The sequence below is a fragment of the Dendropsophus ebraccatus genome, chromosome 8 (assembly GCF_027789765.1).
Source record: "Dendropsophus ebraccatus isolate aDenEbr1 chromosome 8, aDenEbr1.pat, whole genome shotgun sequence".
Lineage (NCBI taxonomy): Eukaryota > Metazoa > Chordata > Amphibia > Anura > Hylidae > Dendropsophus > Dendropsophus ebraccatus.
In genome coordinates, this window is record NC_091461.1 from 91,215,257 (window position 1) to 91,273,391 (window position 58,135).

Sequence of the window (58,135 nt, forward strand, 5' to 3'; positions counted from 1 at the left end):
GGCTGAGTGGGTAGTTCCTGTGGGGCCACTATGGCACTATTTATATAACAGGTATCTGGCATTGTTAGAAGTTATCTTTTGTGTATGGTGAATATTTAGTTAGAAACATAGAAGATTGTCAGCAGGAAATAACCACCTGCTCCATCTAGTGTCGTTTTCAGTTGTTCAGGACATGGAGGCTGGAGACTGGCTGCATCCACTGTCCACACACAGGAGAATTTGCTTTATATCTTTGCCTTTTTCACTCAGAAGTTGCCCCAGGATCATGTAGGACATTAGGAAGAAGCTGCTGAGCTATTGTGTCTGACTGGCCATTTATGAAGGAGTTGGAGTCGGTTCCTGATAAAATTCAGAAGTCTGAGCTGCAGCTTACTGTCTCTACAGCTCTTGAACAGAAGCAAATGTTGGTTTATGTTTGTGAATTTTATTTTTTGCTTAGAACAATGTTTTTTTGAGTTGTTGTAGAACATATAGAAATGAACTTGTACACAGATAGTATTCATCCAGTGGGTGCAATAAACTCCACTCCAAAGGTTGACTACAGCATCACGTTGAACTTTAGAATTTTATTATTCCCAGACCATTAGAGGTGTCAGATCCTACAGATTACAGCTAGCAAAGGTCTAGATTATATATGAAGGTATGAAAAGTCAGCTATATGAACAGTGACAGCCTTTGGGTCATCTAGCCCCTACTTTTCTTTCCATCTGAGGTCACGCTTACTCATTTTAGCACTTTATATTGAGACTCATGTCTCGTAATGATATTACCATAATCTGAAGTTAGTTGGGGGAAAGATCAAAAAATACTACTTAACGGGCGCGTTAACACTACGGAATCTGAGCAGATAAGCTCCAACAGATTCCGTGCCCCTTCTATAGGCTCCATTCTATTCAGACAGATTCAGAGCAGGAGCGTGCACGGAATCCTCCCGAGCCTATCTGCGTGGATTCTGTAGTGTGACCAGGCCCTAATGAAAGAATTGTTAATTTAACACAAGTGATTTATCAGGAAATTGCATATCTGGTACCTTATTGCAGTTAGTGGGCTAAATCTGCATTAAAACTCTAGTGTGTGCAACATGGTGACATTCTGTGCATTCAGATCTCCATCACAGGTAAGTTTCCATGTGATTCCAAATCTTACTCACTTTGCTGGTACTGTAATACCCTGCAGTATTTCTGCCCATACATCTGCAATGTATTTGCCTCATGTGAACATACCCTAAAGCGTTCTATACTGTGAAAAACTCATCAAAAAGACGACTTGTTACGGTGAATCTAGTCGGAGCACTGAGTGTAACAGACATGTTGGACCAAAACTTTTAGACTTTTATGTTGAAACAGCTCTAGTGTGTGCCCCAAGTCACCTTCAAATTTTTAAGGCACCATCTAAACTTTGCATAAATCAACTGTACAAGCAAATATAGGAAAGACTATATTTAGAGATGAGCAAATTTACAGTATAAACGAAGCAAAGGGCTATGTTAAAGGGAACCTGTCAGCCGTGATAAAAGTCGCCCAACCCCTCACTGGAGCCCGGCATACGTCAACCTCCCTAGAAGTCCCGCTCTAGGACTGCTCCAGTCATTTTCTATGGACGTCGGACTCCTCTCTACTGCTTTGCATAACGCATGGGCTCAGCTTCAGGGCGTGATTTCTTTGCCCAGGGACCGGGACTTCTAAGAAGTGTTACATGTAGAGATGAGCGAACCGGGTTCGGGTTCAAGTCCATCCGAACCCGAACTTTGGCATTTGAATAGCGGTGGCTGCTGAACTTGAATAAAGCTCTAAGGTTGTCTGGAAAACATGGATACAGCCAGTGACTATATCCATGTTTTCTACATAGCCTTAGGGCTTTATCCAACATCAGCAGCCACCGCTAATCAAATGCCGAAAGTTCGGGTTCGGATGGACTCGAGCATGCTCCAGGTTCGCTCATCTCTAGTGACATGTGCCGGGCCCACCGGGGGGTCGGGCGGGCTCCGCCATGGCATCCCAGCTGACAGGTCTTCGTAAAGCTTGGCTGTCAGCTTGCTTGTCAGGCTGCTGCACTTCAACTCAGCTCCAGGTGCCTGGAAAAGCTGGATGCAGCCATGGGAACTTCTCCCAGGACTGCATCAAGGCATTAGGAGTCGAGTTCAAGTGCAGCAGCCAGACAGGCTGACAGCCAAGCTGTCTAATTATAAAAGAGGAAAATGCCTCTTTCTCTACATAACAGGTTCCCTTCATCCCTCCAAAACTTAGTTACCAAAATGTCTAATCATTTGTCTTTAGCCAAGTCTGCTTGTTGAGGAATGAGGTTACAACATGCACATGGTCAATGGAGGAGTAAGCTGCAGAGAGAAACACATGGAAGCTGCTAAAAAAGTGTTAACCAGTGTTTAGAATTAGAGATGATTGAACCTCGAGCATGCTCGAGTCCATCCGAACCCCAGCGTTCGGCATTTGATTAGCGGTGGCTGCTGAAGTTGGAGAAAGCCCTAAGGCTATATGGAAAACATAGATATAGTCATTGGCTGTATCCATGTTTTCCAGACAACCTTAGAGCTTTATCCAACTTCAGCAGCCACTGCCAATCAAATGCTGATTGATTAGGTTCGGATAGACTCGAGCATGCTCGAGGTTCGCTCATCTCTATTTAGAATGCTTAGTACTGCTGTATAATGTCCTCTATGCTGTTGCTGCTTTTGAGGGTCTGCTAAAGAGTGACTGGGAAGAGTTTGTGTACAGTGTATGGGAGACAAAGCAGCTGGTTATCCCCCATTGGTTCAGGAGCCTGCTAAGGGGAAACCTAGTGAAAATGGCAAATAAAATATTCACACATAACAACTTATCTTGAAAATGTGAAAAGGTTGGTGACCACAGGATAGCTCCTCAGTCACTGACAGAAGGGATGCAAACACCAGCCACTTCTGATGCTCAGCACCTACACAGTACATAGTTAACAGTCCAGTATAACTGCAGCTCAGCCTCCTGTTCAAGTAAACGGTAGCTTAACTGTAGTAACCAGGTTTGGCCTCTACACTACTTCCAGCCCTGTTCACTGAATAGTGCTGGTGCTGAACAGCTGATCGGCATGGGTGTTGTGGTCGGGATCCCTAGCGGCGCCGCAAGAAACTCCCATGTCAGTTTTCAGTGAACCTGTCAGTGTACAAAATGGAGCGTGCGGCTGGATTGTGTGCAGCAGGGAATTTGGTTACGGGCACACACAGTTGCGCCCGCATCCGGTACTGTAGCTACTGGCCGGGATGATCTTCTCTGACACTGGCCGGGTCATGGAGCAGCCGGTGTCTCACGCCATGTAACCATGGCCTAAGATCGGGTTTTGGTGAATTTGTTAAATAGGTAATTAGATCCTCTAAAGTGGCAGTTTTCCTGCTGACTGATCTAAAGTGACACTGTCACCCCCTTTTTGCATTATGACTTCTCTACACAGGTGTAAAGGGTATATTTTGCAGTTTTTATACCTTCATGGTGCTTGTTCGGGTAAAAAGTGATCTTTTATCATCTGTGGATTGTACTATTTGGGCGGGGCTTTACAGGCAAAGTGCCACTTAGCCCCGCCCCCGCTACAGGTGGCCCCCGTGACATCATCAGTGCATAGGCCCCACCCCATGATGGCCATTGGAACAGGCCAGCCAAAAGGTCTAGGCCCCACCCCCTCTAGGTCAGCCCAAACCAATGGCCACAGAATGAATGCCTCAGCCAGAGGAGCTTCCAGGGAATGGAAGCAGCAGGTGCTGCAATGAGATGTTCTGCACGGGCTTTGTGCTGTAAGAGGGGAGTATACAGAGTGGGAGGGCTGTGATGGAGAGCTGAAGGAAAGCAATGCATCATGGGAATTGTACTGATCAACTGCTCAACCCCAAACTACAGAACTAAGACCCCCAAAACAAATAACAAGTTTTGATGGTTCCAGAACTGGAGTAGGCAGGTAAGCAATTCTTTTGCAGCATATATTTTATAAGATTAAGTGTTGAACCTCTATTCTAAGGACAGAATAGAAACCTGATAATCACCTGATAATCACTAATTTACAGAAAAAAAGTTTATTTTTTTAGCAATGGACACAATTCAAATATTTTTAGAGCGTCCATGTTGTAGGTAGGAACTAGGGCTGGGCGATATTGGCCTAAATCAATATCGCGGTTTATCGCACATGTAGCCGCGGTAACGATAATTCAGCGATAATTATGACACGCCCCTTTTAGCAAACCACACCCACTTGTCATGCCAAACTGCCGATATTTTGATTAGAAAAAGTGAAAAACAACTGAACAGCAATCCATGGTTAGTCTATTATCATTATTACTATTTGTCATTATTAGGGGTCTCAGCAGAGACCTGGATGTGTATATACAGGTATACAGCCTCTACAGGATGTGTATACACAGGGGGTCATATAGGAATACATGTGTATAACTATATGGGGGGTGGATAGGTGTATATGACTATATGGGGGGATGGATTGGCGTGCATTACTATACAGGAGGTACATAGGGATAGAAGTGTATGACTATATGGGGGTGGATCGGGGTGTATTACTATACAGGAGGTACGTAGGGATGGGGATACAGAACTATACATGGGAGTACATAGGGATAGGGATGTATGACTATACAGGGGGCACATAGGGATAGGAGTGTATGACTATACAGGGGGCACATAGGGATAGGGGTGTATGACTATACAGGGGGCACATAGGGGGAGGGGCAGACAGGAGTGTATGACTATACAGGGGGCACATAGGGATAGGGGTGTATGACTATTCAGGGGGCACATAGGGATAGGGGTGTATGACTATACAGGGGGCACATAGGGGGAGGGGCAGATAGGAGTGTATGACTATACAGGGGGCACATAGGGATAGGGGTGTATGACTATACAGGGGGCAGGGCAGATAGGGGTGTATGACTATACAGGGGGGCGGACAGGGGTGTATGACTATACAGGGGGGCGGACAGGGGTGTATGACTATACAGGGGGGGGGGTAGGGGTGTATGACTATACAGGGGGGATAGGGGTGTATGACTATACGGGGGGGATAGGGGTGTATGACTATACGGGGGGGATAGGGGTGTATGACTATACGGGGGAAGAGGGGTGTATGACTATACGGGGGGGATAGGGGTGTATGACTATACGGGGGGGATAGGGGTGTATGACTACAGGGGGGATAGGGGTGTATGACTATACAGGGGGGGATAGGGGTGTATGACTATACAGGGGGGGATAGGGGTGTATGACTATACAGGGGGGATAGGGGTGTATGACTATACAGGGGGGATAGGGGTGTATGACTATACAGGGGGGATAGGGGTGTATGACTATACAGGGGGGGATAGGGGTGTATGACTATACAGGGGGGATAGGGGTGTATGACTATACAGGGGGGGATAGGGGTGTATGACTATACAGGGACGGCGGACAGGGGTGTATGACTATACGGGGGGGGCAAGATAGGGGTGTGTTACTATACAGGGGTGTATGACTATACAGGGGGGGATAGGGGTGTATGACTATACAGGGGGGATAGGGGTGTATGACTATACAGGGGGGGATAGGGGTGTATGACTATACAGGGGGGATAGGGGTGTATGACTATACAGGGGGGATAGGGGTGTATGACTATACAGGGGGGATAGGGGTGTATGACTATACAGGGGGGGATAGGGGTGTATGACTATACAGGGACGGCGGACAGGGGTGTATGACTATACGGGGGGGCAAGATAGGGGTGTGTTACTATACAGGGGTGTATGACTATACGGGGGGGACAGGGGTGTATGACTATACGGGGGGGACAGGGGTGTATGACTATACGGGGGGGGACAGGGGTGTATGACTATACGGGAGGGACAGGGGTGTATGACTATACAGGGGGGCGGACAGGGGTGTATGACTATATGGGGGGATGGATTGGCGTGCATTACTATACAGGAGGTACATAGGGATAGAAGTGTATGACTATATGGGGGTGGATCGGGGTGTATTACTATACAGGAGGTACGTAGGGATGGGGATACAGAACTATACATGGGAGTACATAGGGATAGGGATGTATGACTATACAGGGGGCACATAGGGATAGGAGTGTATGACTATACAGGGGGCACATAGGGATAGGGGTGTATGACTATACAGGGGGCACATAGGGGGAGGGGCAGACAGGAGTGTATGACTATACAGGGGGCACATAGGGATAGGGGTGTATGACTATTCAGGGGGCACATAGGGATAGGGGTGTATGACTATACAGGGGGCACATAGGGGGAGGGGCAGATAGGAGTGTATGACTATACAGGGGGCACATAGGGATAGGGGTGTATGACTATACAGGGGGCAGGGCAGATAGGGGTGTATGACTATACAGGGGGGCGGACAGGGGTGTATGACTATACAGGGGGGGGGATAGGGGTGTATGACTATACAGGGGGGATAGGGGTGTATGACTATACGGGGGGGATAGGGGTGTATGACTATACGGGGGGGATAGGGGTGTATGACTATACGGGGGGGATAGGGGTGTATGACTATACGGGGGAAGAGGGGTGTATGACTATACGGGGGGGATAAGGGTGTATGACTATACGGGGGGGGATAGGGGTGTATGACTACAGGGGGGATAGGGGTGTATGACTATACAGGGGGGGATAGGGGTGTATGACTATACAGGGGGGATAGGGGTGTATGACTATACAGGGGGGATAGGGGTGTATGACTATACAGGGGGGATAGGGGTGTATGACTATACAGGGGGGATAGGGGTGTATGACTATACAGGGGGGGATAGGGGTGTATGACTATACAGGGACGGCGGACAGGGGTGTATGACTATACGGGGGGGCAAGATAGGGGTGTGTTACTATACAGGGGTGTATGACTATACAGGGGGGGATAGGGGTGTATGACTATACAGGGGGGATAGGGGTGTATGACTATACAGGGGGGGATAGGGGTGTATGACTATACAGGGGGGATAGGGGTGTATGACTATACAGGGGGGATAGGGGTGTATGACTATACAGGGACGGCGGACAGGGGTGTATGACTATACGGGGGGGCAAGATAGGGGTGTGTTACTATACAGGGGTGTATGACTATACGGGGGGGACAGGGGTGTATGACTATACGGGGGGGACAGGGGTGTATGACTATACGGGGGGGGACAGGGGTGTATGACTATACGGGAGGGACAGGGGTGTATGACTATACAGGGGGGCGGACAGGGGTGTATGACTGTACAGGGGTGGGAGACAGGGGTGTATGACTATACATGGGGGGGGAGACAGGGGTCTATGACTGTACAGGGGGGGGGGGGAGACAGGGGTGTATGACTATACAGGGGGGGGGGGGGGAGACAGGGGTCTATGACTGTATAGGGGGGGGGGCGCGGACAGCGGTGTATGACTGTACCGGGGGGGGGGGGGGGGCGCAGACATGGGTGTATGACTGCAGTCCCCCCAGTAACAGTACAGGACTGTAACATAGGAGGAATGGATGGGCTGCAGCAGGCAGGATAGCACACACAACTATAAGTTATCCTGCCTGCTGCAGCACATTATTCCTCCTATGTTGCACTCCTGTACTGTTACTGAGGGGATGAGATGACAGGTCAGCTGCTCCTAAGTGCTGCTCCTCTACCTCCAGCTCTGACATGGGGGGGGGGAACGCTCGGACAGGACTGATCCGGGAGGGGGGACCAGCACAGTCCCGTCCGAGCGCCCCCCCCCCCCACACCCGGCCGGCGAGCGCTGCACACGTTGTCCTGTGTGTGCAGGGACGCGGCCATGTCAGAGCTGGAGGAGCAGCAGCACGTGAGGGCGGCTGTCCTGTACTCCCCTCAGTGAGCAGGGACGCCGGACCGGACGGGTGGTGGGCGCATGGACGGTGCGGCAGGACGGGGCCTCGGAGAGGGCGGACAGGTGCGCGCATAGGGGGGTGGGGAGATGGTTGCTTGGACCAGACGGGGGCGGTGCGGGCGGTCACCTGGGCCCTGCTGCTCCTTCAGCTCCCGCACCGATGCCGGCGTCCCTGCACATGACGTGCAGCGCTCGTGCCGGGCCGCTTGTGTGTGTGCGCGCGTGGGGCTCTGACAGGACGGGCGCGGGGACATAAAAATACAAAAATACCGCAATTACCGTCCTGGCTAAGTTGAAGTCGGTTAACCGACGCCAGTGACGGTATCGGTATTTTTGGGGTATACCGCCCAGCCCTAGTAGGAACCTTCCTAATGTTGCTCACACGTATATTAGATTTCTTTATTTCAGTTCAGTGATGACAGGAAAAACGATGGACAGGTCAATAACCTGACCTGCAGTTGATTCATCCATCGGGTTAAGAGAACTATATGAAAAGCTTGTTTAATAAAACTGCAACAAGAAGGATTTACTAAAGGTGAAACCTCATCTCCATTAATACAGTGCATTCATCTTTCTTCAATAGGTATCAATGAACATGATAAAAGATAAATAACTTTGTGGCATTATAGTTTTAGTGACACTTTAGCGTGTGTGAAGAACCAGATGTTTCATAAAATTTGATCGGTGCGTAAAACATTTTCCACATTCTGTACATGAAAATGGTTTCTCCCCTGTGTGAATTCGCTGATGCTGAACAAGAACGGATTTCTGGGTAAACCTTTTCCCACATTCTGTACATGAAAAGGGCCTCTCTCCCGTGTGAGTTCTCTGATGTTTAACCAGGTCTGATTTCTGGGAAAAACGTTTCCGACAGTCTAAACATAAAAATGGCTTCTCGCCTGTGTGGAATCTCTGATGCTTTGCTAGATCAGATTTCTGCGAAAAGCATTTTCCACATTCCGGACAGGAAAAAGGCTTCTCACCTGTGTGAAATCTGTGATGTACAACAAGGTCCGAATTCTTACTGAAACATTTCCCACATTCAGCACATGAACATGACTTCTCTAGTGTGTGAATTTTCTGATGATTTTCAAGATAAAGTTTAAGTGTAAACGACTTCCCACAATCTGAACATGTAAATGGTTTCTCCTCTGTATGAGCTTTTTGATGTTTAACAAGATAGGATTCCTTGGTAAAAGATATCTCACATTCTGAACATGAAAAGGGTCTTTCCACTGTGTGAGTTTTTTGATGTTTAAAAAGATCAGAGTTTTGAAAAAAGCATTTCCCACATTCCAGACATGGAAACGGCTTCTCCTCTCTATGGGTGCTCTGATGTCCCTCGAGGTCTTGACTATGTATAAAACACTCCCCACATTCTGAACATATATACGGCTTCTCCTCCAAGTGAGTTTTTTGATGTTCAACAAGATACAGTTCATCAGCAAACATCTTGTTGCAGTCGTCACATGAATATTTCATTTCATGTTCTAGAAGCAAAAAAAAAAAAAAAAATTACATTTGGCAACAAGGAAAAATCATAACTGTAATAATATAATATGTAAGGTAGGGCTGGGTGATTTATCAAATTATTTTGATTAGTTCTCCCTAAAGGTGGCTCACGACTTAATTTTTTTGAAAATCACACATTCGTTAAAAAATAAATAAAAAATCCCAAGCTCTGTTCTGTACATGGCGCCTGCCTGCCCCACTCATTCTGCACACACCAGCATCTGCTTGAAAAAAACCCCGCTCCCCGCCGCCGACAGGCTACTCAGGGACCATTGCTCCAGGCCACCGCCACACAGCCTCTGGTGCTACCCGCTACACCTGCATCCATCGCCGTGACCTTCAAACAGCCGCCGCGGGAGATACACCTGCCAGCCTCCTGGGTGTCTAAGGGATGCCTATCCAATGAGGGCTGCCTGCTATACCAGCACCAGCAGCTAGGCAACGTACTGATTGGCTGGGCGGGAGAGCAGGAAGCCGGGACCCTGTGCAGCAAGCCGGATTGAAGACAGGTGATGTATGTGCAGGCAGCATGGGTGACTTACATACTGAAAGATCCGCTGCAAGTATGTATTCACATGGGAAATGACAGGACCTTGGATTGCACCAGATCTCCGTGCAGAACCCACAAGATTTCCACAGCAATCCGTTGTGGGTAAAGCTGCCCTAAGAACAAAGTGAGGGGCTTCAATAGGTTCGTCCGGCAGCTTGTCAGGCTGCTGGCTTTGATGTCTGTGCCACCAGGTGTTGGGAAAGGATTGATCCAGTCCTGGGAAATTTCGCTTTGTTCTTACTGTAAATCTGCTCATCCCTAATGATGATGCCTAATTAATACTAAAGGTTCTATGTAACAATTCTCAATGCCAAGAACCCCTTGGTACCTGTGCCAGTATCTGTAGGTATGTCTTCCTCTTTACAGTGGTCTTCACCCACAACATATATTCCTTCTTCCTCTACATCTTCAACTTTAACAATAAAAAAATCATGTCCCTCCTGGTAAATAATAAAAAGTTAAATATGCAAAAATTTCTAAATATACCATTTATTCATTCCCTAAATAAAAAGGTTGGCCCATCTGCACACTATGAGCTGCAGACCTGGGGTGACAGATAATGGTCCTATAACATAAATGTTACCTATAAAGATGATGGCCTTTAGAGAAGTTATAAAATTAGGCTTTTATACTTGGCTAAAGCGTCAAGGAGACAGGACCAAGCTGCGTAAGTGCCACAGCAAGTACCTCAGCTCCACCTTTTTGAAACTTTAACCTTATTTTATAACTTTGAAGGCCACAAGCTTTATAAAAGGTAACAACCAGGTTATTGACTTGTCAGGCCATGTCTGCAGGTCCTAGAAACAGGTTGGTAATAGGTGAGACCTCTGTTTCACCTACCTGATGATCCAGGACTGGGACATCCCTCTGGTGTATTTCTCTTTTTAAAACCATCTGTAGGAGAGGCACATGGTGACCGACTGTTCTGTATAAAAGTACTTAGAAGAGAAGTCTGATGAGAATTTTTATTAAAGTATTGTATTGCCCCCAAAAGTTATACAAATCACCAATATACACTTATTACGGGAAATGCACATATAGTGCTTTTTTCCACCCCTGTCCTCAGGTTGTGTGTGACATTACAACTCAACTTCATTTACTTTAATGGAACTCAGCTGCAACACAGCACAGAACGTGAGAACAAGAGTAGGGCTGTTTGTGGAACAAAGTGTCTATGTTTTTCTAATACTACCTACCCAGAAACCCTGACATCAGTACTTGGTACCGATAACCATCTCCCGCCTCTCTTCTGCTGGGTTAGGAAGTGCGGGTGGCTTTCCGCTGCCATATTTTTATCAACAAGCTGACTGACGCATAGAGGAGTTGAATGAGAATCTGAAGAGTTAATTGGCAGCGTCGACCCGCTGGATTTTGTTACAGGATCGCTGTTTCCCCTTGTGATGGTTCCATAAAGACAGGACCTGTTCACGTCAGCTGGGTCAAGACCGATATCTAAGTTTAGCATCAATTGACTATCATCTTCCTAGAAACAGGTTGGTAATAGGTGAGACCTCTGTTTCACCTACCTGATGATCCAGTGGGACATCATAATCATCTTCTTGACAGTCCTGGGAATAAGCAGGACTGGGACATCCCTCTGGTGTATTTATCTTTTTAAAACCATCTGTAGGAGAGGCACATGGTGACTGACTGTTCTGTATAAAAGTACTTAAAAGAGAAGTCTGATGAGAATTTTTATTAAAGTATTGTATTGCCCCCCAAAAGTTATACAAATCACCAATATACACTTATTACGGGAAATGCACATATAGTGCTTTTTTCCCTGCACTTATTACTGCATCAAGGCTTCACTTCCTGGATAAAATGGTGATGTCATGACCCGACTCCCAGAGCTGTGTGGGCTGTGGCTGCTGGAGAGGATGATGGCAGAGGGATGCTCAGTGTCCCTCCAGTGCCTTGTGTCCCTCAGTGTCCCCCTGCCATCATCCTCTCCAGCAGCCACAGCCCGCACAGCACTGGGAGTCGGGACGTGACATCACCGTTTTATCCAGGAAGTGAAGCCTTGACGCAGTAGTAAGTGCAGGGAAAAAGCACTTTATGTGCAATTCCTGTAATAAATGTATACTGGGGATTTGTATAACTTTTGGGGGGCAATACAATACAAAAATTTTCACCGGACTTCTCCTTTAATATCAAAGAATCTCTACTCACCCATTAAAGTAAGGGGTTGATGAGTCTCCATCATGACATCCTTGTAAAGATCCTTGTGTCCTTCTAAGTACTCCCACTCCTCCATGGAGAAATGGACAGTACCTTCTTGACACCTTATAGGAACCTGACACACACAATGATACAGTCATCATCCAGGCATCTCCCATGTTGTTACTGAGCAGCACTGTACCATTGCTCACCTCTCCAGTTAGGAGATATAAAATTCTGTTGGCAAATCTGAGGATCTTCTGCTTGACGCTCTCATGTACCAGTGTGTGCGGGTTCAGGCTCCCACTCCATCCTCCTGACATACCAGAGGTCAGACACTCACCAGATGTCTTCTTCTCTACTGTGTAATCCTGTGTATGGAGAAAGACACTGATAAACATCACTATATACGTTTTAATAATACCTCACCTATACAGTCATGTCTTCTCACCTCTCCGGTCAGCAAGTAGATAATCTTTAAGGTGAGATTCAGTATTCTCTTGGTCATCTCATCCCTGCCGTTCTCTGATGGGTCAGACTTTTGGATCAGGTTAAGAAGAGTGTTTAACTGAGAAGATGTTGAACTTGAACCTGAATGGTTAAAAAATAGAGATACTAAAAAGTGCTCAGGGACATGATCGTATGTGAACACCTCTCACAGAGACTGCTGTCAGTTCAGTATACATAATCACCTATGTATTTTATCTTACTCTGCCCTCCAGAAAGTCATGTAGCTTCTCCCTATATCACACTGCACATCAGATCACGGTCATGTCTTAACTTTTGTAACCATGCACCGATGTGACCCAGATGAAGAGGCGCTTCAAATGTAGGGCAAGAAGATAAGCTATTGGCAGGAACATTGCATATATAAAAGTGGAGCATATGAACTTTCTATGAATAAGGGGTGATGGACCAAGGACAAGTTGGGATTCTGCATTATATGGCTGTTACTCACCCGAGTAGAAAGCAACAGGAATTTCCTCTTCCTTGCGCTGCTGTTCTCCCAACATATACACAGTTTCTTCATCCTCCGTGTTTTCAACTTTAACAACAATGAAATCTTCACCCTGATTCATAAGCACAAACAATAATAAACATATAGATGATGTAGTATATGTTCTAGTTGACATTTAGTGACATCTACCTCATGATCCTTTGTGGCAATTTGATTTTCCTCTGAGCAATCCTGAAGCCTGGGCAATATTGTGGATGTATTTCTTTCTTTTGATCCATCTGTAAGAAACACATGGTGACTTAAAGGGGTATTCCACTCAAACATAACTTTTCTTATGTTGCTGCCCATGGTGAGACTAACAATACATTCCATGGTGGTTATCTATTCAGCCTCCTTCTCCCAGTTGTCAGCTGTTGCTTTCTGCTGAAGACACAAAAAACTTAGTGTGAGCTTTTCTCTCTCCCCTCTCCCTTCTAATGTAAACAAGTCCCTGGACGGCTTTTTCTGCAACTTTGTAGTTTCTTTTTAATGCTGGGAGGGTTAATCTCAGATCATGTGGCTGATGAACTCACTGATTAATCCACCAGTCATCACAGAGATGCTACAAAGTTGCAGATGGGAACTTGTTTACATCAGTTTTCTCAGAAAAGAGGGGGAGACTGAGAGAAAAGCTCATACACAGTTTTTTTTGTCTAGACTGAATAGAGAATAATTATTATGGAAGGAATTGTTAGTCTCACTATTAGCAGCAACATATGAAAAGATTTGTTTTTACGTTTGATTGGAATACCCCTTTAATGTATTTTATGTTACAATCAGTTGTGGCCATCAGAATAAAAGTCTAATCTTACCCAACGATGTAAAAATCTGATGAGTCCCCATCATGACATCCTTGTACAGGACTTTATGTCTTCCTAAATATTCCCACTCCTCCATGGAGAGACAGACTGCGACATCCTGATACCTTAAAGACACCTAATGCATGCAACGATACAGTCATCATACTGACACATGATTCCTCTGGTATTACAGTGGAATGTCCCAGCATTCCCAGCAGCGCTCACCTCTCCAGTCAGCAGCTCAATGATTCTGTAGGTAAGTTCCATGATATTCAGTTCATTTAGTGGAGGCTCCGAGATGCCATATCCCTCCGACAGATGAGGGCAACTTCTGGGCGTTAAATACTCCCCAGATGACTTATTCATAACTGTAAAATCCTATTGACAAAAAGAGAATCCTATAAATATCATTATGTACAGTTCTTCCGCTATCTAGTCAATCTTGTTTAAAGAGTTGCAACATTGTCACATGACATAATTCCCAGAATTCCTTACCTGCCCACTCAGCAGGAAGATGACCTCCAGGGTGAGGTTTAACATCTTCTCTGCCATCTTGTTCCTTGTATGCATCTTCAGTCGGCCATTCAAGGAAAAGACCTTTGAACTGTGAAGTAGTCTATGTGGAGAATTCATCAGGGAAGATTCTGTACTGCAGGAAGATGGAAGAGAAAAGAATTTCTATTTTTTTTATCTATTTATAGTGATTTGCATCCACTGACATATCATATTCATTACTGAAGTGTTCTTTGTCAGTGATCAGGATGTAAAGAACTACAAGTAATGTCAGCGGATGTATGACCATGCCAACAAAGAAAAGATAAGTGGAACTGACCCGTTAATTCTCAGCCTTAGGGTGCGTTCACACCTACAGGATCCGCAGCAGATCTGCAGCAGATTTGATGCTGTGTTCAGTTATTTAAATGAAATCTGCTGCAGATCCGCAGCAGAAAATCAGCTGCGGATCCGGTAAGTGTGAACGTACCCTTAAAAGGGTTCTGAAAAACATAGCTGTTTTATTTCAAAATCAGCGCCACCCCTGTCCTCAGGTTGTGTGTGTCATTACAACTCAACTTCATTCAGTTTAATGGAACTCTGCTGCAACACCGCACACAACCTGAGAACAAGAGTAGGGCTGTTTGTGGAACAAAGTGGCTATGTTTTTCTAAAACTACCTACCTAGAAACCCTGACATCAGTACTTGGTACCGATAACCATCTCCCGCCTCTCTTCTGCTGGGTTAGGAAGTGCGGGTGGCTTTCCAATGCCATATTTTTATCAACAAGCCGACTGACCCATAGAGGAGATGAATAAGGACCTGAAGAGTTATTTGGCAGCGTAGACTCGCTGAATTTTGTTACAGGATCGCTCTTTCCCCTTGTGATGGTTCCATAAAGACAGGACCTGTTCACGTCAGCTGGGTCAAGACCGATATCTAAGTTTAGTATCAATTGACTATCATCTTCCACTTCCTCTATGTCATCCTCCACCACATCCTCGCCATAGTTTTCCATAACATCCTCCTCCTCTACATCATCTTCATCCTCCTCCTCTTCCACTGGAATATACACAGGATCGGCAGGTGGACTTGAGCATTTCCTGGTATTGTTTCCAGAAGTTGTAAAGCACTGCAGAGGCGGCAGCGGCACCACACTACACTGGATCCCAAAGCTGCGTTGTGACGGCTGCCGACACACTTGTATTTTTTTGCTGCTTCTGCGGATGAGATGATAGGTTTGTATATTTTTATGCCTTTGATCTGGAAAATATTCTGTATTGGTTCCAACGCTCTGCGTAAAAGAAGTTCCTTCTCGAGAGACAGACGAGTAGGAATGTTCAGACAAAAAGTTATTCCCACCTGTAGAAAAAAATGGGCTTTCAGGCATTAACATCAGCCTCTGGGCAAATGCCAAGTCCTCTTCATTAAAGACATCGGTGTTCAGGTGGGTAAAAGGATTTCTCTTCTTCTTCCTTCTCCGATTATGTGAAGATGGTAATACTTTTGGAAAAATGGAGGGAAAGGAGGATTTTTTAAGAAGTCTTGAACTTCCCCTCACCTCATAATCTTTTGACGTAAAGTGTTTGGAGCAAATCCTGTAAGATCCTTTCGTAGAATGGGATATCTTCTCGGCGAGCTGGTCTATGTCACCAAGCTCCTGGTGCAGGTGGAGAAGCCAATTCTTAATCAGCTCAAATTCATGAGGAAAAGAATGGAGGATGACGTCATCATCTTTCTTCCAGTGATACCAACAACCATGGACAAAGCAGGCAGGCATCCCTCACCTGCCGGAAGAAAGAGCATCCATTTATATGGCATCTATCTTACATGACTCTATCAGATGAATGGGAACTTGCATTCCCAATTTCCGCTCTCCAATGAGTGACATCACTGTAGAGTAGCAGGTGAATATTTATGAGGAGGGGGCAGGCTGCCGGATCATATTGGTGTACTGAGGGATAGAGACGTACCCCCAGTGCACTAAACCACCTAATTTACATATTAATAGAACAGAGGATTTAAACGGAGAGGATGAGGGTAAGAAAGTCTGCATTCCGAATCTATGGGGAACATAACAGCAGGGTAGGGTCTTTTGTACACCTTCAATAACTATTCCTCTCATGCTATCCATATTCATACACACTCGGGATATTAACCAAGCATGCATGGATTCACAATGGGGAGTTATAAGTAACCCACTGCCAGACACCCCTGATTATCTGGTGGGTTTGGCAAACGCTGTTCTTATACACACGGTGCAAACAGAAAGACAGTGTCACATTATTTACAATGCACCAAACCGACAACAGGGATGGTAACACTCAGCTGTCAAGGAGGAATGTCACAAAACCGTTCTAAGAAATAAAACAAATTGGGGGAGATTTATCAAACTGGTGTAAAAGTATAACTGGCTCAGTTGCCCCTAGCAACCAATCAGATTCCACTTTTCATTTCTCACAGATTCTTTAAAAAAATGAAAGGTGGAATCTGATTGGTTGCTAGGGGCAACTAAGACAATTCTATTTTACACCAGTTTGATAAATCTCCCCCAATTTACCTGTCTCTTATCTAATGGGTGCACAGTCACCATTCAGGTCAGCCCACACCTGATTCTCAATCCAGCAAAAAAACAAAGCTTGGAGACCGCATCCATTCAATGAATAAAGATTATTTTATTTTGCACTGCATTTCAAAAAATGACGTTTCTGCTCTAACAACCCTACGTATGTAGGTACATATGTATATGTATCTAGGTATGCATGCATATGTTTGTGTATATGTAAGAAGGTGTGCATGTATATGTATGTGTGTGTATGTATGTAGGTATATATTTTATATGTATGTATGCAGGCATATATGTGTGTGTATGAATACGTCTGTATATAAGTACGTGTGTGTGTGTGTATGAATGTATGTATACGTCTGTATATAAGTATGTGTGTGTATGTAGGTATATATGTATGTAGGTATACGTGTGTGTGTGTGTGTATGGAGGTATACATGTATGTAGGTATACGTGTGTGTGTGTGTGTGTGGGTATATATGTATGTAGGTATACGTGTGTGTGTGTGTGTGTAGGTATATATGTATGTAGGTATACGTGTGTGTGTGTGTGTGTAGGTATATATGTATGTAGGTATACGTGTGTGTGTGTGTAGGTATATATGTATGTAGGTATACGTGTGTGTGTGTGTGTAGGTATATATGTATGTAGGTATACGTGTGTGTGTGTGTAGGTATATATGTATGTAGGTATACGTGTGTGTGTGGGTATATATGTATGTAGGTATACGTGTGTGTGTGTGTGTGTGTGTGTGTAGGTATATATGTATGTAGGTATACGTGTGTGTGTGTGTAGGTATATATGTATGTAGGTATACGTGTGTGTGTGTGTAGGTATATATGTATGTAGGTATACGTGTGTGTGTGTGTAGGTATATATGTATGTAGGTATACGTGTGTGTGTGGGTATATATGTATGTAGGTATACGTGTGTGTGTGTGTGTGTGTGTGTGTAGGTATATATGTATGTAGGTATACGTGTGTGTGTGTGTAGGTATATATGTATGTAGGTATACGTGTGTGTGTGTGTGTAGGTATATATGTATGTAGGTATACGTGTGTGTGTGTGTGTGTGTGGGTATATATGTATGTAGGTATACGTGTGTGTGTGTGTGTAGGTATATATGTATGTAGGTATACGTGTGTGTGTGTGTGTGTGTGTAGGTATATATGTATGTATGTTTGACAAGCACAGCAGATCCCCTGTCACCTCCTAATCCAGGAGCATATCTGTCCCCAGCTACCTGTAGATGTATGACAGGCAGATATGGTGACAATCCATCTATATAAGGTTGTACCCTCCTTATGGACTATGTGATGCTGTTGAGGTGTAATAAGCCCAGAGATGCAGAACACCGATGCCTGCTGCACCTATACTCACTGGTGACCATACACAACTTACTCTCACCACTACCTGATAGGTGAGCTGCGGGCCTGACCAGCATCACAATAGAGGAACAGCCGGGAGGCACAGGACTGCATCCTCATATACATACATCTATATAGACATCTATATAGACAGGACTTATCAGTACATTATATATATATGCGCGGGTATGTACAGACGTATTAAGATATAACGGCATCACGTGACATAGTATGAATACACGTCCTACTATATTCCCGGCTACTAACTTACCTATACCTGCCGGACACTACAGGTTAAAGGACCTGTGATGACGTAAAGGTCATGTGATCTGTGGTGGAAGTGGCCTAGAGCTACACTGTTCCCGCTATGACTATGTCAATAGATGCGGCTTGGTCACGTGACTTATGCTCCGTTTACTATTTCGGTGATACGCGGCGTACACAGAGCGCAAACAATATAGTTATTCCTTAGTAACCCGTGTATAGTCTGGGCTACGTGACAGAGGTGACATGGGGCGGAAGAGTCCTCTATATACGCGCCGGGGGCCGATGGATATAGCAACCGGAGGACCGCGACCTGACTGCTACGGAAGCCGATCTGAGACAAAAGCACTGATAGGAATAATACACTGCTATACAGATATGTACTGTAGTGTATTATAGCAGCGAGCCTATTATGGTTTTGTTTTTTTTGGCAAAATGAAATAAATATATATATATTTATATTTTTTTTTTCCAAAAACATATATATAATGTATCTTTGGTACATCTGTACTTTACTATGTCCGTAACTACTAGGGCAATATTAATATAATAAACCATTTTAAAAAGTACAGTATAATAAATAAGTACCTGGTGTTGGCGCACGTTGTGCAATCACTCCTGACATTATACCTCCCAACTGTACCTCTTTTGGAGGGACAGTCCCTACTTTTGACCCACGTTCCTCTGTTGTTTTTTTGTTTTTTTTAATGCACTGAACCTTGAAGCACTGCAATAGGGTGGGTTTACACTGAGGAATTCTCGCGGATAAATTCAGATTTCCGTCGCCTGTACGTGCGCACGGACGCGCGTCTTTTCGACGGCTCCATAGACACCATTCTATGAGCCGGCTGATTCCGCTATCCGCGGAAAGAACTGACGTGTCAATTCTTTCGGCGGAATATTGAAAAAAAAGGGAACAGGGATTATTAGAACCTTTATTATGATTTTTTTTTTAATTTTAACTTTTTTAACACTTTTTAATTCCCCTCTACCCCGCAGCATACCTCCCTGTGCACAACAACTCCCAGTATACCTTCTTATGCACTACAACTCCCAGCATACCTTCTTGTGGTGATTTGTAGTGCACAAGCGGGTATGCTGGGAGTTGTGGTGCATAAGAAGGTATGCTGGGAGTTGCAGTACACAAGGAGGTATGCTGGCAGTTGTAGTACACAAAGAGGTATGCTGGGATGTTGTGTCGGGAGGCTGCTGCTGCACAACTGCAACTCCCAGCATACCTCCTTGTGCACTACAACCCTCAGCATACCTCCTTGTGCACTACAAATCCCCAGAATTCCTCCTTGTGTGCAACTCCCCACAAGAAGGTGTGCTGGGAGTTGTAGTACACAAGAAGGTATGCTGGGAGTTGCAGTTGTGCAGCAGCAACCTCCTGACACAACTTCCAGCAGCACAACTTCTTGTGCACTACAACTCCCAGCATACCTCATTGTGCACAAAGAGGTATGCTGGGGGTTGTAGTGCACAATGAGGTATGATGGGGGTTGTAGTGCACAAGGAGGTATGCTGCTGGGAGTTGTGCATTATTAGCCTCTTAACACAACAACTCCCAGCAGCATACCTCCTTATGCACTGCAACTCCCAGCATACCTGCTTGTGCACTGCAACTCCCCACAAGAAGGTATGCTGGGAGTTGTAGTGGACACAGAGGTATGCTGGGAGTTGTTGTGTCAGGAGGCTGCTAATGCACCACAACTCCCAGCAGCATACCTCCTTGTGCACTACAACCCCCAGCATACCTTTGTGCCCAAGTAGGTATGCTGAGAGTTGTAGTGCACAAGAAGGTGTGCTGCTGGGAGTTGTGGTGCATTAGCAGCCTCCTGACACAACAACTCCTAGCATACCTCCTTGTGCACAACAACTCCCCACAAGAAGGTATGCTGGGAGTTGCTGTGCCACTGTACCGGAGGACCCCGAGGGAAGGGGGGGGCAGGATTGTGGACACCGGAGGGTGCGAGGGACCGCATTGCATCGGCAGGTCCTGGGGGTGGTGCAACGCGGGGGACCCGGCTGCAGCAGTCATTAACAGGGGGGGCGCTCCATATGCAGCAGACTCCCACTGCATATGGGGCGGCTCAGGAGGGGTTAAATGCCGCTGTCAGGTGTGACAGCGGCATCTACCCTGTAAAATAGCCGGCACTAGCGATCGCTATGTGTCGGCTATTTAAATTTGGCGCTGCCGGGAGCGGAGAGCGCGCGGGCGGAGGAGGGGACACCAGGGGGCAGGGGGCGGCACACAGAGAACATGGCCGGCGCTTAGATAGCCGCCGGCCGTGTTCTCTGCACCATACTTTATGTTAAGCTGCGTTATTAGGCAGTTTAACATAAAGTATCGATACCAGGAAATCCTGGTACCGAACCTTTTTTCTGCCCGAAATATTGATAAATAGTGCCTCATAAAGTAGCCATTCCCCCCCATAATGCCCCATATAGTAGCCTGTCCACCCCCCATAGTGCCCCATACAGTAGCCTGTCCCCCTATAGTAGCCTATCTCCCCCATAGTGTCCCACATAGTAGCCAGTGCCTTATATAGTAGCCTGCCCCCCCTTTTAATACCCCATATAGTAGCCTGTCCCTCCATGGCGCCCCATATAGCAGCCCGTCCCTCCCCTTAATGTCCCCACCCACCAGAAAAACAGTAATCCACCTGTGCTGGCTCCCCAGCAACTCCTCTCTCGGCAGCACACGTTCTGCCTGTGCCGGAATAAGAGAAAAGAGCTGCTGGGGAGCGTGACAGGTACCCCCCCCCCCCCCCGGACCTGAGAATTAGATGCACCGCGGCCGAGCTGCTAATTGGAGCCTGAGGGCCACCACCGGACTAAGGGAGCTGCCAGACACTCGGTCTGTCTGCGGCCCTTAGCCTCCAATTAGCAGCGCTGCCCAAGGGAAAAGACGGCACTGGGTGAGTGCGGGAGACTAGGTCCTAGAAACGGCCGTGGTTCGGGTTAGTATGAACCCAAACCTTGACCTGGTTCGCTGATCCGCAGCAGATTTTACAGTGCAGATTTAATGCTATGTTCATTCATTCAGTCAAATCTGCCGCGGATCAGCAGCAGAAAATCAGCTGTGTTACGATACGTGTGAAGCTACCCTTAAGGAAGAAATAGGCGATGTTCACACATAGTAATTTTTTAAACCAAAATCAGGAACGGGTTGAAAACACAAAAATCTTTCCATTAGGATTTTTCTCTGTTGGTTCCACTCCTGCTTTTGAATAGAAACACTGACCAAAATACTGTACGGGTGGCTAGCTACCTAAAGGAATAAATTGATTAGGATCCTACTGTGACAGATGTGCACCCCCTATCTAATATTAGCTTATAAGAAAGAACTGGGACCCCCACGCCACTCTTGATGCATTAAAGCAGTATCCAATCACAGCAAGTATCCCCCCCCCCCACACACACACACCCCACCACCACGACCAGGTACACTTCTCACAGGTTTTTAAAAAACTCTATATGTCATCACAGAAGAGAACAGCGTTGTTCTCCTTACCTGTCAGGTCCTGGGGCCTGTCTGTGAGGCACCTGAAACCTGCAAATTTTCTGAGATAACTGGCTTTCCCATCCATGAAAATCATGTGGGCCTGTCTTACAACTTTTCACTACCCTACTTGTTGAACATAAATTCATGACTGGGTACAGTAGAACAACATTTGTTCAGTTTTTTATTTATACCGATTATACATTAAATATAAGGTGACGCATAAAACAGTATTCACCATCTCCAATATGTTAGACAGAGGAAAACATTTACATTGGGCCACATCTATGAATTCAGTCATAACCACTAATCCCATAGCAGCTGACATTTATATACAGCAGCTTTATACATGGAAGTTGTGTTCTGATCTGTTTATTTAGACAGTCTTCACAAACAGCCCACATCTTTATAGGAATACATAATTACAGAGCCGCTAGAACCATCTTATATGGGATGTGCCTTTACAGAAATAGAACAATGCAGAGAGATCAAAGCAGACACCTTGGGAGTGGCATTGGAATACTTTGTCACTCTAACAGGGCTCTGCTGGTTGCACTTCTCTACGTTAAGCAGGTTTATCAGTGACTTGTGCGTGCAGCGTGCAAGAGTTCCAGCTACCTGTCCATCCTTAAAGGGGTATTCCCTTAAAAGGGGCGCATAAAAAGCCTATATACTTCCCATGCTCTTGCTGTTCTCCCAGTGAACAGCACTTCTTCCTGTGTTTGTGGTCAGCTTGTGCGCTGCCCCTCAGCCAATCACCAGTTGAGGTGGAGAACCTTTGCAGCCACTGATTGGCTACATGGGCAATGCACATACTGGCCCCAAACACAGCAAGTTGGCTGCCTGTGGGAGAACAATGCTGGGAGGTAAGTATATAGCTTTTATCCCCCACCCCTCCCAGGCTAAGCTAAGAATTTTTCTTTTTTATTAAGTTGGAATACCACTTTAAAATAAACCCAGCATGGTGGTCAGCTGAACGCTGCAAGTACAGTTACTGTCATCCCTGCCAATCAGCGGCTATCACCAATGTACATGATCACTATTCAAAGGAATAGCTATGCATGTAATGCATGGATGCATCAGGGCTGCCAGCGAGTAGGAAGCTCTTACAGAGTGGGGCTATGTTCAAACTACGTAAAAAACACGGCCGTATTCCATAACAATGGCCGTAATTGTGCAATGGCCGTTAATTCACAAATAATGGCCGTTGTTTGCGCAATTATGGTCGTTGTTATGAAATACGGCCGTGTTTATTACGTGGTGTGAACCCGGCCTGGCTCTGAATAAAGGTACATAAAGGGAGTTCTACTGAAAAAAACACACAAGCTGTTGACCATATGCGGCCTAAATGCAGCGGCCAATCAGTGCACAAGTTTCACAGTAAGGCCATGTACGACACATGACACATTGTATGACATCGGCGGTGTGACCCGGCGACACACGGCTTCACCTGGCGGTGTCACAGAACGGCCGGTGTCAGTGAAGATCATCCCAGCCGTTACTGCAGTACCGTCAGGATGATCTTAGTTTCTATTGAATTGGAATGTCGGAGCTGCACTCTCCATTGTCTGACCTGTCAGGGAGGTGTGGCCTTTAGTCAATGAATAGCTGCCGCACACAACTGACATGTCAGTTTCTTGTGCAGTTTCTAGCTAGTGTATACAATGTGTATACACTCCGGCCGGGAGCACAATTTAAGTTTAGTATTAATCACAGCCGTTTTTGCAAATCAGCAACAATGGCCGTCATTAATACCAAACTTATGTTGTGTGAACATGGCCTAAATGTGTGCACTGACTGCCTGCCGCATTCAAGCCGACAGCTTGTGTTTTCACCCTTCACTCCTCTATGTAATCTATAGTCCCTAATTGGAGTGGGATCAGTAACCCAGATCAGTGGAGAGGAGAAATATTCCCAGATTATGTTAATGGAAATGTTCTATTTCTTTGAGTTTGGTTGTATTCAGATTTTTTAACTATAGATGATGAATATGAGGATGAAACTTCTTAATGCGAGGGTGCGCGCTGGGCGGTCCCTGCACCAGGAATATGAAGCATGTTGAAAATAGGAATCCAGATAATGATGCACTTATTAATGCTACTGAAGGGTTTCCGAAGGGAACATTTATTTTAATGGAATGCAAAAGTGAGACCGGTATTTACCTATGTTATGCAGCATAAATGTTCAGCTCAGAAAGAGGTGAAGAAAATCAGTGTACTCCTCACAAGACATGCTCCAGAAGTCCAATATTTATGGAGAAGAGACAGACAGACTTGCATTCTGTGGGCCCAGTAATTCAAGATGACCGTGTGTTTCCATCATATCGAAAGATAATGTGGCACTATCCCACATTTACTTTTAGATCTCAGTTATTGGAGACTCAGGTAGCAATAATTTGTGGGTGCAGGAGATCAATAGTAACTCCTTCCAGCAGTGACAGCTGAGGAACTGAGGTGACTCTTGAATCTGAGTGAACTCTCTGATGCCTGACAAGATCTGACTTTTGGATAAAACATTTTCCGCAATCCATACATGTAAAGGGTTTCTCTCCTGTGTGGATTCTCTGATGCACCTCAAGCTGACTTTTGCTTGTAAAACATTTCCCACAGTCAGAACATGCAAATGGCTTCTCACCTCTGTGAATTCTCTGATGTCTTAGAAGGTTTGATTTCTTGGAAAAACACTTTCCGCATTCCAGACACATAAATGGATTCTCCCCTCTGTGAATTCTCTGATGCTGGGCAAGATTTGATCTCTGGGTAAAACACTTACCACAGTCTGAACATGAGAATGGTTTCTCGCCTGTATGTATTCTCTGATGCTCTACAAGAACGGATTTCTTAGCAAAAGATTTCCCACATTCAAAACACTGAAAGGTTTTATATGCTGTATGGTCAGGACTTTGAGAAACTACATGTGATGTATCAGGCAGTTCCCCTAGGTCCCAAAGCTCGGGTAGGACATCTGCAGAATGAAGTCCTTGTGGAGTATTTTGGGCAGGAGGTTCACTTGAAGAATTATATGTCATATTTTTCTCTTCTGTTTTAGAACGTGGAGATAAGAAGCCATGTCTTGCTGAGTTTTTGTAGTGGGTATCTGCTGGGAAGTAAAGGAATAGTATTATCCATTGGCTTCCAATAAGTTATATTTTATAACATACTTACCATCCCTAGGCTTCATGTACTACAGTCCTAAAGGCAGAAATCAAGACAGGGTGGAGTTGTCTAGTTTAGACAGACTTGGACAGAGAGAGGAAGCGGACATTGGGGAGCAAAACAGGTAGGACCTAGTCACACATAAATGACTCATCACTAAGATCAGCATCCCTGACCCTACATTATACACCCATAGAGTCTGTAAGGAATGATTGGTTGCTAGGGGCAATTGAGCCAGTTTCACTTTACACCATATTTGATAAATCTCCCCCTTAGTTTCTAAAGCTCTAACAGGGCAAATGAACTAGGGGTTCCTGATGAGATAGCACCTTGTAATACAAAGCAGATAAAAAAAAATGGTGAGGTGGCTTGAGCATGGCCGGGTGAAGACGTGCCTGACCGCAGCTCCGGGCCCCGCGCTACATTACCGGGACTTACCCCTCACTATCGCCTCAGCGTTATGCCCACCGGGGGCAGGAAGACACCCGCTACCAAGCCGGTCAATCCCCGCCACTCCATAGACCGATTTGTCCGGGCGGCACCGAGCGTGTCCCCGTCCTCTCCACAGCATTCCAAGATGGCTGCCGCGCCTGCCACCCGCCGCGCCACACAGAAGACTGCTCCTCCTGCGTTCCCGGAGCTCAGCCAGCCGCTGCCCGCTGTCCTCCGCACCCCGCAGAGCGAAGACATGTCGCCATCACCATCGGCAGCCGCCGAGCACCTCCCGCTGGACTCGACGGCCTCAGCTGCCCTGCTCGCTGAGGTACGGTCCCTGCTTCAGGCCCTTCCGACCAGAGAGGAGCTTGCCTCGCAGCTGGCGCGCATGGAGGAACGCCGCGCCGGCGACATGGCGGAGCTCAAGGCGTCCCTCTCCTCTGTCACAGCAGCAGTGTCCGGGCTGGAAGCTAGGCAGGATGCCACAGACCAGTCACTGGCCTCCATAACCCCCCGCCTAGACTCTCATGATTTGCTTCTGCGGGATCTGATTGCCCACGTGGACGACCTCGAGAATCGGGGTCGCCGCAATAACGTTAAGATCCGCGGGCTGCCCGAGGACATTGGACCGGACCGCCTTACCCGAGCGGTTACATTTATCCTCAACCGGTACCTAGGGGACCCCACAGACACCCACATTGAACTGGACCGTACCCATAGAGTGGCTGGGTCGCGTCCGCCTGATAGGAACCGCCCCCGTGATGTGCTGTGCCGGGTGCACTATTATCAACAGAAGGAGGCGATCATGCAGAGGGCGTGGGAGCGTGGCCCGATGGAATTTGAGGGGGCAGAGATCACTCTCCTTCCGGATCTTTCCCGGCGCACCTTAGCCATGCGCCGTATGCTGCGTCCCCTCCTAGACGCCATCAAGGACTCTGGGGCCTCTTATAGATGGGGGTACCCTTTCCATCTAATCATACGGCACGCCGGGACCACCTATCTACTGCGCACACCGAAGGACCTGCCGGGCGCACTGGAACTGCTCGGCCTGACCTCACTACACCTGCCGGATTGGACGGCCCCGGAACTTCCACCCCCACCCGCTGGAGTCACCGCACGCTCCCCGCGACCTGGTCCGCACAGATCCCGCTCTCCTCTCCGCGGGGATCCCCCCCGCTCTCCTCGCCACCGGGATCAACATCTCCTGCCAGGCCGCCCACTGGACCCCCGCAGAGACCCGATCCCGCCATCGTAGCTGCCCTTCTCCCTGGCTGGGTCTGAAGACGCTGCCGCGGTGTCCCTGTTGGACGAGGTCACTGCCTGTTGCAGTCCATTGGCGGAGTTCGGGGACCCTGATACTTCCACAAGCTAAGTAGGACTGTTCGTGACTTTTGGCCTATGCGGTCATGACGTAGCTTCCCCTATAGGCCGTGGAGCCAACCCCCTCTCCCCCCCCCCCCGCGTTCACTCCCCCCCCGCGTTCACTCCCCCCCCCCCCTCCCCGCTGAGGACCTACCCGGTCCTTCCCAGTCCTTCCTCCCCTCCCTCCCATCCCTCTCCCTTCCCAGGAGGCCCCCTCTTCCCCCCCCCCCCCTCCACTCCGAGGCTCCGAGGTACGGAGTCACTGCTTGGAAGCCCCTCAAGGAACTTATCGCCGGCCTCCGCCCTTTCCTCACCTACCCACTCATCCCTCGGGATTGGGGAAGGGATAACTTCTTGGCTGGATGGTCAGAATGGACTCTACCAATGGATGTGGGGGGGGATTGTTATTGTTACTGTTACTGTCGTTTTTATTGCCACTGTTGTGTTACCTTTGCCTGCCCCTGCCTACTCCTAATCCCTCTCCCTCCCCCCTTACCTGCCCTCACCTCCCTCCCTCCCTCCCTTGCCTTCCCTCTCTTACCGAGTGCCTCCATGTCCTTCTCCCCGATTACTCTCCCCCCTTATTCCCCCCCACTCCTCCCCTTTTCTTTCTTCCCCTACACTGATATACACCCACCCTCCTTTCCTCCCCTCCCCCCTCTCCCCCCCCCCTCCCTTCCTCCCCTCCCCCCCTCCTTCCCCCCCCCTTCCCCCCCCCTTCTCCTCCCTCCTCCCCCCCCCTCTCCTTCTCTCCCCTCCCCTCTCCTTCCTCCTCCCCCCTCTCCTCCTTCTTAATTTAATTTTTTTTGCATATGTTTTCTAGTTCCTAGGCCTGTAGGGCTGCGTCTGTATTTCAATGTACGATGTGCACTCCTATGTCTCTTTCTGGGGACTCTGGTGGGTAAGGGTCTTCCCGCTAGGAAGGTAGGCGGGTGTGCTCTCTAGCCCTCGTGCGCTACCGCCTATGGCGTTCAACCGACCTTAAACTTTACCTATCTCTCTTCTTATTCTTCCGTTTCTCCACTTACCTCTGTCTCCCGTGATGGATTGCCCCACAAAAGACTGTTACTGATCTGAGGGCCCGGACTGGGTCCCCTGGCCTGCTCTTCCGCGTATCCCTGTGGTTCCCCCTTTTTTCTGCATAGGTTTCCTGGACGGCGGTCCTTAAGACCCCGCCCCCCTACTGCTTGAGAGGCTTTTGCCTCATAACCCCCCCCCCCCCCCTTTTCTTTTCGTCTCCTTCCCCCCCACCTCCCGCTTTGCTCTTTTCTTTCCTGTCCCTCCCTCCCTCCCTCTTCGCCTACGCAGGTCTGCTCCTCACTGAGTCATGTCAACAGTGCTCTGTTTATCACTCAACGCTCAAGGTCTAAACATTCCAGAGAAGCGTTCCGCTCTCCTACGCCTTCTCTGGGCCAAGAAGGCCTCGGTGGTCTTCATTCAGGAGACCCACTTCCGGGGGGATCAAATTCAGAGGTTGTCCGATCACCACTTTCCGGATGTATATCACAGCTGCTCTCCGGACTCCAAGACGAAAGGCGTGGCGATCTTGCTCGCTCGCTCGGCCCCATGGGAATTCATAGACCAGAGGTCGGATGCTGAGGGTCGGTCCCTCTTTGTTAAGGGGAAAATGGCAGGTGTTCTGTGCACCTTTGGCACAGTTTACCTCCCGAATGTAGGTCAGTCCGCCTTCCTGGAACGATGCCTCTCTGACGTTGAGGACTTTTTAGAGGGGATGATTGTCTTCGGGGGTGACCTCAACATGGCTCTCGATCCTCTTCTAGATTCTTCCTCGGGCCGCTCTGCCCTCTTTTTCTCTTCCTTACGACGGGCAAAGCAACTTCTTCACTCCCACCAGTTGATGGACTCCTGGCGACTGCTCCACCCCCGTGACAAGGACTACACCTTCTTCTCGCACCCACATAACGTGTATTCCCGCATTGACTACCTCTTTGTATCCCATGCCAGTCTGGACTGTGTGACGGCAGCCTCCATAGATCCCATCTCCTTTTCGGATCACGCGCTCTTCACTCTCTCTTTATCTTTCTCTCCCCCCCGACCCCGCAGCTGGCGGTGGCGCCTGAATGAGACCCTCTTGAGGGACCCGGGGGTCTTGGCGGAGGTCCAGGCTGACCTCACCTCTTACTTCTCTAACAATACGTCGCAGGATTCTTCCCCGCTGATAGTGTGGGAAGCTCACAAATGCTTCATAAGGGGCACGTTTATTAAGCTTGCATCCCGCTTAAAAAAAGAAAGATCGGCCAAAATACTGTCACTGCTCGCGCGAATCGCGGATCTAGATAAACGACACAAAACGACCTTGGATCTTGTCGCAGGTTCGGAGCTCGCGGACTTGCGAGGGAAGCTTAGAGACCTGACATTTGCGAATGCCAAGGCCTCTCTGGCGCGTTGTCGCCGTCACTATTTCGAGTTTGGCAATAAGCCAGGCAAGACATTAGCTCGGGCCCTGCGACAACAGCGAGCTCGATCCTTCATTCCCCATGTAACTTCCCCCCCTGGCGTGAAACGAACCCTGTCCTCCCAAATAGCAGACTCCTTCCGGGAATACTACACCTCTCTCTATGGCCTGTCCACTCCCACGACTCCCTCGGACTCCCCATCTCTCCATGCGGCCATTGCCTCATACTTGACAGACTCGGGGTTGCCGACGCTGACTGAGGAGGATGCCGCCTCACTCGAATCCCCCATCACGGTGTCGGAATGGGATTGGGCCCTTAAGACATCCCCGTCGGGTAAGGCCCCGGGGCCGGACGGCTTTACCCTGCCCTACTATAAGACCTTTGGCTCCCTCCTCCGGGACCACTTCCTGTCCGCTTTTAACTCCGTGTCCACTGGCGCCCCCCTCCCCCTGGATGCCCTCCGCGCACACATTTCAGTTATCCCGAAAGATGGTAAAGACCCCTCGCTCTGCCAAAATTACCGCCCCATCTCCCTCCTCAATCTGGACCTTAAATTCTTTTCAAAGATCCTGGCGGCCCGCCTTACTCCCCTCCTCCAAGCCATAATCCACCCAGATCAGGTGGGATTCATGCCCATGCGGGAGGCCCGCGACAACTCCATTAGGGCCATAAATATCATTCACCGGATGCACTCCTCTACCCTCCCTGCCATGCTCTTGTCTACGGACTCGGAGAAGGCCTTTGACCGCGTAGGCTGGTCGTTCCTCTTTGCCACACTCCGGCATGTCGGCCTCGGCCCTCACATGCTAGAGTGGATAGGCTCCCTGTACTCACACCCCTCGGCTCAGGTATCGGTCAACGGCCTTCTGTCCGCATCCTTCCCCATCTCCAATGGAACACGGCAGGGCTGCCCCCTATCCCCGCTCATCTTTATCCTGACTCTGGAGCCCTTCCTTAGACACGTGAGGCGTAACCCGGATATTTCAGGGGTGCAGGTGGGGCCGAGGGAACACAGAGTCGCCGCCTACGCGGACGACCTCCTGTTCTTCCTTTCCCAACCCAATGTCTCCCTCCCCAACCTGTTGTCGGAGTTATCTAGCTATCAAGCCCTCTCTAATTACAAGATTAACCTCCAGAAATCTGAGGCGCTCAATATTACCCTTCCGGCGGCGGCGGTCTCCTCCCTAGCGGCGTCTTTCCCCTTCCGTTGGTCCCATTCTTCCCTTAAGTATTTGGGGATCCAGCTCACACCCTCCCCATCCGACCTCTACAAGATGAACTTTCCGCCTATGCTTCAGTCGATAGAGAAGGACTTGCTGAGGTGGCACAGGGGCACCTTCTCCTGGTTCGGCCGATGCGCGATTTTCAAAATGAATGTCCTACCCCGTCTCCTGTACCTATTCCAGGCCCTCCCGGTCGCGGTGCCCTTGTCATACTTCAGGCAACTCACCTCGCTCCTGACCAAATTCGTGTGGGCGCACAAGCCACCGCGGCTGGCAAGGACAGTCCTGTATCGCCCCAAATCAAGGGGGGGACTAGGGCTGCCTAATCTCTACCAATATTACGTGGCCACTCATTTGACCAGAGTAATAGACTGGCACCGCCACTCCTCCTCCAAGCTTTGGGTGGACTTGGAAATGGCGATGGCCCCACTGTCCTTGCTTGCAGCGCCTTGGCGGCCGGATTCTGCACGCCTTGTGGGCACCCACCCCACTATCGCCCCGACGCTCCGGGTCTGTCACAAACACCTCTCCTCTGGCTTCCTGGCCCCACACCCCTCTCCCCTGTTTCCGATTCTGGGTAACCCCTCCTTCCGCCCCGGGATGGAAGACGCTGGCTTCCGCACCTGGTCACGGGCGGGATGCTTTCGAGCCCAATTCTTTCTCAGGGGCTCGGCGTGGCCCACGGTCTCTGACCTCAGTGCTCTGTCGGACCCCTCTTCTCTTGGGTTCTGGAGAGCTCTCCAACTCCATCATTTCCTCCTTACTCTCCCGCTGCCCTCCTGCTTTGCCCGTTCACCTACTCAATTTGAAACCCTCTGCTTGGGATCCGGCCCTTACCGACACTCTCTCTCCATCTTGTACGCCATGTTGGGTTCTCCCCCGGACCAGTCGCCACCCCCCTTTCTCACAGCGTGGGAGGAGGATCTGGGCACATCCTTCACCGCCGCACAGGTGGACCGTATACTCTCATGTACGCACTCTTCCTCGATCTCCTCTCGCATCCAGGAGGCGGGCTATAAGCTCCTTTCCCGTTGGTACCGGGTCCCCACCCGCCTTCATCGAATCTTCCCTGAAGTGTCCCCGTTGTGCTGGAGGAATTGTGGAGAGGAGGGATCTCTTCTGCATACATTCTGGAGCTGCCCCAAAATAGTACATTTCTGGAGAGAGGTGTGGCGCTTAGCCTCCACCTTTACGGATTACCCTCTTCCTTTCTCTCCTGCCCTTTTCCTCTTACATGTGTCCGACATCCCTCAAAGGAGTTACCGTTCCTCAGTCCTCCGACACTTGGTCAACGCCGCCCGGGCTTGTATACCTGCCTTGTGGCGTCAACAGGACCCACCTAGCCTGGCGATGTGGATCCGGAAAGTGGAGGACATCAAACACATGGAAGACCTGACAGCGCAGATCCACGACAAAAATGCCCGGTTTTTTAAAACATGGTACTATTGGGACCAGTTTACCGAGTCCGCGGAATACAGATTGTTGCTGACTCAGTGAGGATCCACGTGCCATCCCTGTTTGCTTCCCTACCGTCCTGTCTACTTGCTCGCTTACCTTACCCTCTCTTTTTCCCCCCCTTTTCTCCCCAATCTGCTGTTCGGTTGAGCGCTAGCTCACTCCCTACCACACAACTGAGGTTCGTTGTATATCACTTGGACACTTTATGGGAGCCGTGTTTGGTTGCTCTTTGTTTATTGTTTCCTATATGTGCCTTTACGTCCTGCGAGACACTGGTAGCGCTGTTTGTTACATAAAATGTGAAAACTTTAATAAAATTCAGAATTCAAAAAAAAAAAAAAAAATAAAAAAAAAATAAAAAAAATGGTGAGATATAAATATTCCGATAGCTTTGCATTAGAGTGTGCATCTTATCATAACTACAAAGTCTCCATTACTGTAATAGTAAATTGATGAGGAGCATCAGAACATGAGCAGGAGAAAGGCACAAGAAATACCATAATACAGTGGCGTAGCGACCGCGGTCGCAGGGGTCGCCGCCGCGACCGGGCCGCTACCAAGGGGGGGCCCGCGAGGCCCCCCCTTACCACTGCACTGCCCGCCTCCCACTCCCTCTTGTGACCGCAAGCAATGTTTTGCTTGCGATCACAAGAGGCAGGGGCCCCCGGCTGTCTTGCGGCCCCCAGGGAGCTCTGTCTGCGGCGGGGAGGGAAGTACTTCCAGCGCAGGGAGCATCGCGTTAAGAAAAAAACAGGTCCCGCGAAGCTCCGCCCCCTCCGCGCTAAGCCCCGCCTCCCGCCGGGGGAAGCCCGCCAGCGCGTGTGACCTGGGGGCTACAGAAATCATGCAGGTGAGTATAGATTTTTTTGTTTTTAAGGGGATGATGGGGGTGTAGTGGTATGATGATGATGGAACAAGAGGATGATGGGGGTGTAGTGGTATGATGATGATGGAACAAGAGAATGATGAGGGGTGTAGTGGTATGATGATGATGAAGGAACAAGAGGATGATGGGGTGTAGTGGTATGATGATGATGGAACAAGAGGATGATGGGGATGTAGTAGTATGATGATGATGATGATGAAGGAACAAGAGGATGATGGGGGTGTAGTAGTATGATGATGATGATGGAACAAGAGGAAGATGAGGGGTGTAGTGGTATGATGATGATGATGATGATGAAGGAACAAGAGGATCAGGGGCGGGCTGGGCCGGGGGGCAGGAGGGCATGTGCCCCCCGGGCCGGTCTTCCCCACCAATGAGTGGGCCGCGACCCGCGGCCGACTCTCTGCAGTAGTTGAGACTGAAAGAATAGCGCGGCCGGCCGCCGCGCTATTCCCTCAGTCTCTTCCGGGCCGCCTGATCCCCCCAGGAGCCGCAGACGTGCTGTACGCAGGCACGTCTGCAGGCACCTACATCAGGTCCCCAGCGGTGACGTCACTTCCCTGACGCGCCGCTGAGGACCTGATAGGAAAGGGAGAGGAGAGGAGCCGCCGCGCTGCAGCAGCAGGGAGAAGCTGCTGCACACTGAAGATCCGGCCCGAGGAGAGGTGAGTTGTTTTTCTTTTTTTTTTAAACCCATTAACATGTGGCCACACCGGGGGGGGGGGGGCTATTCTATGAGGGGGGGTGCACAGGGGGGCTATTCTATATTGGGGGGATGGACAAGGAGGCTATTCTATATGGGGGGGTGCATGGGGGGCTATTCTATGAGGGGGGATGCACAGGGGGCTATTCTATTAGGGGGATGCACAGGGGGCTATTCTATGAGGGGGGGATGCACAGGGGGTATTCTATTAGGGGGGGATGCACAGGGGGGCTATTCTATGAAGGGGGATGCACAGGGGGGGTATTCTATGAAGGGGGGATGCACAGGGGGCTATTCTATTAGGGGGGGATGCACAGGGGGGCTATTCTATGAGGGGGGGATGCACAGGGGGCTATTCTATGAGGGGTGGATGCACAGGGGGGCTATTCTATGAAGGGGGATGCACAGGGGGCTATTCTGTAAGGGGGGGATGCACAGGGGGAGATATTCTATAAGGGGGGATGCACAGGGGGGGCTATTCTATAAAGGAGAATGCACAGGGGGGCTATTCTATGAAGGGGGATGCACAGGGGGCTATTCTATATGGGGGGGTGCATGGGGGCTATTCTATATGGGGGGGTGCATGGGGGCTATTCTATATGGGGGGGTGCATGGGGGCTATTCTATATGGGAGGATGCACAGGGGGCTATTCTATGAGGGGGGGATGCACATGGGGAGCTATTCTATAAGGGGGGATGCACAGGGGGAGCTATTCTATAAGGGAGAATGCACAGGGGGGCTATTCTATGAGGGGGGATGCACAGGGGGGCTATTCTATGAGGGGGATGCACAGGGGGGCTATTCTATGAAGGGGGATGCACAGGGGGCTATTCTATGAGGGGGGATGCACAGGGGGAGCTATTCTATAAGGGAGAATGCACAGGGGGAGCTATTCTATATTGGGGGGATGCACAGGGGGGCTATTCTATGAGGGGGGATGCACCGGGGGGCTATTCTATGAGGGGGGATGCACAGGGGGGCTATTCTATGAAGGGGGATGCACAGGGGGCTATTCTATGAGGGGGGATGCTCAGGAGGCTATTCTATGAGGGGGGATGGACAAGGAGGCTATTCTATATGGGGGGGGGTGCATGGGGGGCTATTCTATGAGGGGGGATGCACAGGGGGATATTCTATTAGGGGGATGCACAGGGGGGCTATTCTATAAAGGAGAATGCACAGGGGGGGTATTCTATTAGGGGGGGATGCACAGGGGGCTATTCTATGAGGGGGGGATGCACAGGGGGAGCTATTCTATAAGGGGGGGTGCACAGGGGGGCTATTCTATGAAGGGGGATGCACAGGGGGCTATTCTATGAGGGGGGGATGCAGAGGGGGCTATTCTATGAGGGGGGATGCACAGGGGGAGCTATTCTATGAGGGGGGGATGCACAGGGGGAGCTATTCTATAAGGGGGGATGCACAGGGGGGGCTATTCTATGAAGGGGGATGCACAGGGGGCTATTCTATATGGGGGGTGCATGGGGGCTATTCTATATGGGGGGTGCATGGGGGCTATTCTATATGGGAGGATGCACAGGGGGGCTATTCTATATTGGGGGAATGCACAGGGGGCTATTCTATGAGGGGGGGATGCACAGGGGGAGCTATTCTATGAGGGGGGGATGCACAGGGGGAGCTATTCTATAAGGGGGATGCACAGGGGGAGCTATTCTATAAGGGGGGATGCACAGGGGGGGCTATTCTATAAAGGAGAATGCACAGGGGGGCTATTCTATGAAGGGGGATGCACAGGGGGCTATTCTATATGGGGGGGTGCATGGGGGCTATTCTATATGGGGGGGTGCATGGGGGCTATTCTATATGGGAGGATGCACAGGGGGGGTTATTCTATATTGGGGGAATGCACAGGGGGCTATTCTATGAGGGGGGATGCACAGGGGGAGCTATTCTATAAGGGGGGATGCACAGGGGGAGCTATTCTATAAGGGGGGATGCACAGGGGGAGCTATTCTATAAGGGAGAATGCACAGGGGGGCTATTCTATATTGGGGGGATGCACATGGGGAGCTATTCTATGAAGGGGGATGCACAGGGGGGCTATTCTATGAGGGGGATGCACAGGGGGGCTATTCTATGAAGGGGGATGCACAGGGGGCTATTCTATGAGGGGGGATGGACAAGGAGGCTATTCTATATGGGGGGGTGCATGGGGGGCTATTCTATGAGGGGGGATGCACAGGGGGATATTCTATTAGGGGGATGCACAGGGGGGCTATTCTATAAAGGAGAATGCACAGGGGGGGTATTCTATTAGGGGGGGATGCACAGGGGGCTATTCTATAAGGGGGGTGCACAGGGGGGCTATTCTATAAGGGGGGATGCACAGGGGGGCTATTCTATGAAGGGGGATGCACAGGGGGCTATTCTATGAGGGGGGGTGCACAGGGGGAGCTATTCTATAAGGGGGGATGCACAGGGGGGGCTATTCTATAAAGGAGAATGCACAGGGGGGCTATTCTATGAAGGGGGATGCACAGGGGGCTATTCTATATGGGGGGGTGCATGGGGGCTATTCTATATGGGGGGTGCATGGGGGCTATTCTATATGGGAGGATGCACAGGGGGGGTTATTCTATATTGGGGGAATGCACAGGGGGCTATTCTATGAGGGGGGGGATGCACAGGGGGAGCTATTCTATAAGGGGGGATGCACAGGGGGAGCTATTCTATAAGGGAGAATGCACAGGGGGGCTATTCTATATGGGGGATGCACAGGGGGAGCTATTCTATATTGGGGGGATGCACAGGGGGGCTATTCTATAAGGGGGGATGCACAGGGGGAGCTATTCTATAAGGGGGGATGCACAGGGGGCTATTCTATAAGGGGGGGTGCACAGGGGGGCTATTCTATATGGGGGGATGCACAGGGGGAGCTATTCTATATTGGGGGGGATGCACGGGGGGGGGCTATTCTATAAGGGGGGATGCACAGGGGGGGCTATTCTATAAGGGAGAATGCACAGGGGGGCTATTCTATATGGGGGGATGCACAGGGGGAGCTATTCTATGAAGGGGAATGCACAGGGGGCTATTCTATGAGGGGGGATGCACAGGGGGCGCTATTCTATATGGGGGATGCACAGGGGGGCTATTCTATGAGGGGGGATGCACAGGGGGAGCTATTCTATGAGGGGGGGATGCACAGGGGGAGCTATTCTATGAGGGGGATGCACAGGGGGAGCTATTCTATGAGGGGGATGCACAGGGGGCTATTCTATGAGGGGATGCACAGGGGGCTATTCTATGAGGGGGTGCACAGGGGGCTATTCTATATGGGAGGATGCACAGGGGGGCTATTCTATATTGGGGGGATGCACAGGGGGGCTATTCTATGAGGGGGGATGCACAGGGGGCTATTCTATGAGGGGGGGATGCACAGGGGGAGCTATTCTATAAGGGGGATGCACAAGGGGAGCTATTCTATAAAGGAGAACGCACAGGGGGGCTATTCTATGAAGGGGGATGCACAGGGGGCTATTCTATGAGGGGGGATGCACAGGGGGCTATTCTACGAGGGGGGTTGCACAAGGGGGCTATTCTATATGGGGGGATGCACAGGGGGGGCTATTCTATATGGGGAGATGCACAGGGGGGGCTATTCTAAATGGGGGGATGCACAGGGGGGGCTATCCTATATGGGGGATGCACAGGTGGGCTTTTCTTTATGGAGAGATGTGCAGCGGGGGGGGGGGGGGGGGGGCTATTCTATATGGAGAGATGTGCAGCGGGGGGCTATTCTATATGGAAGGATGTATTGATGAGGATGTTGCTGGAGCAAGAAGCCTAAAATGTCTGTCTGACAGATCCCGTGGAGAGGAGTCATGGCCAGAGAAGCCTTCATGATGGCCGGAGCCGGATGGAGAAGAAAAGGAAAAGTGGACGTCTCTTCATGCAGAGAAGACGCCTACTGTGAGTCACTGAATGTAACTGCACTATAATAACTTATAAGGTCTTATAACTTATCAGGGGTGTCAAACTATGTCCCTCCAGATGTTGAAAAACTACAATTCTCGTCATGGTTTATCTGTCCAGTCATGATGGGATTTGTAGTGTTGTAACAACTGGAGGGACGGAGTTTGACAACTGTGTTCTATTGTCAGTGTTCTTATACCGGAGATAGATAGGAGATAGATAGGAGATAGATAGGCGATAGATAGATAGATAGGAGATAGATAGATAGATAGGAGATAGATAGATAGATAGATAGATAGATAGATAGATAGATAGATAGGAGATAGATAGATAGGAGATAGATAGATAGATAGATAGATAGATAGATAGATAGATAGATAGATAGATAGATAGATAGGAGATAGATATATAGATAGGAGATAGATAGATAGATAGATAGATAGATAGATAGATAGATAGGAGATAGATAGATAGATAGATAGATAGATAGGAGATAGATAGATAGATAGATAGATAGATAGATAGATAGGAGATAGATAGGAGATAGATAGGCGATAGATAGGCGATAGATAGATAGATAGATAGATAGATAGATAGATAGGAGATAGATAGATAGATAGATAGATAGATAGATAGATAGATAGATAGATAGATAGGAGATAGATAGATAGGAGATAGATAGATAGATAGATAGATAGATAGATAGATAGGAGATAGATATATAGATAGGAGATAGATAGATAGATAGATAGATAGATAGATAGATAGATAGATAGATAGGAGATAGATAGATAGGAGATAGATAGGTAGGAGATAGATAGATAGATAGATAGATAGATAGATAGATAGGAGATAGATAGGTAGGAGATAGATAGATAGATAGATAGATAGATAGATAGATAGATAGATAGATAGATAGGAGATAGATAGATAGGAGATAGATAGATAGGAGATAGATAGATAGATAGATAGATAGATAGATAGATAGGAGATAGATAGATAGATAGGAGATAGATAGATAGATAGATAGATAGATAGGAGATAGATAGATAGATATCCAGTAGGAAATAGCTATCTAGCAGTTCATTATGTATCTTTGATTACACATGAGATCACAACCAGCCGACACATTTTAATAATGAGAACCTTCTATGTGGATGATCCTGGTATTTGTACAGTGGATGTTAGTTAGTAATGGCGGTGGTGGTGAAGGGGTTGTGATATTTGTTTCTTTTATACTGGTATTATTGGTCTTGTTATACTGGATCTCAGTTATGGTGTGGTGCTATTAGTTAGTATGGGGTGGTAATGGTTGTGGTCACAGTGACAATATATGTTTCTTATATACTGGTGTATTGGATTTGGTCAGTAACGGTATATTTCTTCTATCCCCTATTAGTTCTGTTCTGGGGTCACATCCACACACTGATCCCCCACAGAACTCTGTATACTGATCTCTCACAAAGCCTCCAGTATACAATACACCAGGAATCCTCCAAGTACAACAGCTGCAAACACTACAACTCCCAGCATTTACTTACAGTCTGCAGCCCTCAGGATATGCTGGGAGTTGTAGTACATCCTCTGATAACAGCTGGTGCTGCAGAGATTCAGGGCTGATGGTTTTAACATGATAAGAGAACCAAAAGAGCATTACAGCACTGATAACAGGGTCACCGGGTACACAGCATGGTACCTTAAGGGTGCATTCACACAGACAGATTTAGCTGACAGATTTTTGAAGCCGAAGCCAGGAATGGAGTTGAAAAGAGGAGAAATCTCAGTTTTCCCTTTATTACCTGTTCTCTGCTTATAGTCTGTTCCTGGCTTTGGCTTCAAACATCGGTCAGATAAATCTCTCTGTTTAAAGGCATCCTAAGGTACTATGCTGTGCACCTGGAGCTAGGTTCCCTTTAATCCAATAGATATATATCACAAGGGCTTTTCGTGGCTGGGAACACTGGCCACAATACTATAATTCTGTGGCGCATGTGTAATCTTCCTTTCCCGCACTTATTTGGGGAGGGTAATACCAGGTAAGGGCCAGGGTGGTGGATGGGCCGCTAGCCTGCCAGTCAAGGGCCAGTGCCGTGTGCTTGCCCCCCAGGCTAAAATCTGCCAGCCAGCCCCTGAAGAGGATGATGGGGTGTAGTGGTATGATGATGGAACAAGAGGATGATGAGGGGTATAGTGGTATGATGATGATGATGGAACAAAAGGATGATGGGGGTGTAGTGGTATGATGATGGAACAAGAGTATGATGAGGGGTGTAGTGGTATGATGATGATGGAACAAGAGGATGATGGGAATGTAGTGGTATGATGATGATGGAACAAGAGGAGGATGAGGGGTGTAGTGGTATGATGATGGAACAAGAGGATGATGGGGGTGTAGTGGTATGATGATGATGGAACAAGAGGATGATGAGGGGTGTAGTGGTATGATGGAACAAGAGGATGATGAGGGGTGTAGTGGTATGATGATGGAACAAGAAGATGATGAGGATGTAGTGGTATGATGATGATGATGATGGAACAAGAGAATGATGGGGGGTGTAGTGGTATGATGATGAAACAAGAGGATGATGAGGGGTGTAGTGATATGATGATGAAGGAACAAGAGGATGATGAGGATGTAGTGGTATGATGATGATGGAACAAGAGGATGATGAGGATGTAGTGGTATGATGATGATGGAACAAGAGGATGATGGGGGTGTAGTGGTATGATGATGATGATGATGGAACAAGAGGATGATGGGGGGTGTAGTGGTATGATGATGAAACAAGAGGATGATGAGGGGTGTAGTGGTATGATGATGAAGGAACAAGACGATGATGAGGATGTAGTGGTATGATGATGATGGAACAAGAGGATGATGAGGATGTAGTGGTATGATGATGATGGAACAAGAGGATGATGAGGGGTGAAGTGGTATGATGATGAAAGGGCAGGAGGATGAAGGGGTAGTAGTATTATGGTGGAGGTGGTTGTAGTATGATGATGGAGGGGCAGGAGGAGGGGACAACATGGGGGGCATCTGTAAGGGGGATAAAATGGGGGGCATCTATATGGTTGATAACATGGGGGCAATCTATATGGGGGATAACATGGGGGGCATCTATAATAGGGACAACACAGGGGGCCATCTATAAGGGGGAAACATTGGGGGGCCATCTATAAGGTGGACTACACAGGGGGTGTATACAATAGGGGGATATGTACTATAAGGGAGTCACATAGAGTCAGGCTACCCACTAAATGAGGGTGTAAAGGGGCCAATACAGATGTGCAGTTTGTAGAGAGATGAGGATGGTGTCAGTGTGAGGAGCCTAATATGTTTGTCTGTCAGATTCTGTGGATTCGTGGCTCCAAAAAGTTCTCATAATGGCCCTGGGCAGATGGAGAAGATGAAAAGGGAAGAACTCCGATCAGAGAAGACGTCCCCTGTGAGTCACCTGATATATTTGCACTGTAATGTATATGGTGTATAGAGCCTGTGTAGAGCTAGGGCCACCTCTATATGACTGGATGAGGTGATATTGGTCTATGTACAGAGGATTTTATTCAGTAGCAGTGGTTGTGTTAGTCAGTATGTGGTAAGGGGGGGGGCCCAAGTTGACCTCTTGCACCAGGGCCCAAGAGACATTAGCTACGCCCCTGACATAATATGTATATGGCTGGGGAACCTGAATCATTTCTATCCTGGGTGAGGATCACTCACCTGGCCTGATATCTACAGGAATTGCCTCCTCCTTACAATGATGGTCACCTCTAATATAGGTGTCCTCTTCTTCTTCATCATCATCATCATCATCATTATCTGCTATAACTTCAACTTTAATATTTATCATCTCTTCATCCTGATTAAACACGTGGAGGAAACAATAAGACATTGGGAAATCGTCATCACATAAATACAAAGAGAATTTTTAGAGACGTCAGCTCCATCTACCTGATGATCCAAAGGCACATTGTGGATTTCGTCTGAACAACCCGGTGAGTAAAAAGGGCTTGGACATCTCCCTTTTAGCTTTCTCCTATTTGATCGATCTGTAGGTGATCCATACACAGTAAGTAAATAGGTGTGGTTATGATAGAAAACAGAAAGCAGCTTTTAGGGTCACATGGAAAAGGCCAGTGAAAGTCTTCTCTTACCTAGTGACATGAGGGGTGGCTGGTTCTCCATGATATCCTTGTAGAATTCTTTGTTTTCCTCTATATACTCCTAAATGAAAAAGAGGACCATGACATCTAGATACATGCTCATAAGAAAGGACATAGACAAATGCTACAGTCTTCAGATACCTTGCTTATATGTATACAGCGCACAGCTAGCAGTCCTATGAGCACTCACCTGTCCTGTCAGCAGATCAATGATCCTATGGGTGAGCTCTAGGATCTTCTGCTCATTTTCAGGGGGTTTTGTGGTTTGGCTCTGGATTTTTCTCCATCCTCCTGATATGTGGGAATTCTTGCGTGTCAGATACTCCCCAGGAATCTTCCTTACTACTATGTAATCCTGTGTATAGAAATAGACTTAATAAACCAATGCATGCCAGGTCTGGACAACTACAATCACTCGAAGGATTATTGTGTATAACAAACCAGGTAGAGTGTACAAGTAAAAAACGCAATCAGACTGCAACCTGGCATGTGTGACTCATCCTCTGGTAGCTCAGCAGGAATCAGTGCTACTCCAAGGGAGCCTGCTTTATCATGAGCCAGTTAAGTATGGGGTCCACTGTGACCATCATGGCAATGTGATTACGGTTTTACAGTATGCTAAGCTGAGGTCTAAGGGCAAGTTCACACGGAGCAAAAGCAGCGGTGTCCCGTCTGCTTCAGTGTTATACTGTTTCTCTATGTGAGGCCTCCCATAGAGAAACACTATCACACTGAAGCAGGCGGGACTGCTGCTTTTGCTCTGTGTGAACTGGCCCTTAGGGCCCTATTCCACTGGACGATTATCGTTCAGATTATCGTTAAGTTGTTCGAATCTAAACGATAATCGTTCGGTTGAAATGCAGTTAACGATTAACGACCGAACGAGAAATCGTTGATCGCTTTATATGACCTGGACCTATTTTTATCGTTGCTCGTTCGCAAAAAGTTTGCAAATCGTTCGCATTGAATAAGATGTCGTTCGGTCGTTCGCAGTAAATACGAACGCAATAGCGAAGGAAAAACGATCGCAAATACGATCATAAGTAACGATTATCGTTCCATGGAAATGAGTGAACGTTTTCAGGTCTTTCGTAATAGCGGTCGTTTGAGATTGTTAATCATTAACGATTATGCGAACGATAATCGTCCGGTGGAATAGGGCCCTTAGTGTTATCATCATGCAATCTTAATGCTGTATACCTGAGTACTATCCTGACACTGTTGATAGGGGTGTGTAACTATCTATATGCCTGTATGCTTTAGTGACCATTTAATGCGTGGGTGCCTGCTGCCAAGAGGCAGGATGAATGCAAAACTGATTAATCTCAGGGCACACAATACCCCTCCTCCCTCCCTTTCTACCTTTCACCTTCCCTGCTATTGAGCATATTAGTGAAAGTTACATTTTAGTTTGTTCTACTGCTCTAGAGACAGTGAATTTTGTTTCATTACAGACCACTGGGACATTGATTATCTTAAGTGAACAGATACCCTGATACATATATGCGTATTTGGAAATTCTATATGTAAATCTAGCCTTATGTGTCACTTTTTGTTTTATTCCTTGGGTTGTAGCTGCTCCTTTTATGCTTCTATTATAAGAAGCTTGGCCCCTCATCCAGACAACAACCACTACCTCTTCACTTCCCTAGTAGTACTAAGCAGGTCCCACCTTTCACTAATAGCCATAGCACGGCATGCCAATGTACCCCAACAGCGTCTAGGAGCAATGCAAGATATTCCCCAAATCCTCTCACCTCTCCAGTGAGCAGGTAGATAATTTCCAAGGTAAGTTTTAAAATCTTTTCAGTCATTTTTTTCCTGTCCTCATTCATCCTTGGTATCAATCAAAAACAGGACAATATTCCTGAGATGTCGGCTATGACAGGATGTCAATTCGGATTGATCTCAGCTCCACAGCAACCTGGGTGAGAAAAAAGGAGTTTTTAAAAGATTCTATGAGAACATGTAACTTATGATTGATTCCTATGTTTTTGAAAAACAAACTAAAAATTAACATTAAAGGAAAAAAAATCTACAAGGAGATAGGTTACCTGGTCAATGATTGTATGAAGGCAGAAAAGATTACCACCAAAACTGGCTAATACCAAAACTAGACGGTTAAAGGTTGCACCAAATTTAAAGAGGTTGTCCAGCATGGGAATCGGCTGCGCACGACCTCTAGAATAGTCATGTGGCAGTGTCATTAGAGCAGGCCTGGAAAGCAGTGTACTGGGGGCCCTGGGACCACGTCTACGGTACCAGGCAGGGTCATTAGAGCAGGCCTGGAAAGCAGTGTACTGGGGGCCCTGGGACCACCTCTACTGCACCAGACAGGGTCATTAGCATATTTAGATTTTCTGAAATATGTCATGATTTTCACAACACTAGATTAAGCACGGCGGTGCCGATCTGCACATGCTTGGAACTCCTTATGTGCAAGGTTAGTGCTGGATTCACTTTGAACTATTTTTTAAATAGCTTTCATTAATCACATCCTACCATTTTATTTTATTTTTTACAGTTTCTGCTGAATAGGATAGAGATCTGACAGCACTCCACTTTATATGTGTCAGCTTTTCAGGACGTACTGATTGGTAGCATCAGGATAGGCCATCAGTATGGCATCTGTGGGGGTCCGACACCTGTGACCTGCACCAATCCACTGTTTGCCAGAGCTATGGCACACACTATAGGTGTACACTACTGTATGCTGCACCTGGCCTGGTAAGTATGAAGTAAGTGATGATGCACACAAGCACAAAGCACTATAGAGGTCAGGGAGTCTGATGGCAGAGAGGAGTCCATACTCCTGTACATGCATTCTGCACTACAAAATGGCGTACAGCAGCAGCGTCTCCTATACAATACTGAGTGGTAATGCAGATACTGTATACTTATGCAAACGCATCTGGCCACATAAGTGAACATGTACTGTAGTGATCAGCAATGAAAACTCTAAATACATCTCCACTAAGTTTACATCTGCCGGCCCTAGATACCCAGAAGTGCTTGGTATTAGGGATTCCCAGGGACACATAATGGACAGGGTTTCTCATATTATATATATATATATATATATACACACTACAGATAGAAATACACATCTCATTACACACAAGGATAACAAAAGACAATGACAATCAATAGAATTCACACTAACTTATCTGCAGATGTTACATCCTAGTGACTACAGGACCTTTGGTGATGTCACAGTCATGTGATCAACCATAAGAAGGGCGGAGAAGAGCAGTGATTTTTTTTTCTTCCCCTTTTCCTATCTTCTCCCCCTTAGTAACACGCGACCCATGTGAGTTTATTTAAGGGTCTATTATAGCTACTTAGGGTGCGTTTACACAGAAAGATTTATCTGACAGATTTTTGAAGCCAAAGCCAGAAACAGACTATAGACAGGGAACAAGTCATAAAGGAAAGATTGAGATTTCTCCTTGTTTGAAATCCATTCCTGGCTTTGGCTTAAAAAATCTGTCAGATAAATCTCTCTGTGTAAATTCAGCATTACATTTACCTTGTTAAGGTAACTGATCACATGACTGTGACATCATCAAAGGTCCTGCAGTCACTACAATGTAACGCTGATATAAGTTGTTGGTCGGATATGTGTGACCTGTCTTGAAGGTTGCCTTGCTGCTTAGCTACCGAGTTACCAGCAGGCAGCATTGTGCATTGTGCATTGTTGCTCAGTTTTCGGTTCTCAGGCTGTTTATCCTAGAGGAGTTGTCATGTCGTTGATATTATCAGGTACAGCCAGCAGGTGGCAGCACCACATTGGAGAGTGTCTGGAGTTCTGGAGGTGAGGTCTGATCATACATGCTGCTGCTAATTGTATGTTCACACATACAGATTTTTGAAGCCAAAGCAAGGAACAGATTATAAACAGAGAACAGATCATAAAGAAAAGACAGATTTCTCCTCTTGCTAAATTCATCTCTTGCTTTGGCTTCAAAAATCTGTCAGATAAATCTGTCTGTGTTAGGATGTATTTACACAGACAGATGTTCCATTGCAATTATTGAAGCCAAAGCCAGGAACAGACAATAGAGAATGTGTCATAAAGGAAAGACTGAGAGTACCCAAAATCTGTACGTGTGAAGACACCATTAGACTCCAGGAGGAATATCATGTTGAAGTTGGTTTCTTATTCAGCAGTTTCTCCTTCACATTATTTTTATATTAACCCCTTAAAGTGTCACTGTGGTTTCGTTTTTGTTTTGTTTTTGCAGAAATCAATAGTATAGGTGATTTAAAGAAACTTTCTATTTGGGGTTATTAGGCAAATATGCCATTATCTGCATTCAGTTGACCGATCGCCGCACCCGCTAATCATACACCTAAATGCAGCTGTTAAAACTGATAGTTGCATTTAAATGCCTGCAAAAGCCCCATCCATGGTGGACTAGTGGATGGATGGCCCCCCAGCAATGTGATCATAGAGGGGCAAACCATGATTCTGCCCTGGCCTCAATGTCGCAATGACGCTGATCCTGGCTCGGCAATCCATTGCTCTGGGATCCAGCATTGGATTTTTGGTAGTTTCAAAACTGGGATAGACAGGTAAGTAATGCTAAATGCTTTTTCAGAAGTTTCCTTTTTTAACCTCTTCCTGGAGTTCCCCTTTAAAAGCAATCAAAAAGTCACTTTTATGCAACCAAATTACCAACAGAAAGTACAGATCATAGTGCAAAAAATGACACCTCACACAGCCCCATAGACCAAAGGATAAAAGCGCTATAAGGATGGGAATAGAGCAATTTTAGAACAATCAGTTTTTTAACAGGTTAAATTTTTTAAAGCCATCAAATTAAATAAAAGTTAGTCAGTTGTACCACAGGGTGAACTGCACAAACTTGAAACCCCCCAAAATAAAAATAAATTTCACTGCTCAAATCATTTTTTGTTTAACAACATATTTTATGAAAAAATTAAGTCTGTCGTTGCAATTATGCGGGTCTGTGGGTGAAAAAATGTAAGTGCTGTGGGAACACAAAAATTGGTCACTGATCTTGCACTGCCAACATATCAAACTCAAAAGAGTCCAGAGACAGGCCAAAAGCGGTTCTTGGTGTAAAAACTGGCATCAAAGTGGGCAGGCAGACACTTTTTCCTGGGGTTAAAGTAGGGGCTAAATAAGTTTGAGCCACTGATCTCACACACAAAGATGGATGCCCCTTGTGACAATCGCTGCTCTCACGTCACGCCAATGGCGTGTTTGATGGAAATATAGAAAAGTCTGAACATTCTTCCACATTGTAAAAGGAAAAGATGGCTGAAGAGGAGAGTAATGTACAGGTTTGCTGTGATTTACATGAATTGTTCTGCTTGGCTTTCATTTCCATATTAGGGTTGTTTTTGAAGCCAAAGCCAGGAGTGGATTTGAAAAGAGGAGAAATCTCAGTCTTTCCTTTATGACCTTTTCTCTGTTTAACCCCTTAGCGACCCATGACGTACCTGGTACGTCATGGTGCCGCGGGGGGGAGTTCTGATATCTGCTGATATCTGCAGCTGGGGAACGCCTCTATTAGCCGGCACGGGTCCCGTTGCCGCTTCGGCTAATTAAGCACTTCAATGCAGCTGTCAAACCTGACAGCTGCATTGAAATGCTTCAGACCTCAGGTCCCTGGTGTCTAGCGGGACGGATCTCCCCCCGCGATGCGATCGTGGGGGGAGATTCGTTCTTCTGCCCGTGCCGGGCCTCAGCGTCGCAATGACGCTGATCCCGGCTCGGCAATACATTGCAGTGGCCTGCAGCAGGCCACTGCAATGTATCACCGATCTAATGGATCTTTGCTGTGTATATACACAACATTGATCTCTATGAGAGAGCAGTGCTGTGTATATACAAGCCCCCCAGGGGGACTTCTAGTTACAGTAAAATTAATAAAAAAAATCCCTTCTCCTAATAAAAGTCCAAATCACCCCCCTTTTCCCATTTTATAAATATAAATAAATAAACAAATAAATAAACATATTTAGCAATGCCGCGCACGTCATCGCCCTAACTATTAAATTATCACATTCCTGATCTCGCACGGTAAACAGCGTAAGCGCAAAAAAATTCCAAAGTGCAAAATTGCGCATTTTTGTCGCATCAAATTCAGAAGAAATTTTATAAAAAGTGATCAAAAAGTCGCATATGCGCAATCAAGGAACAGATTGAAAGAACACATCATGGCGCAAAAAATGACACCTCATACAGCCCCATAGACCAAAGCATAAAAGCGTTATAAGCCTGGGAATAGAGCGATTTTAAGGAACATATATTTGTTAACAATGGTTTGAATTGTTTACAAGCCATCAGATAATATAAAAGTTATACATGTTACACATCGTTATAATCGTAACGACTTGAGGAACATGCAAAACAAGTCAGTTTTACCCCAGGGCGAACGGCGTAAATGCAAAACTCCACGAAATCCACGAAATCCATACAAATTCCGTTTTTTTTTTTCAATTTGACAGCGCAAATGATTTTTTTTCCGCTTTCGCAGCATATTTTATGATAAAATAATGCCTGTCATTGCAAAGTACAATTGGTTTCGCAAAAAATAAGGGCTCATATGGGTCTTTAGGTGAAAAAATGCAAGTGCTATGGCCTTTTAAACATAAAGTGGAAAAAGCAAAAGTGCAAAAACGAAAATTGGCTTTGACCTTAAGGGGTTAAAGTCTGTTCCTGGATTTGGGTTCAAAAATGTCAGATAAATTTCTCTAAACACCCCATTACTCTTGCACATGTCAGAATCCTTCATAGGATACATAAATGCATGATCCAATAATGCAGTGGTGCTGACAGTACATTTCAGTTATTGGTCTGTAACAGAACTATTTTTTCATTAAATATTCCTTGAAACTAGGGAAAAAAATAAAACATTTTTTTCGGGGGGTTTAGTGTTCATGCCATTCACCCTGTGCTAAAACTGGCAAGTTATTCATGTTCCTTAACCCCTTAAGGACAGAGCCAATTTCGATTTTTGTGTTTTCGGTTTTTCCTCCTTGTGCTTAAAAGGCCATAGCAGTTGCATTTTTCCACCTAGAGACCCACATGAGCCCTTATTTTTTGCGTCACTAATTGTACTTTGCAATGACAGCCTGAATTTTTGCATAAAGTACACTGCAAAACCAGAAAAAAATTCAAAGTGTGGTGAAATTGAAAAAAAACCCTGCATTTTGTTTATTTGGGGGAAATGTGTTTTTACGCCATTCGCCCTGGGGTAAAACTGACTTGTTATGCATGTTCCTCAAGTCGTTACGATTAAAACGATATATAACATGTATAACTTTCATTGTATCTGATGGCCTGTAAAAAATTTAAACCATTGTCAACAAATATACGTCACTTAAAACCGCTCCATTCCCAGGCTTATAACGCTTTTATCCTTTGGTCTATGGGGCTGTGTCAGGTGTCATTTTTTGCGCCATGATATGTTCTTTCTATTGGTACCTTGATTGCGCATATACGACTTTTTGATCGCTTTTTATTACAATTTTTCTGGATTTGATGCGACCAAAAATGCGCAATTTTGCACTTTGGGATTTTTTTGCGCTGACGCCGTTTACCGTGCGAGATCAGGAATGTGATTAATTAATAGTTCGGGCGATTACGCACGCGGCGATAGCAAACATGTTTATTTATTTATTTATTTACTTTTATTTATAACCTGGGAAAAGGGGGGTGATTCTGACTTTTATTGGGGGAGGGGGCTTTTTAGTAATAATGACACTTTTTATTTTACTTTTACACTTATACTAGAAGCCCCCCTGGGGGACTTCTAGTATAAGTGCTTTGATCTCTCATTGAGATCTCTGCAGCATAGATATATATATATAGATATAGAGATCGGCACTCGTTTACTTCCGGCTGCTGCAGCCGGAAACAAACGAGTGCCGAGCCGGGGACGGCGCCATCTTGGAGCAGTCCCCGGCCGGCTTCAGTTACGGAGATCGCTCCTCCGGGATAACATCCCGGAGGAGCGATCTCCCCACTAGACACCAGGGATGACGCTGCGTCCGGTAATCGGATGCAGCTGTCATGTTTGACAGCTGCATCTGATTACTGTATTAGCGGGCACGGCGATCGGACCGTGCCCGCTAATACCAGCGGTCCCAGGCTACAAGTGGCACCCGGGACAGCTGCGGTTCAGAGCGGGGTCGCCGTTCAGAGCGGGGTCAGAAAGGGGGGGATTCGAGCCATACCGCTTATTTAGGCACATTACAAAGTTATATAGTTTTGTAATGTGTGTTAAATAAGCTAAAAAAGCAAAACACCATCAGTACGATTACAACAATAGGCAACTTATATAACTTTTAAGGGTGCGTACACACGTAACGGATCCGCAGTGGATTTCACGCTGCGGATTCGGAGCGTAATCCGCTGTGGATTCATTGCCATTCATCCCTATTTAGCACATACTCTAATTAACCCCCTGCTGCCTGACGCCGAGAGAATACCTTACCTGCTTTGGCGACGTGGCTGCATGTCAGGCTCCCGACTCCGGTCCCGCTCAGCCAATCAGTGCACGGCAGCACTAATCGGCTGAGCGGGACCGGAGCCGAGAGGTTGGGTTTTTGCCGGACGAATAAAATATTCAGTGGGGTGCCAGCAGAGTGAGATATGTATTAGACCTGTGGTTCTAATTAAAGGGGTTGTCCAGCGAAAACATTATTCTTTCAAATCAACTGGTGTCAGAAAATCATATAGATTTGTTATTTACTTCTATTAAAAATTCTTACGTTTTCCCATACTTATTAGCTGCTGTATGTCCTGCAGGAAATGTTTATTTTCATTCTAACACAGTGCTCTCTGACATCTCTGGCTGAGACAGGAACGGTCCAGATCAGGAGAGGTTGTCTATGGGATTCTCCATAAACTCTCTGATAGAGATCAGTGTAGTATGCATTATACAGCGCTGATCAATGAAATCGGTGTGCTATTTGTCTGATCTGGACTATAGATGCACGATGCACCGAAATATTGATACTACTATCGATATTTCAGGCAAAAAAACGATTTGATACCAGGATTTCCTGTGTAATAGAGCAGCTTATTCGCAGCAGTAATAGAGCAGCTTAACAGAGTATAGCGCAGAGAACACGGCCGGCGGCTAGCTGAGCGCCAGCCATGTTTTCTGTGTGCCGCCCCCCTAGTGTCACCACCTTGGCCCCGCACACTGTCAGCTCCCAGCGGCACCAAATTCAAATAGCCGGCACATAGCGATCGCTGGTTCCAGCTATTTTACAGGGTAGATGCTGCTGTCACAACTGACTGCGGCATTTAACCACTCCTGAGCCGCTCCATATGCAGCAGGAGTCTGCTACATATGGAGCGGCCCCCACTGTTAAAAACTGCAGCCTAGGATCCAACTGCAACTGCCAGTATATCTCCTTTTGCACTACAGCTCCCAGCATACTCCCTTGTGCACAAGGAGGTATGCTGAGAGTTGTAGTGCAGAAGGAAGTATGCTGGGAGTTTCTGTTGTGCAACAGCAGCCTTCTAGCAGAACAACAACTCCCAGCATACCTTGCTGTGCACTACAACTCCCAACATACCTTCTTGTGCACAAGGGGGTATGCTGGGAGTTGTAGTGCAAAAGAAGGAATGCCGGGGGAAGTTGTAGCGGAAAAGAAGGTATGATGGGAGTTGTGTTGGGAGGCTACTGCTGCAGAACTGCAACTCCCAGCATACCTTCTTGTGCACTACAACTCCCAGCATACCTTCTTGTGCACAAGGAGGTATTCTGGGAGTTGTTGTGCACAAGGAGGTATTCTGGGAGTTGTTGTGCACAAGGAGGTATACTGGGAGTTGTTGTGCACAAAGAGGTATGCTGGGAGTTGTTGTTCACAAGGAGATATGCTGGGAGCTGTTGTGCACAAGGAGGTATGCTGGGAGTTGCTGGCAGTTCTGCTGCAGTAGCCTCCTAACAAAACAACTCCAAGCATTATTCCTTGTGCACTACAACTCCCAGCATACATCCTTGTGCACAACAACTCTTAGCATCATAGCCGCAGCCTGAACGGGGAGGAGGGGGCATTATATTTGTATTTTTAAGTATTTTTTCAAACTTTAATAAGTATCGAACTGGTATCGAGTATCGAAATAAAAAATCTGGTATCGGTATCGAACTCAAAATTCTGGTATTGTGACATCACTAGTCTGGACAGTTTACTTCTGTTTAGGGGAAAATAGCTTCACAAATACTTTAGAGTTGCAAACTAGAAAGCATGTATTAGATTTGGCATGATGATCGCCGACACTTAAAGGGAATGTGTCGCCAAGTAAAACATTTTTTTGAAAGTGTTAAAAGTGAATTTGTTAATTTTTTTTGTTAATTTATATGTGTTTTTTATTTTTTTTACATGTAAGGAAATATGAAAAATTAACGATCGAATTTTCCATATTTCCCAGTGATGGCCACCAGGGGGAGCTCCAGCAGGAAACTGCTGGTAAAAGCAGCCTGAAATAGGAATGCTGAAAAAAAGAGGCAGTCCCTGCTCAGCTGCTGTGACATCATCACCTCCCCCCTCTTTTCACAAAAGAACAAAGAGGGGAAAGGTGATATTATGTGTACTGTTGGGCATCGCCATTTTGTTGTTGTCTGCACAGCAGTACAGCCAGAAGAAGCATGTGACACTGCGGACACCAGAGAACAATAGCCTGTACTCTCCTGTGTGTCTGTCTATCTATCTATCTAGCCTACCTGTGCAATGTGTGACACAGCAGACACCAGCAAACACTAGCCTGTATATTATATATATATATATATATATAATATAGTGGTGCCTTGGATTACGAGCATAATTCGTTCCGGGACAGTGCTTGTAATCCAAATCCGCTTTTAAACCAAAGCAAATTTTCCCATAAGAATTCATAGAAATGCAGACAATTGGTTCCACACCCCAAAATAATGATATATTATTCTGAATAAGATGTAAAACTAATGAAACAAACATTCAGAAACAGCAGAATATGTGATATTATAAGTTACTGTACAGTAATGGAGAGGATGGGAAACACAAGGGCGGACAGAGACTGCAGGGAGCATGAAGGAATAAGCCGGACATATGTGGGCACATACATGCAGCACTCTCTGTCCGGGGAGAGAGGGGTTACAGCTATGCAGAGATTACCCCCACAGTCCTGTCCCCTGATGCAAGCCCCAGCCTGAAGTGGATCTGCTATGATTTGGAAGATGAGGGAGACTTCTTGGGTCAGAGTACAGGGCTGTAGACCCCGCTATGCAGAACATTCCCCTCCTCCACTCGCACTCCCAACCAGTACAGGGAGCTCTTAAACCAAAGCAATGCTCTTAAACCAAGTCAGAATTTTGAAAAGACTGTGAGCTCTTAAACCAAAATGCTCTTAAACAAAGTTACTCTTAAACCAAGGTACTACTGTATATGTGTATATATATATATATATAAACGTCCAGTATGAAGTGCACTCTATTCAAACCGGTGCAAGGGTGCCAGCAGCTGGAGACCGAATCCACGTCTCCCCGTAAATAATCAAAGAATTCCGCAGCACAACCGTATGGTGAAAAAATCCAAAATTGTGTTTATTCCATTTCAGTAGAAAATTCCATGCAACGTTTCTGTCTCTTCCCGAGACCTTTCTCAAGCATAAACATAGTGAGTAACACATCCATTTTATACACACGTGAAGTCAGCTGTAGTAGATTGTCAATCAATGTGACGTCATAGTAAAGGTGAAATCATTCACAATATAGGGTCCAGAAAAAGGACAAAGTGTACATCAATATACAATTCCTTGTGTATTTATATATACATAACACAAAATCATAGTAAAAAAGTGCTGTGTTTAAAAAATACATAGTACGTAGTTTGCTGGGCGGAGTCAGCCACCACTCTCCACTGCTATTGGTTCCTCATTCACATGTCTTCATTACAGGACGTCATCTCCCCGGTGTGCAACAGCCTCTCAATGCAGGTGTGTGCAGACTCTCACTCTGCCCATCCCTGTGGGTGGATACATGGGAGGACCTATGGGGGCTCGCTTCTGTAGCTCCAATCTCAGAAAACAAATATTTTATTACATGATCATGCTAAAACTTAGTAGTACATCTGTGATCTTCAGGGAGCAGGGGCCAATATAAGTACAACTAGCAAATCCAAACGGACTATCACTATACGGAACTCCATCCATTGAACTCCAGGTTATCCGGCCTGACGCTCTAGCTCCGTGTTCACACACAGCGCTACAGCGAAAGTGTACTAGGGTATCTCAACCGCCCTGCAAACAGAGTGGGAGATCCCCATACCTGCCCAAACCCAATAGTAAGTTGTGAAAAGTCCTTTGTCAGTGTACTAACCCCATAGTAGAAATTAACCCCATCCTGCAATGACCGGTTAGCAGTGGGTTGTGGTGGACTCCTCACGCTCAGTCTTGATAATTCTAGAAAAATTAAAAGAGAAAGAATATGATTACTCAAAGTTATCAAGGTACAAGACCATCATGTTGGGGTACGCTCAGGACAAATCACCCCCCAAAAAAAAATTTTTATATTTTACTTTTTATTTATACATATACGTATTGATTTTAAACTCCACATTAAGACCCTTTGGTTGTAAAGTATCCAACCGAAAAATCCATAGTAATTCCCTTTTTTTTAAAGCGGTCACACGATCCCCTCCCCTAGACAATGGGGGAATGTGATCTATGATCATAAATCTTAAATCCCTCTCACTGTGTTTCATTTCAGTAAAGTGTTTCGAGACAGGGAGGTCTTCTCTCCTCTGTCTGATGGAGTATCGGTGCTGATTAAGACGGGTACGCATCTCGCAAGTGGTCTCTCCCACATACAGTAACTGGCATGGGCACCAGAGAACATAAATTATCCATTTGGACGTACAGGTAAGATAAAACTTAATATCATATTTTTTATTTGTATGTGGATGTACAAACTCATTACCTTTGTGCATATAGGTACATGTAATGCACTGTCTACATGGAAATGACCCCTTGTTTTTAACCATAAGGAATCCCTGTCCTGTTTTCTCTTTCCTTTGTAAATCCGATTTAACCAACTTATCTCTCAGATTACCACTTCTTCTGTAAGACATAAGTGGTGGGCATTGAAATTCTTCGATCATCTGGAAACTGTTACTCACAATTCCCCAATGATGTCTAATGATGTTAGTTATTTTGGGGGATAAGTCATTGTAAGAGGATACAAACGGTATTCTGTTCTTTTTCTCCCTTTTACGTGTACTGTCCAACTCATATATTTTATCCTTGTGTCTCATCAATAGGTCTCTGGGGTATCCCCTCCCCTGGAAATCCCCCACCATCTCCCGCAGTGCGGACTCCAGTCTATCAGGTGAGTCTGTAATTCTTTTGGCCCTTATCATTTGGCTATTATGACAAACATAACATTCTGGTTCCAAATATGTCTACCAGTGATAAAATTGCTTTGGATTCCCTGGTCCATGACCACGATCTGATTGTTAAACCCGCTGATAAAGGGGGTGCGATCGTGGTCATGGACAGGGTCAAATATGTGAAGGAGGCATACAGACAGTTGGGGGATAGGGAAGTGTATGAAATTTTACCCAGGGATCCCAAACATGCAATAGAGGAACAACTTACCAGGATCTTGTCCAAGGGGGTTGATGAGGGGTTGATAGATGAGGGATTGTCTGAGTTTCTGAAAGTAAAACATGCAGTAACACCAATTATTTATTTTTTACCAAAAATTCACAAGTGCCTTCAGAACCCACCGGGGAGACCAATTGTCTCCAGCAGGGATTCTGTTATGCAGCACACATCGATATTCTTAGACAAAGTACTCAGACCCCTGGCTACCAATACAAAATCATACATAAAGGACACAGGTGATTTTTTGGAAAAAATCAAGGGACTTACCTTACCCCCACAATGTATCTTGGCCTCATTTGATATTGTGAGCTTATACACTTCAATCACACATGAACTTGGCATGACAGCGGTTAGACGTAATTTACACAAACTTAAAATACCGGATGCAGCACACAGTTTTATTCTAGAACTGTTAGAACTGACACTGAGGAATAATTATTTCACATTTGAGGGCACACTGTACCTACAGAAGAGGGGCGTGGCAATGGGGGCTAATGTAGCCCCCACTTTTGCAAATATCTGTATAGCCACGATGGAGGAGGATGTCGTCTTTGAATCCCATCACTCCAGACATGTTCTGGGGTGGTGGAGATTCATTGATGACATCTTCCTCCTATGGACAGGGGGAGAGGACTCCCTTAAGGAGTTTCATGTGTTTTTGAATAGCATTGACAGTAATATTCAGTTTACACTGACACAGTCTTATAAAGAGATCAATTTCTTGGATGTAAAAATTACACTAGAAGATAATCTACTGAGAACTAACCTATACAGAAAGGAGACAGATACAAATATGTGTCTCCATTTCTCTAGTTGTCACCCCAGGCCAATGGTCCGCAGCCTGCCCTATAGCCAAATGATAAGGGCCAAAAGAATTACAGACTCACCTGATAGACTGGAGTCCGCACTGCGGGAGATGGTGGGGGATTTCCAGGGGAGGGGATACCCCAGAGACCTATTGATGAGACACAAGGATAAAATATATGAGTTGGACAGTACACGTAAAAGGGAGAAAAAGAACAGAATACCGTTTGTATCCTCTTACAATGACTTATCCCCCAAAATAACTAACATCATTAGACATCATTGGGGAATTGTGAGTAACAGTTTCCAGATGATCGAAGAATTTCAATGCCCACCACTTATGTCTTACAGAAGAAGTGGTAATCTGAGAGATAAGTTGGTTAAATCGGATTTACAAAGGAAAGAGAAAACAGGACAGGGATTCCTTATGGTTAAAAACAAGGGGTCATTTCCATGTAGACAGTGCATTACATGTACCTATATGCACAAAGGTAATGAGTTTGTACATCCACATACAAATAAAAAATATGATATTAAGTTTTATCTTACCTGTACGTCCAAATGGATAATTTATGTTCTCTGGTGCCCATGCCAGTTACTGTATGTGGGAGAGACCACTTGCGAGATGCGTACCCGTCTTAATCAGCACCGATACTCCATCAGACAGAGGAGAGAAGACCTCCCTGTCTCGAAACACTTTACTGAAATGAAACACAGTGAGAGGGATTTAAGATTTATGATCATAGATCACATTCCCCCATTGTCTAGGGGAGGGGATCGTGTGACCGCTTTAAAAAAAAGGGAATTACTATGGATTTTTCGGTTGGATACTTTACAACCAAAGGGTCTTAATGTGGAGTTTAAAATCAATACGTATATGTATAAATAAAAAGTAAAATATAAAAATTTTTTTTTGGGGGGTGATTTGTCCTGAGCGTACCCCAACATGATGGTCTTGTACCTTGATAACTTTGAGTAATCATATTCTTTCTCTTTTAATTTTTCTAGAATTATCAAGACTGAGCGTGAGGAGTCCACCACAACCCACTGCTAACCGGTCATTGCAGGATGGGGTTAATTTCTACTATGGGGTTAGTACACTGACAAAGGACTTTTCACAACTTACTATTGGGTTTGGGCAGGTATGGGGATCTCCCACTCTGTTTGCAGGGCGGTTGAGATACCCTAGTACACTTTCGCTGTAGCGCTGTGTGTGAACACGGAGCTAGAGCGTCAGGCCGGATAACCTGGAGTTCAATGGATGGAGTTCCGTATAGTGATAGTCCGTTTGGATTTGCTAGTTGTACTTATATTGGCCCCTGCTCCCTGAAGATCACAGATGTACTACTAAGTTTTAGCATGATCATGTAATAAAATATTTGTTTTCTGAGATTGGAGCTACAGAAGCGAGCCCCCATAGGTCCTCCCATGTATCCACCCACAGGGATGGGCAGAGTGAGAGTCTGCACACACCTGCATTGAGAGGCTGTTGCACACCGGGGAGATGACGTCCTGTAATGAAGACATGTGAATGAGGAACCAATAGCAGTGGAGAGTGGTGGCTGACTCCGCCCAGCAAACTACGTACTATGTATTTTTTAAACACAGCACTTTTTTACTATGATTTTGTGTTATGTATATATAAATACACAAGGAATTGTATATTGATGTACACTTTGTCCTTTTTCTGGACCCTATATTGTGAATGATTTCACCTTTACTATGACGTCACATTGATTGACAATCTACTACAGCTGACTTCACGTGTGTATAAAATGGATGTGTTACTCACTATGTTTATGCTTGAGAAAGGTCTCGGGAAGAGACAGAAACGTTGCATGGAATTTTCTACTGAAATGGAATAAACACAATTTTGGATT

At 46.6% G+C, this 58,135-nt stretch overlaps 2 protein-coding genes across 7 annotated transcripts; both read right to left on the minus strand.

Moving 5' to 3' along the window:
* Positions 1–7,741: 7,741 nt before the first annotated feature.
* LOC138799562 (zinc finger protein 154-like) lies at positions 7,742–18,870 on the minus strand. 4 transcript variants are annotated; one of them, XM_069980915.1, is made up of 14 exons: positions 18,581–18,870; positions 15,060–16,163; positions 14,379–14,532; positions 14,109–14,261; positions 13,896–14,019; positions 13,234–13,322; positions 13,045–13,156; positions 12,538–12,677; positions 12,299–12,457; positions 12,099–12,222; positions 11,453–11,550; positions 10,767–10,820; positions 10,255–10,366; positions 7,742–9,354 (listed from the first exon to the last, which is right to left on the minus strand). In XM_069980915.1, exons 2-14 carry the CDS (start codon positions 16,154–16,156, stop codon positions 8,507–8,509), a joined length of 3,264 nt encoding a protein of 1,087 aa, XP_069837016.1. In that variant the 5' UTR covers positions 16,157–16,163; positions 18,581–18,870; the 3' UTR covers positions 7,742–8,506. The 4 variants fall into 4 exon arrangements, with proteins under 4 accessions (XP_069837016.1, XP_069837017.1, XP_069837019.1 ...); XM_069980916.1 differs by lacking the exon at positions 18,581–18,870 and adding an exon at positions 18,356–18,439; XM_069980918.1 differs by lacking the exon at positions 15,060–16,163 and having other exon boundaries at positions 18,581–18,865.
* Positions 18,871–23,794: 4,924 nt separating this feature from the next.
* LOC138799603 (gastrula zinc finger protein XlCGF57.1-like) lies at positions 23,795–45,076 on the minus strand. 3 transcript variants are annotated; one of them, XM_069981035.1, is made up of 7 exons: positions 44,985–45,076; positions 43,579–43,745; positions 42,012–42,176; positions 41,813–41,882; positions 41,610–41,707; positions 41,379–41,517; positions 23,795–25,177 (listed from the first exon to the last, which is right to left on the minus strand). In XM_069981035.1, exons 2-7 carry the CDS (start codon positions 43,654–43,656, stop codon positions 24,459–24,461), a joined length of 1,269 nt encoding a protein of 422 aa, XP_069837136.1. In that variant the 5' UTR covers positions 43,657–43,745; positions 44,985–45,076; the 3' UTR covers positions 23,795–24,458. The 3 variants fall into 3 exon arrangements, with proteins under 3 accessions (XP_069837136.1, XP_069837138.1, XP_069837137.1); XM_069981037.1 differs by having other exon boundaries at positions 23,795–25,174; positions 41,427–41,517; positions 44,985–45,075; XM_069981036.1 differs by having other exon boundaries at positions 23,795–25,174; positions 44,985–45,075.
* Positions 45,077–58,135: the final 13,059 nt, after the last annotated feature.

Bases quoted from the DNA above. Each gene is read 5' to 3' on its own strand.
- LOC138799562 (XM_069980915.1), bottom strand. From the start codon at position 16,156: ATGCCTGCCTGCTTTGTCCATGGTTGTTGGTATCACTGGAAGAAAGAT. The intron at 14,262-14,378 runs GTAAGGAATTCT...TTTTGTCAATAG, and splicing joins TCTTCCTGCTGAGTGGGCAG to GATTTTACAGTTATGAATAA. The intron at 10,367-10,766 runs GTAGGTGAAACA...ATTATTTACCAG, and splicing joins TCCCAGTCCTGGATCATCAG to GAGGGACATGATTTTTTTAT.
- LOC138799603 (XM_069981035.1), bottom strand. From the start codon at position 43,656: ATGAATGAGGACAGGAAAAAAATGACTGAAAAGATTTTAAAACTTACC. The intron at 41,518-41,609 runs GTAGATGGAGCT...GTGTTTAATCAG, and splicing joins ATGTGCCTTTGGATCATCAG to GATGAAGAGATGATAAATAT. The intron at 25,178-41,378 runs GTGAGTGATCCT...TTTACTTCCCAG, and splicing joins TCCTGTAGATATCAGGCCAG to CAGATACCCACTACAAAAAC.